Source organism: Coregonus lavaretus (assembly GCF_964263955.1).
Source record: "Coregonus lavaretus genome assembly, contig: HAP1_SCAFFOLD_3167, whole genome shotgun sequence".
NCBI lineage: Eukaryota > Metazoa > Chordata > Actinopteri > Salmoniformes > Salmonidae > Coregonus > Coregonus lavaretus.
In genome coordinates, this window is record NW_028167166.1 from 1,998 (window position 1) to 67,661 (window position 65,664).

Sequence of the window (65,664 nt, forward strand, 5' to 3'; positions counted from 1 at the left end):
GTCCCCGCTAACTTTAACCCCTAAGACTGATGGCTCAGATAGCAGGAAGGACAGAGCGTCTTCAACAGATGATCAACTCTAAAACAACAATGATAAAGACTGAGGCCCTGTTCTGACTGTTGTAGTTGGCTGATATTGGTGTTATTCCCAGCAGGGATGAACACACTCCAGGCCTGGAGCTCCAGCTGTATCTGGGGGTTATCACGGGCTGACGGCAGGACAGAGGCCCAGAAACAGGGCTCAGACCGGGGTTTTGGTGTGGTTTCAGACTGGGGGGCTGGGACTGAAGGGACCAACTGAAGCCAGGGTTGTGTTCCTATCCTTTGGACCAATGCAATGCTACGATCCAATCCCATAGTCAGGCTCCATGGCTTTTTTTTTTTTACAGAACACTGAAGCTCATGCAGTATTCTTCACTTTTCAAAAGTTTGTGACCATTCGTTTCAACCAAACACGACTGTTATGTGACCCAGTTATCCCCCTCTGGGCAGGGTGAAGGGTCAGAATGACCGATGAGACCCGCTGATTGGATAGGATTAGGTGGAGGAGAGGGGGAGGGGTTTGTCTGTAATTCCAGGATCCTACTACCAGTGTGATGTTTAACCAGTGTGATGTGTTGACTCTCCACACACTGTGTGTTTCAGAAGACAATCACTAGAAGCAGTCGTGTGAACTGAGAAGGGGAAACTACTGCATGACAAAGGACATGGCTAAATTACATTACTAACGGGTACATTCACACCACAGGTGGCTGGTGGCACCTTAATTGAAATGCTGGAACGGAATCTATGGAATGGTATCAAACACATCAAACACGTGTCTTCCATGTGTTTGATACCATTCCATTCACTCCATTCCATCATTTATTATGAGCCGTCCTCCCCTCACCGCCTCCTGTGTTGACACCCTATTGCCCATATAGTGCACTACTTTTGACTACTTTTGAAAAGCAGTTAACTTTATGGGAAAGTGTGTATCCTATGTGGTTGGGGAGGGCAGTTGGATCTGAAAAAGAAGACAAAAAAGTAGCAAAAAAAAGTTGACGAAAGTAGTAAAATAGAATTTGTTGTTGTGGAACTTGAGATAATCTTAACGACTGACCATTGAGCTCATGAGTTGAACATCCTCGGGGTCAGAGTTCAGACAGTGACTCACAGTGTTATCAGACACACACACACGACTGACAGTCAGACTACAGCAACAGGATCTGAGATGGAAAGAGGGAGGGAGGGAAGAAGGGAGAGAGAGAGAGTAAGAGAGAGAGAGAGAGAGAGAGAGAGAGAGAGAGAGAGAGAGAGAGAGAGAGAGAGAGAGAGAGAGAAGAGAGTGAGAGGCAGAGGCAAGAGGCAAGAGGCAAGAGGCTGGAAGATGACTAGTGTCTGGAAAACTCTGTCTCTGTCTGTCGTTCTCTATTTCCCTCTCTCTTTCTCTCCCTGTCTCCCATGGTTTCCTACCAAGGCAGCTTAATTGAGTCCAGAACTCACACACCCCGCTTCAGTGACATTTCATTTTTTCCAGGCCTGCTCTGACACAGTGACCGGGCATGCAGTCACTCTGCCCCACTGACGTCCTTCAACTGTTGATCAAGCGTTCTCTCTGTGTGAGTGTAGTGGGTTTGGTTCAATTGAGTCACAGACCCCTTAAACAACTTGTTTAATCGTGCACTTATTAGGTTAGGTTTAGAAAGCACTCAATACATATCTCTCTGGATAACATCGTCTAATTGGAAAATGATGTCAATGTAAAAATGCAGGGAGAGAGAGGGTTCAGAGATGAAGGAGCTTTGTCTTTAGACTATGGGGCAGGAGCAGGCATGTTCACCTTGACTGTCCCTTCCCCCACCCTGCCTCTGACGGAAGAGAGGAGCAAAAGTGGGGATAGAGGAGGAGGGATAGAGGAAGGAGTTGGTTATAGGGTTAAAAAGGGAGCGGGTGAGAGAGATGGAAGGGACAGAGGACATGGAGTTAACACTTGTGAACAGCCCAGGAAATGGGTTCCAAGTGAAAAAACGACTATTAAAACATAAACTACAGAGCCCTGACAAATGTCTGCTTCTATCCTAAACAGCTTGTTCTAAATTCTTCAGGGAATGTAGGGCTACACAGATATCAGTGGTAAGACGACAGAGAGCAGGGAAATATGAGTACAGAGAGTCACTGGATCATGTTGTAGAACTCTGATTACTAGGCCAAACTCTCCTCTCTTAGGGCTGGGACACCATGCCCTACTCTAAAGAGAAACATAGCCAACACCCAGTACACCGCACCAGAGAGAGAAGAGAGCAGAGAGAAGAGAGAGAGAGAGAGACACACACACACGGTACCAGTTAACAGCTAACCAGGGCCTCAAGCGAGGGAAAGAAAGAAAGGGTGAGTGTAAATGTAGCTGCGCTGTAGAGCGTGGAAGCTAAGCTTGCTGCTGTGGTTTAGGAGTAATGACCCCTCTCACACACACTAATTACAACCTTACAGTAACTATGAATGTCTGGCTTCAGAACAGAAGAAAAGCTAAATGGAGTATGGAGGAAGACTTCACAGTGGAGACACTCTGGTCAAAAGTAGTGCACTATAAAAGGAAAAGGGTGCCACTTCCAAAGCAGACATGGTTAAAGAGCAGGAAGTTGAGTACGGTACAGGTACCTTCCAGTTCCAAGGATGGTTTCTCTTCAATAAGGATTTATGAAGTATGAGGAAGAGGCACCCAACACAACACCATAACCAGGAAGGAGAATACCGCTGAAAAATGAGGTGTCATCTTTCTAATCTGTTATTGTTATTGTTTTAGTATTCCAAATATTTCCTTTTGTCTGAAGAACCAGAATATCCAGTACAGCATCTCACCCTGGAGCTTATTTAAGTGATAATACCAGAGAAGCCGGTGTTTGGAGGATATATTGGCACGGGTGTTGTTATACATTGGCAAACCGTGCCAATATATCCTCAAAACACCAGCTTCGAGGGCATTTTCACTTTTATACAACGGGTTACCAACATATTCAAATAATGATTTACATATATTCATTAAAAACTGTATTTTGATTCATTTATTCATACTATTTCATCCTTCCACAAGATATAGTCCCAACACAAATCTAAGGTTGCTACCAAAGCCAGCTGGTCGTTCGTCGTTCTATCGGTTCGGTTGCCAGAGACTCGACCCAGTCGTTAAGTATTTTTGTTCTCTATCTATGGACGCAACCCAGTCATTCGTTCTAAATGTTCCATTGCCATACTGGCTGGGAGTGTTCTTATCCCTTGCTTGCTAGCTAACCAACTATGGCTAACTTACAGTCACGTCAAACAGTGCAGCAAAGTAGCTGCATTTGCATTTAAGCGGTTTTCTAGAGACATTTATTTGGAAACATCCATAACAACGCGATTTTGCCTGGCTTAGAAAATGTGCTCTCGTCAGGACACGTCAGAGGAGCTAACCAACAACACAGCTAACACAATCACTTCAAACTGAAGCTGGAAAGACAGCAAACTAGCTGCACTTTGTTTTGTTTGACCTGTTTTCTATTGATAGTTATTTGTATATATCCATAAAAATGATGCTGATTCATGATTTCGACTGGCTGAGAAAAGCTGCCTTCCTGTCTGTCTCATTCTGACACGTTCATTACTATGGGACATCTGGAGATCGAATTTGAATATTGAAACAATGTTGCAAATGTCGGAGAGACAGACAGCAAGGTTTATACAAATCTCCGCTGTTGAAAACGAAATGTTAGTCTAAAAGAAATGTGAGATAATGTCTAGATGCTTTTTATAGTGGAGATCAAGTTTATAAATTGCCTGGCAGTGCTGATGAGACTGTGGATTACACAGTCAGATGGAACAGAGTAAATAGGCATTTTAACGTCATAGATTTAGCCAGTGGTAACTTGTGGAATAGACATTGGCTGGAATGCGGTTTTAACCAATCAGCATTCAGGATTAGAACAACCCCGTTGTATAAAACAGAATAGCAACATGACATGAATGATACTGTATCTAAATATCTGCTGGAGATAAATATTATGTGTTCCTGATCACAAAGCGCCTATACCTGGGAGGACTGACTGACAGTGACATGCAGAGGGAGGGAAGAAAGGACTGTGGCATGACAGAAACACACCTACAGTGGGGAAAAAAAGTATTTAGTCAGCCACCAATTGTGCAAGTTCTCCCACTTAAAAAGATGAGAGAGGTCTGTAATTTTCATCATAGGTACACGTCAACTATGACAGACAAATTGAGAGAAAAAAATCCAGAAAATCACATTGTAGGATTTTTTATGAATTTATTTGCAAATTATGGTGGAAAATAAGTATTTGGTCACCTACAAACAAGCAAGATTTCTGGCTCTCACAGACCTGTAACTTCTTCTTTAAGAGGCTCCTCTGTCCTCCACTCGTTACCTGTATTAATGGCACCTGTTTGAACTTGTTATCAGTATAAAGGACACCTGTCCACAACCTCAAACAGTCACACTCCAAACTCCACTATGGCCAAGACCAAAGAGCTGTCAAAGGACACCAGAAACAAAATTGTAGACCTGCACCAGGCTGGGAAGACTGAATCTGCAATAGGTAAGCAGCTTGGTTTAAAGAAATCAACTGTGGAAGCAATTATTAGGAAATGGAAGACATACAAGACCACTGATAATCTCCCTCGATCTGGGGCTCCACGCAAGATCTCACCCCGTGGGTTCAAAATGATCACAAGAACGGTGAGCAAAAATCCCAGAACCACACGGGGGGACCTAGTGAATGACCTGCAGAGAGCTGGGACCAAAGTAACAAAGCCTACCATCAGTAACACACTACGCCGCCAGGGACTCAAATCCTGCAGTGCCAGACGTGTCCCCCTGCTTAAGCCAGTACATGTCCAGGCCCGTCTGAAGTTTGCTAGAGTGCATTTGGATGATCCAGAAGAGGATTGGGAGAATGTCATATGGTCAGATGAAACCAAAATATAACTTTTTGGTAAAAACTCAACTCGTCGTGTTTGGAGGACAAAGAATGCTGAGTTGCATCCAAAGAACACCATACCTACTGTGAAGCATGGGGGTGGAAACATCATGCTTTGGGGCTGTTTTTCTGCAAAGGGACCAGGACGACTGATCCGTGTAAAGGAAAGAATGAATGGGGCCATGTATCGTGAGATTTTGAGTGAAAACCTCCTTCCATCAGCAAGGGCATTGAAGATGAAACGTGGCTGGGTCTTTCAGCATGACAATGATCCCAAACACACCGCCCGGGCAACGAAGGAGTGGCCTCGTAAGAAGCATTTCAAGGTCCTGGATTGGCCTAGCCAGTCTCCAGATCTCAACCCCATAGAACATCTTTGGAGGGAGTTGAAAGTCCGTGTTGCCCAGCGACAGCCCCAAAACATCACTGCTCTAGAGGAGATCTGCATGGAGGAATGGGCCAAAATACCAGCAACAGTGTGTGAAAACCTTGTGAAGACTTACAGAAAAAGTTTGACCTGTGTCATTGCCAACAAAGGGTATATAACAAAGTATTGAGAAACTTTTGTTATTGACCAAATACTTATTTTCCACCATAATTTGCAAATAAATTCATAAAAAATCCTACAATGTGATTTTCTGGATTTTCTTTTCTCATTTTGTCTGTCATAGTTGACGTGTACCTATGATGAAAATTACAGGCCTCTCTCATCTTTTTAAGTGGGAGAACTTGCACAATTGGTGGCTGATTAAATACTTTTTTTCCCCACTGTATATATAAACGCATGCACAGGGACAAACATACAAATACCACACACGTCAAAGCACATCATCCTCACAGCCATCACAGAAAAAGCTGAATAACAGGCTGTCTAATATATGCAAAGGACAAGGTACTTAACACACTCCCATTCATATGAATGTTTCACACACACACAGAAAAACAGCACCAAATCAGTGCACGTCCTCTCCCACGGAAATGATCCTCTCCTGAAATGAAGGAGTTGATTTTGAATAGGGTTAGGGCAGTGAGTGAATGTGGCCTTGTATGTGAGTGTGTATGTGTGTGCGTGCGTTCACGCATGTGTGCCGTGTGTCCCAGACTGTGACCCTCTCTCCCAGCAGGGGGGGGGGGGGGGGAAGAGAGAGAGAGAGAGAGAGAGAGAGAGAGAGAGAGAGAGAGAGAGAGAGAGAGATGTCGGTCTGTTATGAGGGGCCACACAGGATCAGGCTGCCCTGCCCCAGTGGAGAACAGGCATCACTCTGTACACACACACAGCATGAGAGAGAACGCTCTGTTTGACTAGCAGGGTGTGCATGTGTGTGCGTGCTTCCTGTCCTTCATAGGCATGTCCAACCTGCACATACAGTACTGAGAGAGAGAGAAAGAGGGCTCTATATTAAAGTAAGACTGTCAACCTTACCCTCTATCAATCCCCTCCTAATACATATCTGAGTTGATTGATGTAGTGCACTGTATGTCCTCTGTTGATCAACTTTCTCAGAGAGACAATATTTGCATGACACCACAGGGGAGGTTTCAGTAACTTGGGGTGGGATAACCAAACCTGCATGTCAGGGTGATCCTGCTCCCTCTGGCTTCACTACACTCAATTCAGATCAGTTTAAACCAGTCATAGTGTTTCCACTGAACACTCCTAGACATAATGGTATATTATTTTGTCCACATGTTAATATATTACACAAAACATATAATCTATAAAGTATTGTTACTATTCAGACACAGAGGTACAATCTGTCCATTCATCCATTCAGACCTCTCTCTGCTCCCTGACACCCCCTGTAGCTCTCTCTCTCACTCTTTCTAAATATGGACAGAACAAACCCAGAGGCATACCTGGCGGGTGGAAGACATGTTGGTTTTGGGCACATAGACGTTCTCCTGTGGGCAGCCGGTGGCTTCAGATTTATGAACCTTAGACCTGGGACTTCCTGTCATCAGAGGGCCTAGGCAGGGTGAGTTGAGCTGTTAATGGGCTTTCCCTAGCTAATCACTACTATGACCTCACTGACTCAGTTGTGATAGGCTCATTCACGAAAGACGCGTTCTCTGTTCTCTGCAGTAGCTCTAATAGTACAGTCTGCGTCTCCAGTCTCCATAATAATAATAATAATAATAATATGCCATTTAGCAGACGCTTTTATCCAAAGCGACTTACAGTCATGCGTGCATACCTTTTTTTGTGTATGGGTGGTCCCGGGGATCGAACCCACTACCTTGGCGTTACAAGCGCCGTGCTCTACCAGCTGAGCTACAGAGGACCACACTCTTATGAAAAAAGGGTGCTATCTAGAACCTAAAAGGGTTTTTCGGCTGTCCCAATAGGAGAACCCTTTGAAGAACCCTTTTTGGTTCCAGGTAGAAGCCTTCTGGCTCCAGGTAGAACCCTTTTGGGTTCTATGTAGAACCCTTTCCACAGAGAGTTCTACATGGAACCAAAAAGGGTTCTACCTGGAACCAAAAAAGGTTATCCTATGGGGACAACTGAAGAACCCTTTTGGAACCCTTTTTACTAAGAGTGTAGCGATAAAACAATGTTCTCACTAGAGTTCTATCTCTAGGGTCTGCACAATGGCTCGATCTGTCGCTAGGCAGATTCAGTGCCAAGACTCCATAGACAAGACAACTCTGGAATTTCATCATCATCAACACACACTGTGCCTTACAAGGCTGCAAAACAGCCATAAATACCCTTTGGTCCAACCCATACAGAGAGAGATGTGCAGGGCTGATAGCATGATAGTGATAGTGTGTGAGAGAGGATGCATGGTTAGCATATTTACTACTAATAAAGTCATAAAAGTGGAGAATTTAAGTTCCACAGAGAGAGATGTGAAAGAACGGTGAGGACAACAATTGGAACTTCATTTCAACTTCTATAATACCACGATGTACGCAGGAAAATACACACAGGGATGATAATGACAGAGTATTATAAACCCATAGATTTATGAGGAGGTCCTAGAGAGTTCCTACTTTGATCGTCACACAAGACTGCTACGTGATTAGTTTATATAGAAAGTGGGTAGACTGTCTGGAAAATATAAATGACGTTTGTACATGAACAGGAGAAGATAAATCATGTCTGGAAAATGTATCATAGAAACAAAGCAATCTTGCAGCTGTCTGATAACAGATAAGCTAAACCATGGGATTTGGCGAATAGGACGAAAACAGGCCACAGGTGCCTGATAACTAACAACGATGTATTCTAGAAGTTTGCGAAAACCGGACTGTAGAGCTTCCGAAATATTTGGCCAGAGATACATTTTCTCTGAGAACTCCTCTGTAAGTGAAAACCATATCAGTGTGTCCTCAAGTCTAAATGAGCTTTTCTGCCTAAGTCAGCCAACAATCTTTCCTATATGTTGCCTTTGCTACTGTAAGTGTTAGTATCATGCTGTTGTTTTTCTAAGGCCTGATCGGCCCTGGATATATAAAACATATATATGATAAAAATAACAGCTGATAGTCAGTCTGAAGGACAGTTGTTGCGGAGCGGAGATGTTATGACACCACCTCAAAACACTAGTTGTGTTATAGTGTTAAGAAACAAGAGTAATGTAGAACTGCATGAGACATGAGTAGTGGAGAGGGCATCGTACAAATAGAATTCATCCGGGATTCAATCAGATCGTGGTTTGTCAGCAATGCGACATTTTAAAGGTAATTTCCGATTGAGCTGACATATGCAGCGTTTACTGTGCATGCAGTCTCCTCAAATGTGGGAACATTGCCTTTAAAGGGTGCATTGCAGACAAGACGTGATTGGATTGAATTCCGGCATAAAATGACTCATTCTATTTCAATGTAAAGCACAGACGTCTGTTCAACATCCAGTCTTGATAACGTTGATTCAACCATGGTTTGTTTATGCCCAGTGGGAGGGAGATGCAGAGAGATGTGCCCTCCTCACTGATGGGAGATCCAGTATACACACACACCAATCAGTAACAGGGATGGTGAGAGCTCTGCTCTGCAGCTGAGAACAGTTTGCATTGTTGTGAGAAATGCAATGTCAACAAACCCCAGGGAGAGAAAGTGAGTGTGTGTGTGTAGGCTTCAAACCCAACCCAAGGAATGGAGAGGGGGGCACGGGAGACTTGAACAAAGACACTGCTCTGTTCTCGTGCCATCTGAGAATATCAACCTTTCCTCCGCACACACACAGCCTGCTACTCACTCACACAGAGGCTGTACAGTTTCTTCTCACATAGCCTGGGATTTACTATTCACACAGGCTGTATAGTTCTGCAGGTCTATGGACACAGTTCCCTGCTGTGGGTTAAGAACAATGGCTTTGCTGAGGGCACAACACTGGTGCATGTTATAGTGAAATGTGTGTTCTGCAGTTAGAGAACATGGGAACTGGGAAGGTGTAGATGGCAGAAGGGATGACTTGGCCCAATACACAGAAATAAGACCAGCATGGTGTGTATTCACTGTGGTTTTAAGTTTCCAGCTAGTATCCCTAATCTAGGGCATTGGAAGAAGACACACTAAATCTATACAGCCGAGAAAGTCTCAGCCAAGTATAAGTGTCTGGTTCCCATCCTCTGAGCCAGCTGGATCCATCATTAACTCTGTCACCCCAAACCGAATAATTTATAAATTAGCCCATCGACCTACCTCACTCGTGGGGTGCCTGTGTAGGGCAATAAATAGGCTAATCATAGTTTGCATTGCAAAAAGCACTGACTCAATTGTAATTACTAACAAAATAAAAACAATTGATGGATGAATTTGATGGATGGCATATTTTCACTACCAGTCCAGTGAAACCTTAAGAACCATGGTGTTATTCAATAATAATAATAGAAGTGCCGTTGACAAGTGTGGCAGTGCAATAATGGTTCTTAGTGTTTATGTTTGCCTATCTATAACTTACTGTGCTGTACAAGAGATGTTCGTTTTCTCCAGGCTCCGACAGCTCGCTGAGATTCCTATCCCAGTGTAAAAAGGACTCAGTACTGTCCAATATTTCCATCCTTGGCGATGCGACCGCACTGATTCACAATGTGTCGTTAGATGTCAGTTCCCTTGATGATGATACTTTACAAATACACTCCTTCACACACTTTGCAGCGATATCAACCGCAGTATGTTACTTTTTCCACTCAGTCCACGCAGTTGATTTAGCTACAACGCCGTAATATACATAGTAGTGCTGCCAACAAAGCAGTTATCTCCCAATTACAATATTAAAAGGGGAAAATAGAGGAAGAGGAAGGCTGCCCCGTGTTGGTTCTTGTTTATTTTCTTGGCAAAGAGTTCTATGGACTTTTTCCTCCTCTTTTTCCTCGATGCAGTTTGCTACCCACCGCCAGAACAGACCAGACAGGCAGGAATGTGGGTGGGGACAGGGGCGGGAGTAGCGACATATAATCAGACTAAAACACTACAGTATTTGCATTATATATCCGTAGGTTGTATCAAGATAAAGGGTAACATACAATGCAATGGATATACATTTAGCGCAACACCTACAATGTATATAGAGACAATGTTCACATGAAACATTGCAATAATTTCGGTCAGAAATTGATGGAGAATTTACAACTTCCACACTGAGAAAGCCCCGCTCCTGTCCATCTGCGTCATACCAATCAAACGGGTCCTTATGTTCAGACCGTCTGTGACGGACAGGGTCTGCGACCAATCCAAAGCCTTTGAGCCCGAGTCTTTGATTGACAAGAGAATAAGCCAATTAAATAATATTAACATACGTTAGGTAACAAATCAGAGAAAGACAAGAATCCTTCGTTCTACACACTGCCTCCAAGGAATGCAAATCAACCAATCAAGTTAAAGCTTGAGAAAATAAGTGCTCGAATAACCACTTTCTGCTGCAATAACTTCACTTTTTCTGCAACTCCAGAGTTGTCTGCCAAAAAACAGGTCAAAGAGGACATTCTGCTAAGAAACATATTCCACTAATGTGTGGATATTGAATTTAAGAGAGGCAAAAGTTATGGGAAAAAAAGGTATATTCTACATGATACATAAAAGTACATTAAACAACAGGAGTACAAACTTTGCCCAGCCAGAATTGAGGTGAGAATCTGGTGATTTCAGGGAGAAAAAAAAAAGGTGTTTTTAAGGGGGAATGAAACCGAAATTAAACAAATAGCTACAAGTTTCAAATTCTCTTTGAAATAGAACAGAAAGACATGCTGAGAAGAAAACAGGTGGTATAACATTCAATATGAAACTGGCACAATCATAGTTTTGGGTACAGCCTTATGTGGATGAGAGTCAGTCACACATCACATATTTATTTTTCTCATCTATGATTTGGTTTCTCTGGAGAAACAACCCTAACTCCTCATCTTTAAGGCCTAATCCTTTTCGTTCTGCTTTGAAACTCAGTTCCATCAGTAATACTCCACCAAGAGTAGAGCAAATGGACGTAAACTATTATTATACAGTAGTAGCGTAACAAAAATGTTGGGGGATGGAATACATCCATGTGACCCAATGTTTAGGCATTCTCTGACGCACTCATAGAGAATGATTGAGGACTTTAGTGCCCATAAGCACGTTTTAGCATGGGCAGGGCCATTGAGGACTTCCACCATATCGAAGTAGTCAACTGGGTGGGACTTCCTATGGGTTAAGGAAGGATCACATAATTCCATCCAGGTCATCAGGAGGGATCAGCCAATTAATTATACTTGTGAGAAAACATTCCATAACTGCAGGTGGCAGTAAATCGCCAACCTTGGCTTTATACGTGTTCAAACAATACACTCCAGGTGGCAGTATGCACCCTTTCAGTTTGTTTACCAACTCATAGATGTAGTATATGAAGAAAATGGACTACTTCAAAATGGAGATGGCCTCAATGGCGCTGCCAGTGCGCTCACTGACGCCATAATGGGCCAGATAGTCCTCTATCATTCTCTACAGCCAACTCCTGTCAACAGAGGTGTTACACTGTGTTCTGTCCCATTTAGATAGCAGGCACACAGCTCCTTCCACAGTCAGTTAATATATAGACAATAGAGTAGCTATACAAAAAGAGCTTCAGTCTTCCTCCTAGATGAAGAGCACCACTTCCCTCATTGATCCTTCCCTCGAATGTTGTCGCTTAAGAATATAATGTTGTCTGTAGAAGGGAAAATAATCAATTTTTTTTATTGTTATGAAAATACAAAAATGTATGTCTGTGAATGTGAAATGTGTCTGACTGTGTGTTCCCCTCTCTCACCTGCAATGATGGTGGTAGCCTGGCGTCTGACGTTGTTCTTGTCTACGTACTCCCCGTAATCCAACTTCCCCTCCACCAGAACCCTTGACCTAGATCAGGGGCACACAGAACCAAGGAATGTGTTACTGATACGTTTTCTGCAGATTGTTATAAGACCAGTTATCATCCATGTGTTAATTGCAAAGACACTTCTAGAAATGAGTAGGTAAGACAGACATATTATTTTTTTACTTATCAGGCTCCTAGTCCCCAGAGAAATAGAAACTAAGTCTGAGAAATTGACAACCCACAGTATACAGGGCGACACAGAGTGAAAGATATACATACCCTTTCTTGACATACTGGTAAGCCACATCCCTCAGACCAGGCTTGAAGACTGACACACGATGCCACGTCGTCTTCTGGCTGACATCTCCTGCGGGGGAGGTCTCCACGTCCCCGGAGCGCCACATCTCGTTGGTTGCCATGGAGAAGATGGTGACGGGGTTCCGTCCCTCCACCTGTCTCATGACAGGGTCCTGCCCCACGCGGCCCAGCAACTGAACACGGTTAATCGCTGGGGGGGGGGGGGAACAAAGAGGAGAACACACATGTCAAAGCCACAGTGGAAGACATTAAGGAGTGCACACGTCAAAGCTATGGGGGAAGACAGAGAAGCGGACAGACATCAGCTGGTCTGGGTTGTTTGTGTTCAATAGATGAAAAAAAAAACTGAGAAAGTGCCCTGACTGTCTACACTCACATCTCTCCAGGATCAGGCTGGTGTCTGTAGACTGGTGTCTGACCAGCTGTCTGAAAACCTGCAGGGAAGAGGCATAAAGACAGAACACTACAGTCAGCCAAGGAGTCACAGCCACAAAATTACAGTAGAGTAGCGATTAAGGGGGAACAGCTGGAGTAGGTGTGTTGCACACTTACCTGTGCTGCTCCGTTTCTCAACATCCTCTCTGTTTGCTGGACGGACTTTATGACAGTAAAGTGGATAGACAGACTGTAAGAAAGAGTATCATGTTGATGTCATCTCAAGATGAGGCTATGAGCAGTAGTTAGAGCTTTAATCCTGACTAACAGCCAGCAAGTTACATGGACACAATTGTCTTTCTTCTATAGTCACACCTGTCATATTTGGGTAGCTGTTCCAGTTGGTATCTAGCTACCATTCTTCAAATACCTAGTTAGCTACAATCAAAGACAATAATAGTAACCTAGCGACTCTTCTGCTTGAAATAGGTCTAGTATGGTTAGCTAACTACATTGTCTCCATAAATGTTACGTGTGACATGTTTTTCTTTCTCCCAATCGTCCTTTGTAGTGTGTGTTTGGTTCAGAGTGGTAGTTCTGTTTGTGCATTCTGGTTATTACAGGTGTGCTGAGTTGTGGCTGACTTCGGTCCGGAGTCCTGGCAGCTGTGGTTGAGTAACTGATTGACTAGAGCATATAAACTGTTTGTCGCGTGAGCTAGAGAGGGCACTTTTTATTTGGCTGAAGATTTGGTTGTTTTAATTTATCTTTGTTTGTGGTCCAGCCTGTCCTCCTGCTGTATTCCACCCTACCTAGGTCCTGGAGAAGGGAAAGGTAGTTCTGCCCATGGGTGTACATTCACACGTAGATAACCCACTGTTTTACACACTAGGTTAGCCGGGCGGGTGTCACCCCATGTATTTGTGGTAACAGGTAGGAAAGCGGGTTAGGGTTTAGAGTGTGTTAGGACGGATTCGGTGTGTATAAGAGGAGGGACCTTGTGTTTATTTTCATTACTTGGACCCTGTTCCCAAACATTCCCTTCATACCTTCCCTGGTTTGTTTGATTGGTCTTTGTTTTATTACTGTTTCTTAAATGGGTGTTGTATATTAATTTTGTTTAATACCTTACTTTTCCCTCAACTAACATTGAGTTCTGGTTGTTGTGCCTGGTTATTTTAGTTCGTTACACCACACATTTCTATCCCATCCATCTAGTTTACATTGTGTGCACGGGCATTTACGTCTCCTCCTCAGACGAGCTACACCCGAGGGGAGAACGTAACAATAAAAATCAATTGTATCGCATTATAACCATGTGTAAATGGCTTGCTAACGTTACATTGTAACCTCTACTGATGTTAGTCATGCCCCGCTAGTTCGCTACATAAGTTGCAATTGGAGTGGAGAGATAGATAATAGGTCCGAGACATAAACAGCCATAAAAAGTACACTTGTCCTACAAATGCCAGAATGCTTGTTGTTTATCATCATATATCTAAGGACATACAGCAAGTTAATTAAACTTACATGATGCAGTAACCGAGATCCTTCAGTACACGCTGCTTCCGGTCCGTCGCTAATATAGGTCCGTGATCCACTGTAGAAGGCAATAGACAGTTCCGCTGATACTGTGGGCTGGATCAAATACTTTAAAATGACAATTTTTAAGTTGATGATAAAATATTATATGTGCGGGACATTACATACTAACCTATAGGTTTTATTTCCAAATAGTATGGATGTTGTCTCCAGCGAAACTGGATGACACAATATATAAACAACAGAGCTGGATAGTATCTTTATTTTATAGGCCAGTTAACATGGTTGAGTTCTAGAAAACCATTGGTTACAATCCTCTGCTCAGAGAGTACTCAGATGATGATATACAATACAATCTAAGTAAATGCATACAATTCTGAATCAAAACGAATAGATAATGTGTCTAAGTAAATACTGCACACAGGGTTTTACAAATCAGTAGGCCTATATCATGTACTACAGTAATAAGGTACATCTGTGGAACATGCCTTTTGCTCAACAACCCTGGACAACGCTGGGCCAATTGTGCGCCGCCCATGTGTCTCCCGGTCACGGCCGGCTGCGACAGAGCCTGGATTCGAACCAGGATCTCTAGTGGCACAGTTAGCACTGCGATGCAGTGCCTTAGACCACTGCGCCACTCAGGAGACATAACCTGAGATGACAGTTAACCTGAGAACAAGGCCATGTGTAGGAGAGAAGAGAAGAGAGAGATGCCTCGCATCGTAACTCTCACCAGGTGTAAAGACAAACACAAGTATGTACAGTATTGTACCCACACAGAAGGGAAACTTCTACTGTCCTTCAGAAACCACACACCACTCAGACAAAGGCACACCTTCCCAGAGCAATGTCATGTCCCCATGTCTGTGAGAGAGTTTGATAGAGTATATGTCCAATTGACCATACTCTGTGACCCAAATCGTCCTTTGACGACCCAAATTAAGAAGAAATAGAGTGTGATTGTAGATTGTACCCACATCTCACATGCACAGGGCCCACTTTGGGTCCCGACCCATAGTATAAGAAACCCTGATATACACTATAATTCTAAAAACATATGAGAATAAGTACGTCTGTCTATGAATCAAGGAAATGCATGTAGTGTATGTGGTCAGGACTTCTGTATGATAAGTCCCAGCAGTTGAGAGACGAGGCGTAGAGCAGGCTGACTGATGGGGTAGTCGGGGGGCAACTTCTCCTCCACACAGGGCAGCTTCACATAATACCTGCAAGAGAATACCATACCAGATGGAAGATATATGCAATACCATTACCCTTGAGCTGGACAGTGCAGTATATATGTATATACTGTATATACACACTAAAAGATATACTTTTGACTCATCTGTCCATAGAACATTCTTCCAAAAGTCTTGATGATCATCCAGGTGCTTCCAGATGCTTTTTGGCAAACTTGAGTAAACTTTTTGGACAACATGGGTCCCATTAGGCCTGGCGAACACCAAACACTGCATTCCACAGTAAGAACCTCATATCAACAGTCAAGCATGGTGGTGGTAGCGTGATGGTTTGGGGATGCTTTGCTGCCTCGGGACCTAGACGACTTGCCTTAATAGAAGGAACCATGAATTCTGCTCTGTATCAGATAATTCTACGAGAGAATGTCAGGCCATCCGTCAGTGAGCTGAAGCTGAAGCGCAGCTGGGTTATGCAGCAAGACAATGATCCAAAACATACAATCAAGTCTATATGAAAATGGTTAAAAAGCAACACATTTGAAGTTTGGAATGGCCTAGTCAAAGTCCAGACCTAATCGCAATTGAGATGTGGCAGAACTTGAAACAAGCTTATTTGTAAACTCAGGTTCCCTTTATCTAATATTAGGTTTTGGTTGAAGTTCTGATAACATTCAGTATCAAAAATATGCAAAAATAGAGAAAATCAGAAAGGGGGCAAATACTTTTTCACGGCACTCTGTATATATACACATACACACACAGTTGAAGTCGGAAGTTTACATACACCTTAGCCAAATACATTTTAACTCAATTTTTCACAATTCCTGACATTTAATCCTAGTAAAAATTCCCTGTCTTAGGTCAGTTAGGATCACAACTTTATTTTAAGAATGTGAAATGTCAAAATAATAGTAGAGAGAATGATTTATTTCAGCTTTTGTTTCTTTTATCACATTCCCAGTGGGTCAGAAGTTTACATACACTCAATTAGTATTTGGTAGCATTGCCTTTAAATTGTTTAACTTGGGTCAAACGTTTCGGGTAGCCTTCCACAAGCTTCCCACAATAAGTTGGGTGAATTTTGGCCCACTTTACTGTGGATATAGATACTTTTGTACCTGTTTCCTCCAGCATCTTCACAAGGTCCTTTGCTGTTGTTCTGGGATTGATTTGCACTTTTCCACCAAAGTACGTTCATCTCTAGGAGATAGAACACGTCTCCTTCCTGAGCGGTATGACGGCTGCATGGTCCCATGGTGTTTATACTTGCGTACTATTGTTTGTACAGATAAACGTGGTACCTTCAGGCATTTGGAAATTGCTCCCAAGGATGAACCAGACTTGTGGAGGTCTACAATTGTTTTGGCTGATTTATTTTGATTTTCCCATGATGTCAAGCAAAGAGGCACGGAGTTTGAAGGTAGGCCTTGAAATACATACACAGGTACACCTCCAATTGACTCAAATGATGTCAATTAGCCTATCAGAAGCTTCCAAAGCCATTACATCATTTTCTGGAATTTTCCAAGCTGTTTAAAGGCACAGTCAACTTACAGTAAACTTCTGACCCACTGGAATTGTGATACAGTGAATTCTAAGTGAAATAATCTGTCTGTAAACAATTGTTGGAAAAATTACTTGTGTCATGCACAAAGTAGATGTCCTAACCGACTTGCCAAAACTATAGTTTGTTAACAAGAAATTTGTGGAGTGGTTGCAAAACGAGTTTTAATGACTCCAACCTAAGTGTATGTAAACTTCCGACTTCAACTGTATATATATATATATATCTACACATACATATACATACACACATACATACTGCCATCTACAGACAACAAATGGAACAAACAATTCTAAGGTAGGGGAACTGGAACCATGTTTGACTGATGCTACCTCTCACCTGAACTCCTCTCTGTACTCCGTGCGGAGGTGCTGGCCCAGGTGGGAGCTGAACTTCAGGCAGGCCAGCAGAACCCTACAGCGCTGGAACAACAGAGCAGCCTGGGATGGGCTGAGAGGGGCCTGGGACCCAGACAGAACCACTACCACCTGCCGAGCCTGGTACCCCACGAACGACAGCTGTGGAGAGGAAGAGAGAGATACAGGGGGAAACCAACCATGAGACAGGCTGACAGAGGGAGATTCAACACATCGGACAAGGTATAATATAATTGAAGTGCTTATTAATTCAAATAAGTAGAGGCATACTAAAGAGGGATGAGGCTGCAGTATTCTCAGGATCCAGCCTACAGTCAGGAAGTGCTCTAGAGATGGAGTTCGGCTGGCCTGTAGAAACAGAGTTCATCATTAGGTTACATACTGTACAGTTAATATAGTATACTGTATATTAGCATGCTTAGGGTGTGGGAGTTTCTTTCCATTGCCTGCTGTGAAGGGCACTCACCTCCTGACAGAGCACCACCAGTTCAAACAGCAGAGAGCACGCTGCATCCAGGTAGTCCTCTAACAGGCCCTGCAGCTGAGAGACAAGTTGTAATGGGAATATTTAAGATGAATAAAGTTAATATTTAATGTGGAGTGATTTACATTTACATTTACATTTTAGTCATTTAGCAGACGCTCTTATCCAGAGCGACTTACAGGAGCAATTAGGGTTAAGTGCCTTGCTCAAGGGCACATTTACGTCATTTAGCAGACGCTCTTATCCAGAGCGACTTACAAATTGGTGCATTCACCCTATAGCCAGTGGGATAACCACTTTACAATTATTAGACAATTATTTAGACAATGCTTAGCATATTTATATATTTTCTAGGGGTGTAACGATCCATCTACTACATCGATGTATCGATTTATATTCCTATGATCCAACTACATCGATCTGTGCTCGGCGAGTTGGCCTTTTGGACAACATATATCAATCTAACATCGTTTTAAATGTAATAAATCGATTGTATCGATACTAGGAAATAACCCATTGGATTTAAGCACGTCAGACTTTATATGGATGTTTTTTCTTAGCACTTTTAATGATAAAGGCTTTAAACATTACTCGATTCAGTCTGCCTATCCGTGACGTCATCGCCCCGCGCCAGCAGCAGCGCAAAGGCGCAAAGACAACAAAACATAGCATGGCGGACGACAGAGGAGAAGCCGACGAGCGAGAAATTATCAAGCCACCATTGCGGTCCTTACAAGAAACAGGAATCTAGGAAACTTCACCTGCACTGTCCAGTATCCAGGTATTTATTTCAGTCACACTGGTTGAATTTTTGGCTAAAAGGTTACTGAATCGATTTCAAGTCACTGAATCGTTTCGGATCGTATCGTTCTAAATGAACCAATATCGTCCTTGAATCGTATCGACAACCACGAATCGTGATACAAATCGAATCGTTGTTAAAACGAATCGTTACACCCCTAATATTTTCCCTTTCTGTAATACACATGATTTCCAGTGTTTGTGCAAGATGTGGGTTGATGGTCACTAGAGTTGAATGTTATGGATTGTTGTCTTATCTGTTGACACCAGACTGCCGAGGACACTGATTATTCACTGTTGTGTGGTATTGATGACCTTCTGCTGAACACTGTGTGATTCTATAGCACAAAGTCACTGGCCTTTTGTTTTGACTTCCTGCAAGCCTCTTGGGCTGATACAGAACAGTTGTCTGCTGAATAGGATACTAGGGCCTTCTCAGAGAAGGCCAGTTAGACATTTTCTCTGCTTCTGGGCTGAAGGTGTTTCCCTGTTGCAACTTGTAATAAACCAGATAGATTTTTGATTGACTTTACTGCTCTTCTCTTTTGTTCACCTGGAAATTCCTATTGCACAAGTCACATAAACATATACACAACCACACAAAATGTTAATGTCCAACCAATTATATCCAGGGCCCACACTCACCTCTGTATGTGGGGGAGAGCCCTGTCTTGAGTCTGGGGAGATGCTCCTCGATCCCTGGGTCTGGCTCTGGAGCTCTGGGTCACACACCAACGCTAGTAACAGCCTGGCTGTCAGGGCACCTCTGCAGACAGAGACAACACAGTCTCCTGTTAGATATACTCCTATGATATAGATAGATAGAGATAGATAGATAGATAGATAGATAGATAGATAGATAGATAGATAGATAGATAGATAGATAGATAGATAGATAGATAGATAGAAAGATAGAAAGATAGATAGATAGATAGATAGATAGATAGATAGATAGATAGATAGATAGATAGATAGATAGATAGATAGATAGATAGATACAGGGAGTGAGGGAAGGAAGGAAGGAGAGAGAGAGAGAATGTGTGTGTGTACTCACTGCTTGGTTGTAAGCATGTTGAGTCGAGCCGGCTCGATCTCTGTCTCTCTGAACATCAAGGCCAGGGTCTGAGCGATCAGAGTACACAGCCTGGACACAGGAGACAAAGTGGGTTACGGTCAGAGATAAACCCATTTTGAGAACATGTATGATGGAGTTTAACCTTTATATTCTTGACCACAGGAGGGGGCCAGTGAGACTTGTCACCTGTCACCCAACCCGACCTCCGTGACAGTGTAGTAGTGACACAGAGTTCCACATTCAACCCATAATCTAGTTGCATAAAGACAAAGCTGCTTAAAACCCCCAAAGAAAACCCAGCGGGGTTCCTTAGTTAATCCACACTCAGGTGTTTCATAGTGGCACTCTACTAAACCTGTTCAAGTGATGGTGGTGATGTTATAAAAGATAAGAGGTAGTCTTAACCCGGTGTTAACCCAGGACCCCTGTAGACACTCAAAGTAGGCTGTCAGCTTTGTGCTCACACACACACACACACACACACACACACACACACACACACACACACACACACACACACAGTGTCACTCACAGTAGGCTGTCTGCTGTGTTGGTCTCCGGCCTCTGACAGCTCCGCAGGGAGTCTTCCAGCATCCGCACCAGGAACGGAAACATGTCATTGGACTAACACACACACACACACATACACACACAGTTATGTATGGAGAAAGCAGTACACACACAGTCACAGAAACAAACACACACACACACACACACACACACACACAAAGATCCATGTGATCTCACCCTCCAGAAGAGTTTCCTTAGGGTGATGCTGCGGTGTGCTGCGGTGCGGAGCTCCTGGAGGAGCAGATATATGCCTTCCAGACTGATGCCCTCCTGAAGCAACTCACCACTCAGCTGGCGGAACAGGTGGGCTGTACGCTCCCAGCTACACACCAACAAGGGAGTGAGTTAATGACCATGGAACAATATGTTGGAACAGTATCTGATGGGGAAAACTATCAACTGGGGAACAGTATCTGATGGAGGAACAAAATCAGGGTTGTGTTCATTAGGGCAACAAAACAAGCGTTTCTTAATGGACAAGTTCAGGTAGTACCTCCCCATTTTGATCAGTTTTCAGTTTTGTGTCAACTGAACATGACCCTGATGGGAACAGCAACAGCATCTGATCGGGGAACAGTATTTGAAAGTACCTAATGGGGGGTTGTTTCTGTGGGGAGGTGTTCAACATGACATTGCATCTCCTTCTGTAGAGGGGGTCCAACAGCAATGTCGACCTCTGAAGAAAAAACAACATACACGTTATTACAACATTATAACACACACACACACACACACAGTGAATGACTCACTATAATGTAACTGTTCCAGGAGCTTTGCAGGTGCAGGTAGATCCGAGATGTAGGCGACACAGCGTACAGATGCAGCTCCGCCTCTCTCTCTCCCTCCTCTTCATCCTTCTCTCCATCCCTCTCTCTGACCACCCTCTCTCTCTTCAGGAGGCGAGCTAGCACCGAGCCTCTCCTGCTGGGCACCAAAGGGGCCTCCGGGGGCCTCTGGGTCCGGTCACCCGGGGGGGAGGGAGAGAGAGAGGGAGAGATGGGTGACAGGGGGGAACGGGGGGAGTGGAGGGAGAGGGCTGGGGAAACTGGGTGGGGTAGAGGGCGAGGCAGGGTCAGTCTTAGACCCTGTCTCTGACCAAGGGTTTCAGGGTTAGGGCATGAGGCTGAGCGTGTGGTCTTCAGCCTGAGCACCTCCTCTTCCTCCTCCTCCTCCCTGTTCCTGCTGGGGAGACAGAGAGATGGTACAGTCAGTGTGACTGTGTCAAAAACACACCCAAGCACCTTACCTAGTCAAATACACACACAATTTGAACCACATTACACAACTCAGAGTAAGTTGAACTTTGGTAACTTCGTGGCTCGTGGCAGGACAACAAGGTAATGCTGTGTTAGCCCACCAGGGGGCAGAGTGCGAGGGCAGTGAGGAGGGAGGATATTCCCCTGGCACAGAGAAACAGCTATCTAATCCTGACCTGGAACCTTGACAAGGTCACTCACTCAGTAAGCCTGTCTCTCTCTATCTATCTGCCCTTCACTTCTTCTATCTCTTCTCCCTCCCTTCTCCTCTCATTCCTTCAACTCTTTTCGAAATCCCCACTGAGAGGAGGAGGAAGAGATAGAGGAGGGTTTCTTTCCATGTGGATATCGTTCCATGTGTAGATTTACTGTCATGATCCTTAGAGTAAAACCCAATTATTTAAAGAGCCTGTGTCTATACAGATGTAGGATCTTCATTTGAGCCAGTTTGCTACAGCAGGCAAATAATCCTGCAGCAACAGGACATTTTTATTATTATGTGTTTTATAATTAATGGACATTTTTGTAGGGGTTAATACATTTTTCGTAAGGGAAAATCCAGTCTGAAATTTCAAAATGGAAATGACAAACTTCAGGAGCGATGCAGTGCCTTAGACTGCTGTGCCACTCTGGATTTTTAAACCTCAAATACAGTACATGCTTTACATTTTCTGCATTGCATCTGTATTTAGTTCCTTTTTCTGAGTGCTACAATACACTATTAGCCGTTTTTGTAATTTTATCATTAACTTACAGTATTAATCAACAGTATGATACTGTATAATCTGAATACAATAGATTATCGCAGAACGCACAGTAAAATACAGTACATTTGTTTTACAGCACACTAAGACCTTTCTGTAATTTCAACAGTAATACACTGTCGAATGCACAGTAAAATACCGTAAATGTGTTTTACAGTATTAATTATGGTGCAATGTGGGAAAATGTTGTGGGCAGGGAAAGAGTCTCTTGCTCATTAACATATTTTAAGGCGTGCCTTGTAAGAGGCTATATTTGTTGCGCCCGTGAGTGAGAATGCTGTACCGCCACAGAGTACGGTAATATACTGTATTTTAGGAATTCTATAAACCTTGTCCTGGAACTCTACAGTAACTTACTGGCAAATTGCTGCCAGTAATTTACTGTAATTCAGAACACAGTACCATACCGCATTTTTGGAGTGCCAAAAACCTTTTGAATACTAGTTTGTATGCATTAACATATTTTGAGGCTTGTACTGTAAGAGGCTATATTTGTGGCACCCGTTAGTGAGAGTGCTGTACCAATTTAAGTGATATGTGGTAGTGGTTCCCTAACAATTACATTTAAGGGACAGATCAGAGTGGCAGCCAGTCTCAAATCTTTAATGGCTGAGTGGCTATAGCTCAGCTGGTAGAGCACGGCGCTTGTAACGCCAAGGTAGTGGGTTCGATCCCCGGGACCACCCATACACAAAAATGTATGCACTCATGACTGTAAGTCGCTTTGGATAAAAGCGTCTGCTAAATGGCATATTAATAATTAATTTATAAATGTCCTTTTGGTCTGTTTTGCCCTGTAGTCACTGTCAGTTTATAAGCCTTTGTTAAGGCCTAAAGTGCAAGTGATATAAAACATCAAATATCACTTGGTATGCTTGAATAATTATGTAATTAAATATTAACTATTAGCAATTTCTGATTATATTTTCAATACAATTCAACAATATAGTACTGTATTGCTGTTTTGCTATACATCTACTGCAGCATACCGTAAATTATGGAGCATTGTGGAGCAATATTGTGGGAGGAGAAAGAATCACTGGCTCATTAGCATATTTTAGGCATGCCTTGTAAGTGGCTTTATTTGTTGCACCTGTTAGTGAGAGTCTTGTACCAATTTAAGTGATATGTGGTAGTAGTTCCCTAACAATTAAATGTATATAGCGAACAGATCAAAGTGGTAGCTGGTCTTAAACCTTTAATGGTTTAATATTTATCCATGTCCATTTTATCTGTTTTCCCTATAATCCTGGCCAGTTTGGAAGCCTTTGTTTAGGCCTCTAGAAGTGCAAGTGATATAACAGCTAATAATAATTAATATGCTATAATATGCAAATGTCTACAGCCAACCTGCTTGCTTTAATCCCTTGTAATTACAGTAAAATATTGTATAAATAATTTTCTAACAGTTTAATAGTCACTTACACTGTATGGTACTCTGTTTCATTGCTCTGGTATGAAGTTACTGTGAATATGTCAGTAATATATTGGCGCTATTAAGAGATAGTCAGAGATATATCATGAGATATCTTGTTGTAATTACAATTATTATGACGACCAATGTATCCTTAACTACAACAACATTTTCAGTAACGATTGCAGATTTTTTTTAAACTTGCTATGACTGTGATATACAGTACCAGTCAAAAGTTTGGACACACCTACTCATTCAAGAGGTTCTTTATTTTTATTATTTTCTACATTGTAGAATAATAGTGAAGACATCAGAACTATGAAATAACACATATGGTATCATGTAGTAACCAAAAAAGTGTTAAACAAATCAAAATATATATTATATTTGAGATTCTTCAAATAGCCACCCTTTGCCTTGATAACAGCATTGCACACTCTTGGAATTATCTCAACCAGCTTCACCTGGAATGCTTTTCCAACAGTCTTGAAGGAGTTCCCACATATGCTGAGCACTTGTTGGCTGCTTTTTCTTCACTCTGCGGTCCGGCTCATCCCAAACCATCTCAATTGGGTGGAGGTCGGGTGATTGTGGAGGCCAGGTCATCTGATGCAGCACTCCATCACTCTCCTTCTTGGTCAAATAGCCCTTACACAGCCTTGATAAGCCCAAACCAGATGGGATGGCGTATCGCTGCAGAATGCTGTGGTAGCCATGCTGCTTAAGTGTGCCTTGAATTCTAAATAAATCACCAGCAAAACACCCCCACACCATCACACCTCCTCCTCCATGCTTTACGATGGAAAATACACATGTGGAGATCTTCTGTTCACCCACACCGCGTCTCACAAAGCCACGCCGGTTGGAACCAAAAATCTCAAATTTGGACTCCAGACCAAAGGACAAATTTCCGCCGGTCTAATGTCCATTGCTCGTGTTTCTTGGCCCAAGCAAGTCTCTTCTTATTATTGGTGTCCTTTAGTAGTGGTTTCTTTGCAGCAATTCGACCATGAAGGCCTGATTCACGCAGTCTCCTCTGAACAGTTGATGTTGAGATGTGTCTGTTACTTGAACTCTGTGAAGCATTTATTTGGGCTGCAATTTCTGAGGCTGGTAACTCTAATGAACTTATCCTCTGCAGCAGAGGTAACTCTGGGTCTTCCATTCCTGTGGCAGTCCTCATGAGAGCCAGTTTCATCATAGCGCTTGATGGTTTCTGCGACTGCACTTGAAGAAACGTTCAAAGTTCTTGAAATGTTCCGTATTGACTGACCTTCATGTCTTAAAGTAATGATGGACTGTTGTTTATTTTTGCTTATTTGAGCTGTTCTTGCCATAATATGGACTTGGTCTTTTACCAAATAGGGCTATCTTCTGTATCCCCCCCTACCTTGTCACAACACGACTGATTGGCTCAAACGCATTAAGAAGGAAAGACATTTCACAAATTAACTTTTAAGAAGGCACACCTGTTAATTAAAATGCATTCCAAGTGACTACCTCATAAAGCTGATTGAGAGAATGCCAAGAGTGTGCAAAACTGTCATCAAGGCAAAGGGTGGCTACCTTGAAGTATCTAAAACATAAAATATATTTTGATTTGTTTAACACTTTTTTGGTTACTACATGATTACATATGTATTATTTCATAGTTTTGCTGTATTCACTATTATTCTACAATGTAGAAAATAGTAAACAAATAAAGAAAACCTCTTGAATGAGTAAATGTCCAAACTTTTGACTGGTACTGTAAATATTTGTTTTATCAACCTTGGTTGAATGCAGTGATTGTACGTTTCTAAGGACAAGAGCGCCTGCTAAATGACCAAAATGAAACTTGCAAAGAACACTGGGTAATATATCACTGCATGTGTAATTCCAGTAATATACAGTCAAATTGATTACAGTAGCTGTACTGTAAAATGAATTACAGTAACTTACTGGCTGGTCAATTGCTGCCAGTCAGTTACTGTACATTCGACGGGAAATGTTTTACAGTGTAGGCTTGGGGCGTCATGTGTACTGACACACATAGTCTACTAAGCCTTCCTTGCCTTTAACTTGACATGTTACCAAACTCCTGGTGGAGCACAGTCTTTGTGTACAGTATATTGACTTGACTACATAAAGCTTGTGCCAACTTCTGTGTGTTGTATCACGCTGATAGCAGCTCCTTCATGGCTGTTACCTCTTCTGATGATTACTGACACTGTTCAGAGACTGTCTCACAGCTCACCGGATGTGTGTGTGTGTTAATGACCTCCCAGGGGACAGTGTGTTTGACAGAGACCTTCCCAGAGATATATGGAGACACCCAGATGTGCATGGACACACACACTCAAATGAACAAACCCACACTGCTCAGACAAACAGCACCTTTTAGTAGGTGTTTTACTGCAGTAGTAGGGTTTTTTGTACCCTAGCAACGGGTGAATGACATCAGAGTACCTCACCCATTTCCTCCCGTTTCTAAGCACTTAGGATCTGCTTGTCTGTTATGTTAATTAGAGACACACACACACACACACGCCTACATCCACATTGTTGGGAATGGGCTCATAAGTAAGCATTTCACAGTAAAGTCTACACCTGTTGTATTCGGCGCATTTGAACAATAAAATTTGATTTGATTTGAGAATCACTGGATGTGTGTGTGGCTGTGCTGAATGTTGATATAGTTCATATTATTTCTCTCTATTTGTGTATACAGTATGCGTCTGTACTGTATGTTGTGGATACTGGCCATAAAATGTGTATCTGTACCTGAATGTGACGTATTTTGTGTTATGCATGTATGACCTAAATTGTTGAGCATTTGTGAAAACTGAGAACCTGATCTGAAACGCTCTACACTCTCCTCCAGTGCACATTAAACAGTCATGAGCTACACGAGCAGCCTGAGCACCCTACCAAGCAGCTTGTAGCAAGCAGCCTGGAGAGTCTGAAGTAGCCTGCCTTCTCTTAGCAGCCACACACATATTGCACCCTGCAGGACCAACCTGGCCTCTATCCCTGCCCCAACTCCTTCACAACCTCCAACAATATCTCCACCCTATACTCCCCCTCTCTTCCCTGTACTCCCCCTCTCCAAGCCCCCTACATTCCCCTGCAATGGGAGTCAGGGAGACAGACCTGAGAGGATGACCTAATACTGTCACCCATCCCTGTAAAACACAGCTTTTGTCCTTCAGCAAGGATAGGAGAGAGAGAGAGAGAGAGAGAGAGAGAGAGAGAGAAATAGAAATGTCAGAGAGCATATCTGAAACAGATAAGACACACCTCTTCACACAGGCTTACCTGGATTCACTGTTGTTTTTTATCCCGTTTAGTTCACTTCCCAGATTAGTCTGTTATCATGTTTAGTGTTTTCCCTGGTTAGTCTATTCTTATGTTTAGTGTACTTTTATATACCTACTTATTTTAATGTGTGATTTTATTGCTTATTTTTTAAACGTCCTGTTTACCTGTCCATGTAAAGTGACTTTAATTATAATTATTATTAACTTCTCCCAATTGTAGGACAACAGACAGCTGCTGCTAGATTGTTTGCATAACAATCTTGAAATATTGATCCAGTTCATAAGCAACTGGTGCTACATACAGAGACACACCCATCCACAAAGAGAATGGCAGCAGGCCAACCACAGAACATACAGTGCCTTTAGAAAGTATTCTCACCCCTTGACTTTTTACACATTTAGTTATGTTACAAAGTGGGATAAACATGGTTTAATTGTCCTTTTTTGTCAATGATCCACACACAATACTCTGTAATGTCAAAGTGGGAGAACAATTCAACAATTTAAATAAAATTAAATAAACATAAAACACTAATATATCTTGATTAGATAAGTATTCAACCCCCTGAGTCAATACATGTTAGAATCACGTTTGGCAGCGATTACAGCTGTGTGTTTTGGGGTAAGTCTCTAAGAGCATGAATGGCATACTTGGATTGTACAATATTTGCCCATTATTCTTTTTAAAATTCTTCAAGCTCTGTCAAGTTGGTTGTTGATCATTGCAAGACAACCATTTTCAAGTCTTGCCATACATTTTCAAGTTGATTTAAGTCGAAACTTTAACCAGGCAACTCAGGAACATTCAATGCCGTCTTGATAAGCAACTCCAGTGTATATTTGACCTTGTGTTTTAGGTTATTGTCCTGCTGAAAGGTGAATTTGTTTCCCAGTGTCTGTTGGAAAGCAGACTGAACCATATTTTCCTCTAGGATTTTGCCTATGCTTAGCTCTATTCCATTTATTTTAATTTTAGAAAACGACCTAGTCCTTGCCGATGACAAGCATAACCATAACATGATGGAGCCACCACCATGCTTGAAAATATGAAGAGTGGTACTCAGTGATGTGTTGGATTATCCCCAAACATAACGCTTTGTATTCAGGACAAAAAGTAAATTTCTTTGAATTTTTTTGCAGTATTACTATAATGCCTCATTGCAAACAGGCTGCATGTTTTGGAATATTTTATTCTGTACAAGCTTCCTTCTTTTCACTCTGTCATTTAGGTTAGTATTAGTTAGTGGAGTAACTACAATGTTGTTGATCCATCCTCAGTTTTGTCCTATTACAGCCAATAAACTCTGTAACTGTTTTAAAATCACTATTGGCCTCATGATGAAATCCCTGAACGGTTTCCTTCCTCTCCGCCAACTGTCAGGCTGACGTGTATGCGGTAACGAAGTCAAGCGCAGGACACCGAGCTACTGGCAGACGTACTTTACTGAACACAGTATAGAAAGTACAAAACCAAAATACCTCCTAACAGGGAGGAAACAATACTAGCACACAACAGCTTGCCGACCTCACGAAAAACAATCACACACAATAAACTATGAGAGACAGGGGTATTTAAAGGAAATACAATGCAACATAATAGGAAACAGGTGTAAACAATAAAGACCAAACAAGACAAACACTGAAACATAGATCGGTAGCAGCTAGTACTCCGGGGACGACGAACGCCGAAGCCTGCCCGAGCAAGGATTTTGGGTGGTTGGTAGCTGCTGTACTTAATTACAGCTACTGATTGCAGTCTGCCACCCAGTTAGCTGGCGTTGGGTAAGTTTGGCTTTATACATAGCTTGGGCTTTGTCGAGTAACGCTTAAACTATGTATTTAGATTGTAGTTAGGTATTATAGGTAGGCATCGTGGGCTGTATATTATTAGGTATTATAGGTAGGCATCGTGGGCTGTTGTGGGTAGTTGTTGTATGTAGTTATTGTAGGTTACTTTTGTATTCGGCGGTGCCGGGTGTAGCACGAAGCTAGCTAGCTAACTCACCTCCTGGACTAGCTGGCTAGTAGCTATTAGCAACGGTAGCAACTAAATACAATATATTTTTAGCCAGCTACATTCGTTCGCAGCGACGCCGTTTTTCAAACAAAGTCAACACAGCAGCCATTGCTAGCTAGCCAACACTACCAGCTGGCTGTACTGTGGTAGCTAAATACAATATCTTTGTGCTAGCTAGCCAACGTTTAATCATTGCTGCGTTATGAAAGAACTAGACACGGACACGAATTATCTGTTTAGTGTGTTAACACACTATTGGTAGTTTGTTGTAACCAAGTATTGGTGCTAAACTGTGTGTTATTGGATGCTAGCATGCTAGTTAGCTATGGCGTCATAGTTAGCTAGCTGAATAAAGTAAGTTGAGTCTAGTCCTTGAAACATTGAACCGCTGTAGTTTACAACAATTCTAATTTCTAAAGTGGAAGTTGGGAGAGTTTTATTCGGGTGGTTCAGTGAAACAATTATAGTTTCTGAGGTGGAAGTTGGGAGAGTTATATTTTTTTGGTGAGGGAGGCCTTGCTCTCTCCTTTCCCAGATGTTTAGTTCATTTCATTCCGATCTCCTCTGCATTATTGTAGCCATCTGCTACAGCCTGTCAACTATGCCTCTGCCTATCCCTGTTCTCTCCTCTCCGCACAGGCTACACAAACGCCTCACACCGCGTGGCTGCTGCCTCTCTAACCTGGTGGTCCCTGCACGCACCACACACCTGGAGTTGCAGGTCTCAGGCAGCCTCTGGAACTGCCGTTCTGCTGCCAACAAGGCTGACTTCATCCCAGCCTATGCTACCCTCCAGTCCCTCGACTTCCTGGCGCTGACGGAAACATGGATTACCACTGAAAACACTGCTACTCCTACTGCTCTCTCCTCGTCTGACCATGTGTTCTCGCATACCCCGAGAGCATCTGGTCAGAGGGGTGGTGGCACAGGAATCCTCATCTCTCCCAAGTGGTCATTCTCAATTTTTCCCCTAACCCATCTGTCTATCTCCTCATTTGAATTCCACGCTGTCACAGTCACTAGCCCATTTAAGCTTAATATCCTTGTCATCTATCGCCCTCCAGGTTCCCTTGGAGAGTTCATCAATGAGCTTGACGCCTTGATAAGTTCCTTTCCTGAGGATGGCTCACCCTTCACAGTTTTGGGGGATTTCAACCTCCCTACGTCTACATTTGACTCATTTCTCTCTGCCTCCTTCTTTCCACTCCTCTCCTCCTTTGACCTCACCCTTTCACCGTCCCCCCCTACTCACAAGGCAGGCAATACGCTTGACTTCATCTTTACTAGATGTTGCTCTTCTACTAATCTCACTGCAACTCCCCTCCATGTCTCCGACCACTACTTTGTATCCTTTTCTCTCTCGCTCTCCTCCAACACTACTCACTCTGCCCCTACACAGATGGTAACGCGCCGCCGCAACCTTCGCTCTCTCTCTCCCACTACTCTCTCCTCTTCCATCCTATCATCTCTTCCCTCTGCTCAATCCTTCTCCCTCCAATCTCCTGATTCTGCCTCCTCAACCCTCCTCTCCTCCCTTTCTGCATCCTTTGACTCCCTGTGTCCCCTATCCTCCCGGCCGGCTCGGTCCTCCCCTCCAGCTCCGTGGCTTGACGACTCATTGCGAGCTCACAGAACAGAGCTCCGGGCAGCTGAGCGGAAATGGAAGAAAACTAAACTCCCTGCCGACCTGGCATCTTTTCACTCCCTCCTCTCTACATTTTCTTCATCTGTTTCTGCTGCTAAGGCCACTTTCTACCACTCTAAATTCCAAGCCTCTGCCTCTAACCCTAGGAAGCTCTTTGCCACATTCTCCTCACTGCTGAATCCCCCCCCCCCCCCCTCCTCCCTCTCTGTGGATGACTTCGTCAACCACTTTGAAAAGAAGGTTGACGACATCCGATCCTCGTTTGTTAAGTCTAATGACACTGCTGGTCCTGCTCACACTGCCCTACCCTATGCTTTGACTTCTTTCTCCCCTCTCTCTCCAGATAAAATCTTGCGACTAGTGACTGCAGGCCGCCCAACAACCTGCCCGCTTGACCCCATCCCCTCCTCTCTTCTCCAGACCATCTCCGGTGACCTTCTCCCCTACCTCACCTCGCTGATCAACTCATCCTTGACCGCTGGCTATGTCCCTTCCGTCTTCAAGAGAGCGAGAGTTGCACCCCTTCTCAAAAAACCAACACTCGATCCCACTGATGTCAACAACTACAGACCAGTATCCCTTCTTTCTTTTCTTTCCAAAACTATTGAGCGTGCCGTCTTTAGCCAACTCTCTTGCTATCTCTCTCAGAATGACCTTCTTGATCCAAACCAGTCAGGTTTCAGGACTGGTCATTCAACTGAGACTGCTCTTCTCTGTGTCACGGAGGCTCTCCGCACTGCTAAAGCTAACTCTCTCTCCTCTGCTCTTGTCCTTCTAGACCTGTCTGCTGCCTTTGATACTGTGAACCATCAGATCCTCCTCTCCACCCTCTCCGAGCTGGGCATCTCCGGCGCGGCTCACTCCTGGATTGCGTCCTACCTGACCGGTCGCTCCTACCAAGTGGCGTGGCGAGAAGCTGTCTCCGCACCACGTGCTCTCACCACTGGTGTCCCCCAGGGCTCAGTTCTAGGCCCTCTCCTTTTCTCCCTATACACCAAGTCACTTGGCTCTGTCATATCCTCACATGGCCTCTCCTATCATTGCTACGCTGACGATACACAACTAATCTTCTCCTTTCCCCCTTCTGATAACCAGGTGGCGAATCGCATCTCTGCATGTCTGGCAGACATATCAGTATGGATGACGGATCACCACCTCAAGCTGAACCCTGGCAAGACGGAGCTGCTCTTCCTCCCAGGGAAGGACTGCCCGTTCCATGATCTCGCCATCACGGTTGACAACTCCGTTGTGTCCTCCTCCCAGAGTGCGAAGAGCCTTGGCGTGACCCTGGACAACACCCTGTCGTTCTCCGCTAACATCAAGGCGGTGACCCGATCCTGCAGGTTCATGCTCTACAACATTCGGAGAGTACGACCCTATCTTACACAGGAAGCGGCACAGGTCCTAATCCAGGCACTTGTCATCTCCCGTCTGGATTACTGCAACTCGCTGTTGGCTGGGCTCCCTGCCTGTGCCATTAAACCCCTACAACTCATCCAGAATGCCGCAGCCCGTCTGGTGTTCAACCTTCCCAAGTTCTCTCACGTCACCCCCCTCCTCCGCACACTCCACTGGCTTCCAGTTGAAGCTCGCATCCGTTACAAGACCATGGTGCTTGCCTATGGAGCAGTGAGGGGAATGGCACCTCCGTACCTTCAGGCTCTGATCAGTCCCTACACCCAAACGAGGGCATTGCGTTCATCCACCTCTGGCCTGCTGGCTCCCCTTCCTCTGCGGAAGCATAGTTCCCGCTCAGCCCAGTCAAAACTGTTCGCTGCTCTGGCACCCCAATGGTGGAACAAGCTCCCTCACGACGCCAGGACAGCGGAGTCACTCACCACTTTCCGGAGACATTTGAAACCCCACCTCTTTAAGGAATAAATAAAAATAAATTTAAAAAAATATTGGAAAGTGGTTATCCCACTGGCTATAGGGTGAATGCACCAATTTGTAAGTCGCTCTGGATAAGAGCGTCTGCTAAATGACGTAAATGTGCCCTTGAGCAAGGCACTTAACCCTAATTGCTCCTGTAAGTCGCTCTGGATAAGAGCGTCTGCTAAATGACTAAAATGTAAAATGTAAATGTAAGGAGGAGGAGCAGCCTCAGCTGAATCCGTGACAGTACCCCCCCCTTGACGCGCGGCCCCAGCCGTGCGCCGACCCCGGCCTCGGGGACGGCCAGGAGGACGCGGAGCAGGGCGAGTCGGATGACTCCGGTGGAAATCCCTCAACATGGAGGGATCTAGGACGTCCCTCCTAGGGACACAGCACCGTTCCTCCGGACCGTACCCCTCCCACTCCACGAGATACTGCAGGCCCCCCATCCGACGCCTCGAATCCAAGATGGAACGGACTGAGTACGCCGGAGCCCCCTCGATGTCCAGTGGGGGCGGAGGAACCTCTCGTACCTCACTCTCCTGGAGTGGACCAGCTACTACCGGCCTGAGGAGAGACACATGGAACGAGGGGTTAATGCGGTAATTAATGGGCAGTTGTAACCTATAACATACCTCGTTCAATCTCCTCAGGACTTTAAATGGCCCCACAAACCGCCGACCCAGCTTCCGGCAGGGCAGGCGATGGGGCACGTTTCGGGTCGAGAGCCAGACCCGATCTCCCGGTGCATACACCGGAGCCTCACTGCGGTGGCGATCGGCGCTCGCCTTTTGCCGCCTGATAGCCCGTTGCAGATGGACATGCGCAGCGTTCCAGGTTTCTTCCGAGCGCCGAAACCACTCGTCCACCGCAGGGGCTTCGATCTGGCTCTGATGCCAAGGTGCCAGGACCAGCTGATAACCTAGCACACACTGAAAAGGCGTTAGGTTAGTGGAGGAGTGGCGGAGTGAGTTTTGGGCTATCTCTGCCCAGGGGATATATCCCAACCACTCCCCCTGCCGGTCCTGGCAATAGGACCTCAGAAACGTACCCACATCTTGGTTCACTCTCTCCACCTGCCCATTACTCTTGGGGTAAAAACCTGAGGTAAGGCTAATCGAGACCCCCCAGACGTTCCATAAACGCCCTCCAGACTCTAGAGGTGAACTGGGGACCCCGATCAGACACTATATCCTCAGGTAACCCGTAGTGCCGGAAGACGTGTGTAAACAGGGCGTCAGCAGTTTGTACAGCTGTAGGGAGACCTGGCATAGGAATGAGACGGCAGGCCTTCGAAAACCGATCCACAACGACCAAGATCGTCGTGTTCCCCTGGGAGGGGGGAAGGTCCGTGACAAAATCCACCGATAGGTGAGACAACGGCCATTGTGGAACGGGTAGGGGTTGTAACTTCCCTCTGGGCAGGTGTCTAGGCGCCTTACACTGGGCGCACACCGAGCAGGAGGAAACATAAACCCTCACGTCCTTAGCTAAAGTGGGCCACCAGTACTTCCCACTAAGGCAGTGCACTGTCCGACCAATACCAGGATGACCAGAGGAGGGTGACATGTGAGCCCAATATATCAATCGATCACAAACCTCGAGCGGCACGTACTTCCGACCCTCTGGACACTGTGGGGGAGTAGGATCGGTACGTAACGCCCGCTCGATGTCCGCATCAACCTCCCACACCACCGGTGCCACCAGACAAGACTCCGGAAGTATGGGAGTGGGCTCAATGGACCTCTCCTCTGTATCATATAGTCGGGACAGGGCGTCTGCCTTAGCATTCTGTGACCCTGGTCTATAGGTGAGCTTAAATACAAATCGGGTAAAAAACATAGCCCACCTTGCCTGGCGAGGGTTTAGCCTCCTCGCCGCCCGGATGTACTCCAGGTTACGATGGTCAGTCAAAATGAGAAAAGGTTGTTTAGCCCCCTCAAGCCAATGCCTCCACACCTTCAGGGCTTGAACCACAGCTAACAGCTCCCTGTCCCCCACATCATAATTGCGCTCCGCCGGACTGAGCTTCTTAGAAAATAAAGCACAGGAGCGGAGTTTTGGTGGCGTACCCGAGCGCTGAGACAGTACAGCACCGATCCCAGCCTCGGACGCATTCACTTCAACTTGGAACGCCAAAGAGGGATCCGGATGTGCCAGCACCGGAGCCGAGGTAAACAGGTCCTTCAGATGTCTAAAAGCCCTGTCCGCCTCAGCCGACCACTGCAGACGCACCGGACCCCCCTTTAGCAGGGAGGTAATGGGAGCTGCTACCTATCCAAAGCCCCGGATAAACCTCCGGTAGTAATTGGCAAAACCCAATAACCGCTGCACTTCCTTCACCGTGGTGGGAGTCTGCCAATTACGCACGGCAGAAACGCGGTCAATCTCCATCTCCACCCCTGACGCGGACAACCGGTGTCCCAGGAAGGAGATGGACTTCTGGAAGAACAGACATTTCTCCGCCTTCACATACAGGTCATGCTCCAACAGTCTACCAAGCACCCGTCGAACCAGGGACACATGCATGGCTCGCGTAGCGGAGTATATTAGAATGTCATCAATATACACCACTACACCCTGTCCATGCAAGTCCCGGAAAATCTCGTCCACAAACGATTGGAAGACTGGAGGAGCATTCATTAAACCGTATGGCATGACGAGGTACTCATAGTGACCCGAGGTGGTACTGAATGCTGTTTTCCACTCATCTCCCTCCCTAATGCGCACCAGGTTGTACGCGCTCCTGAGATCCAATTTTGTGAAGAATCGCGCCCCATGTAATAACTCCATCATACTAGCAATCAGAGGGAGAGGATAGCTGTATTTGATTGTGATCTGATTGAGACCACGGTAATCAATACATGGGCGTAAACCCCCATCCTTCTTCTTCACATAAAATAAACTTGATGACGCAGGGGAAGTGGACGGCTGTATGTATCCCTGTCTCAGAGATTCGGTGACATATGTCTCCATAGCCGCCGTCTCCTCCTGAGACAGAGGATACACTTGACTACAAGGAAGCACAGCGCCTACTTGGAGGTTTATCGCACAATCCCCCTGTCGATGAGGTGGTAATTGAGTCGCCTTCTTTTTACAGAAGGCGAGTGCCAAATCGGCATATTCAGGTGGAATGTGCATGGTGGGAACTTGGTTCGGACTTTCCACCATCGTTGCCCCTATGGAAACACCTACACACCGCCCAAAACACTGATCAGACCATCCCTTGAGAGCCCTCTGTTGCCATGAAATGTTGGGGTCATGAGATGTTAACCAGGGAAGCCCCAACACCACGGGAAACGCAGGAGAATCAGTCAAAGACAAACAAATTATCTCCTCATGACCCTCCTGTGTTTTCATCCTGAGAGGCGCTGTGACTTCCCTAATCAATCCTGACCCCAAAGGGCGGCTATCTAGGGCATGGATGGGGAAGGGCACATCAACTGGTACAATAGGAATCCCTAACTAATAGGTGAACTGGCGATCGATAAAATTCCCAGCTGCGCCTGAATCTACTAGCGCCTTATGCTGGGAATGAGGAGAAACCTCGGGAAACACCACTTTAATACACATATGCGCAACAGAGAGCTCTGGGTGAGTTGGGTGCCTACTCACCTGGAATGACTCATCAGTGCGCTGCCTACTGCCTCGATTCCTAGGAGACCCTCCCCAGCACCGACCAGCAGTGTGTCCTCTGCGGCCACAGTTGGTGCAGGGGACGGCCTCTCTCCTGGTCTCTCTCCTGGTCTCCCTAGCTCCAGCACCTCCGAGCTCCATAGGGGTCGGCTCGGAAGTGCTGGGGGATGGAATGGACGGCCCTGAATCCGGACGTCCGCGGGTAGCCAACAGGGTATCCAGGCGAATTGACATGTCCACCAGTTGATCGAAGCTGAGGTTGGTGTCCCTGCAGGCCAATTCCCGATGCACGTCCTCCCTCAGGCTACATCTGTAGTGGTCGATGAGGGCCCTCTCATTCCATCCCGCGTTGGCAGCCAGCGTCCGGAAGTCCAGTGCGAACTCCTGTGCGCTCCTCCTCCCCTGTCTGAGGTGGAATAGACTCTCACCCGCCGCTTTACCCTCTGGTGGATGATCGAATAATGCCCTGAAGCGGCGGGTGAACTCCGCATAGTTGACAGTAGCGGCGTCTATTCCCCCCCACTCAGCGTTGGCCCACTCCAGCGCCTTGCCGGACAGACAGGAGATGAGGGCGGACACGCTCTCATATCCCGAGGGCACCGGGTGGATGGTTGCCAGGTAGAGTTCAACCTGGAGCAGGAAACCCTGACACCCGGCAGCTGTGCCATCATGAGCCCTCGGGAGCGAGAGCCGAATCCCACTGGACCCCGGAGGTGAAGCGATGGGCATCGCCGATGGTGGTGGTATCGTCGGAGGAGGTGTAGGCAGACCCCCTCTTTCCCATCTCTCCATAGTGCTCACCACCCGTTCCATGGTTCCTGGATCATGGCCGCTTGTTGTTTGACGCGTTCCTCCATTGATCAAGCTGGCACCGCCGCTCCTGCTGACTCCATGTGTGGTGTGTGATTCTGTCAGGCTGACGTGTATGCGGTAACGAAGTCAAGCGCAGGACACCGAGCTACTGGCAGACGTACTTTACTGAACACAGTATAGAAAGTACAAAACCAAAATACCTCCTAACAGGGAGGAAACAATACTAGCACACAACAGCTTGCCGACCTCACGAAAAACAATCACACACAATAAACTATGAGAGACAGTGGTATTTAAAGGGAATACAATGCAACATAATAGGAAACAGGTGTAAACAATGAAGACCAAACAAGACAAACACCGAAACATAGATCGGTAGCAGCTAGTACTCCGGGGACGACGAACGCCGAAGCCTGCCCGAGCAAGGAGGAGGAGCAGCCTCGGCTGAATCCATGACAGCAACTGAGTTAGGAAGGACGCCTGTATCTTTGTAGTAACTGGGTGTATTGATACACAAAGCGTAATTGTATTCAGTTCTGCTTCTTTTTTTTCCACCCATCTACCAATAGGTGCCCTTCTTTGCGAGGCATTAGAAAACCTCCCTGGTCTTTGTGGTTGAATATGTGCTTGAAATTCACTTCTCGACTGAGGGACCTTACAGATAATTGTATGTGTGTGATACAGACATGGGGTAGACATTCAAAAATCATGTTAACCAGTATTATTGCACACAGAGTGAGTCCATGAAATTTATTTTGTGACTTGTTAATCATGTGTTTACTCCTGTACTTATTTAGGCTTACCATAACAAAGGGGTTGAATACTTACTGACTGAATACACTTCAGCTTTTCATTTGTTATTCATTTGTTTAAAAAAATCTACAAACAAAATTCCACTTTTAGATAATAGGTTATTGTGTCTAGATCAGTAACACAAAATCTAAATTTCAGACTGTAACACAACAAAATGTGGAAAAAGTTAAGGGGTGTGAATACTTTATGAAGGAACTGTACATAGTACTGTAGTTCATATAGGCACATGCAGCTTCTGTATGCCATTGTTGCCAAGTTGCCTATGGCTCAACACATCCCCACCTGCTTACGCAAACACACAAGGCGTCTCTAGCTATCTGTGTTGGCCGTGGTGATGCAGCTCATGTACACATGTCAAATGCTACCACTGAGAAAGGCATAGAGAGTACAGTAAACACACCAGACTATCTGTGAAACCACAGAACCATAGTCAGGCCTGCAGTCTGTCTAATGATTGTCCATGACCTGTGTTTGATTGTCAGACTGACTGTCTCCTGTAACAGTAGGATTATGGGTTCTCTCTGTATAATGTGGAAAAGGCCCTCTAGCCAGGGTCAGCCTGGAAGACAGAGATAAGGCCATTTCAAAGGGGACGGTAAGGCAGGGGACTGAATGGGGCTGAAGGGCATCCTGGCTGTTGAATGGGAATGGAGAGCAGGTCTCACCTCATGGTGACAGGGGAGACGTTCCACCCGTCTCTATCTGGGGGTTCTGAGCGGGTCGACAGGAGAGTACCACCAATACCTGGAGAGAGAAAGAGGGGGAGAGAGGTGAGAGAGAGAGAGAGAGAGAGCAGTGGGAGGAGAAAGGAGTAGGGGGAGAGTGAGGGGGACAGAGAGACAGAGACAGGGGAGAAGGATGTAGAGAGGTTTACGAGAGCACTCTATGTAATTGGAAGCCCTTACATTTATGAGACCCGGTAATTTATATTTAACTGGGAAACAGTTGCAGAATGGGAAGAATGAGAGAGAGAGGAAGGTAGACTGAAAAAGAAAGAGGAAGGCAGATGCTGGGCCAATAGTGCGTCGCCTCATGGGTCTCCCGGTCGCGACACAGCCTGGGATCAAACCCGGGTCTGTAGTGACGCCTCAAGCACTGTGATGCAGTGCCTTAGACCGCTGTGCCACTCGGGAGGCCTCTTCTATCCTTTTCAATGGACGGACCAGGAGGCAGTAACAGTGGCTTGACCGTGGCTGGTGCTGCTTTTCTGGTCCAGCGGAAATGCCTGAAGGACTGGGGAAGACGGAAGGGTAACAGTGGCTTGACCGCGGCCCGACCTGACTCCCCAGTCCACGGACCACCCGGAACACCCCAGCATCCAGAATGAGCAACAGACCAGCTGCTGGAGGAGATGATGGACTGCAGGCCTTGAGGCGAGTAGAGTGCTGCCGAGGCGAGCCTTACTCCCTCTACCCTAGGTCTGTAGCCCTCCTCCCCTGCCTTTATTTTTTGCCCCAGCTGCCCTCCTCAGGCCAACACCGACCAGACAAGGACCAGCAGACCGCCAACCACCCGGAGCAGACCAGACAGCATCACCACCAGAACCAGCGGCAAGGAGGCAGAACCAAAGACACCAACCTATGCCTGGTGCTAGCAGACCACAGGGGAGTCCCTCCATTGACCTACAGGTCACAGGCTTCCAGGTGTGCCCTTCCTTCCTCTGCAGGACCGGAACTGCCTGGTGAAACCCCCAGAGCCACAGTAATCATTTGAAGCCAGTTTCAAGACCCCCCAGTTACTAGAACAGTTTTGGTCAAAATTCTGAAAGTGCAAAGATACAGAACTGTTTAACAAACTCTGAGCATACCCCCTCTCCAACACAGAATCCAATGTAGTTACAGTACAGTTTCACAATGAATACATTCAGGACTACAACAACCCTCAAGTCAGTGGCTAGGATGGTCCTGGACGAAGACAACGTCTGGACTGGGGCAAGACAATGGCTGGTATTGTTAAGACCAGACACAACCCCAGCACCATCACGCTGGGAAACAACATAGGCTCCGTCCACTACTACGGCATGCCTAAACCTGTTCAGGAATTGCAGCCAACTGGACCATCTGGCCACAGCCTGCACAGTCATCATCTGCAAAATCTGTAAAGACAACCACCTACAGACTGTACCTCCACATGCCCCTGCAACCTGTGCGGGAAACGGGTCAATTTCTTCAGAACCTACACAGGTCCTATGCCAGCAGGGCAAGGGCCAACGCCATCAACCCAAATCCCAAACCCACCAACGCCCCACCACCTCCACCAGACAACAACAAAGACCCAGACCTTTCCACCCTGCCGTTCCCTCCACCATTGCACCCCCAATGAATCCCTTCCTTGCCACCTCCACCCCCGCCAAACCCCTGGTCAAAGGGGAGCCGTTTTCGAAAAAGGTCATACAACCAGAAGACCCCCTCACCACACAACTCCAGTTCTTAGAGGACGACGACGACCCAAACTGGACAAAAATTACCAAATGGAAAAGACCAGACCAGAAGACCACCCCAGAACCTAAACCCCGACGCTAGCAAACTCGACCCACCAAACCCCCTATCCCCCCCGAGAAACCGTCTCCCCCTCCCAGACCCCTCATCCTACCATTCACCCCCCCAGTCCATTACTTCCTCTGAACACTCCTCCCTACCCCTTACTCTTCCTGATTCCCCACTCCCACCACCAATGGCCCCGACACCCCTACCATACCCCCTACTGCCCCTGACTCCTCCCCCCTGCTCCTTAACGACCCAGATCCACACCCCTTAGCCCTCCCGGCCCCTGATCCCGCACAGCAGCAAACCAGCCAGCCTCAGTCCAGACCCCTCGGACCTTCCGAACTGCCTTCACCCCTCCCAGCATCCCACATTCCATCACCAAGACAGTACATGGTTTCACAAGGCAGTCAGTGGGGAGGCATGTCAAAACCAGTGAACAGCCAAGAACCACCCAACACATATGACCCGCTAGAGGCCCTTATCCAAATCTGCAATGACATGGCCAACCCCAGACCTGGACCTCCCCCCAATAACCCATAATCATGAACCTTTTAAGTGTAACTCAATTTGATTTGACATTTTTACATGTAATGAATTTTGGACAAAACAAATAAATTGACCTTAAACCTTAAAGTTCAGCATTTTGCCATGTCCTTTTGGTCTGTTTTGCACTGTATCAATGGTGTAACTTATAGATGGATTTGGATATGAAGCGCGGAAATGCGAATATACTGTAGGTACCATTGACTTGCATTGGATTTGTGCCGCAAATGCTAAAAGGTTAGCGTTTGAAACAGTGGCCAGGTAAACCAAACCAAAGCATGGATTGCTGTCATACCTCGGGAGAGTCTCAATTGGACTAAAGTCTGTCCTCTTCTCGACTCCTCTGTCCTCCTCTCCTCCGTAAACCGATAAGTGGTCAAGTGATTGAGGAGAGTGTAAATTCGTTAGTAGGCAAACAAAGTAGTCTGGAGCCCTCCTCGATTACCTACTTCGACAGGGGATGCACAAGGGTATCCTTGCGGCAGGTAGTGCAGAAGTGTTTCATAATCCGCTGTTGTTTTCTCGAAGGAGAAAAGCATGCACACATTAAAAAACGATACGCTACTTACCCTTTCATCTATAAAATGTCTTCACAACTAGGTAAATTAGTTTTTATTTTGGGATTCCAGCCTTGTAAATATAATTTGCCTAATATCACACGAGTGGAGAAGGAGATTCTAATTTCATATAAGCGCATTTGTTTCCACGTTTCCACTCCTCGCCTCCGCTACTCGATTACCTTTGACCTTTTTCAAAAAGAGGCGAGGAGAGGAGGCTAGCAAACCAATTGTGATTCTCCCCATGTCCATGGACTGTTTCCAGGTTAAGGAAATCAATGTCATTTTGTAATGTGGGTGAACTATCCCTTTAACACTGAGGGGAGGGAATTCTTCAAACATTATTCACACTGGTAATATCAGGATGTATGATGGGCCATAAACCTAACAACTTCAATGACACATTTCTCTGAACAGGGGAAAACAAACATCACCAAATTCACTGAGAATACAATACATAGTATGAAGAAACATTACTCCGAGCCGCAGCACCATACTACTTGCCAGATTTAGAGAACTGATACTGTATACTGATTGTTTGGGAGGAATTGGTGTGTGGGGTCTGTGGGTGGTTTTAGATAACTCATTGTTAGGAAGACGTTTGGTCCAAATCGGATGTTTTCTGCTATATTTATTGAATATTATATAAATCCTATAAATGAAAATGGCCAATTTGGGTGCAATCCAATAGCTTAGCCCTTTACACTCGTACCCGTAGATGGGTTGAAAATGGCAGATTTGGGCACTAATAAGTGCCTAAATTGGAACATCGTGGCTGTACAGTAACATGCTATACATGACGTCAGAGCTCTGGCTCTGTGCTTCACAGCTCTGTATGGGTTTTGACTGACAGATGTTCTGAACTTGAGCACCGCGCAGGACAATAAGTTGCCCCCATCTCTCGCTGCAAATGTTTTGTTGTCTGAGTGAGGGAAGTGCAGTAAATTTGGAGGACTCGATGTATTTTGAAAGATGAGACATTGAGGATTATGATAAATACCGCTTTGATGTCATACAAGCAAGCCAAACCCCCGTGTGTCCAAATCTGCACTTCACATTTCCAAATGTCATATACAATGTCAACGTTTATGATTACTATGTCATCATACCTGGGTTGTTCTGAACAGAATGAGCCTATGTTTGTTTCTTGTCAAGAAAATTTGCCGTGGTACACACACCTGAATAAACTCATCATGACAACAAAATTATGATAGGTTTTTCTGAATTGCCTTGTGAAAGCTTAACACTGTAAGATCATATTTTCAAACTTAGCTAGTCATGTTGGCAATAGAACAAGCTTTCAAATCATGGCCACCGTTTTTGGATTGCGTAAACGACAACAGTAATTGTGTGATGTCGGGGATGCAGGGTTGTGTTCCAAACAAAACAACTACAAGTGTGCTTGCTCTAGTTCCTCAACGGCACAGCAAGGAGAGCTCAAGTTGAAGACTCTTAGGAACTGTGCATACTTTGGAGAGGTGTGTGGCCACTTGGAGACACCAGTTAGTCCTCTCACTCAAATCCTTGTAATTTTCTTGTCTTATGTTGCACCTATCCCACATTTCCCAGAAAAAGTCTTATGTCACTGAATGTATCCAGAGTATTTTTAGATTTCGTTATCAACAAATGAGGCGAAAAGTACAGTAAATGTAAAATGCACATAAAATCAACAGTGTAATGGTTGGATTCAGTCTTGTGTCAGATGAACTGTTGTGTACTCACATTTGGTCTAATAATTTTCCCATTATCTCCAAACTGTTCCCTTTCAATTGCTATGCAATTGGTTATGCTTTTCATATTTATTCTGTAAGAAACATGTCAATTTACCCCTATCCATATAGGCCAATTCCCACGAGTGTATAGGGTTAATTTCTCAGAGATCAAATTATATTTCAACAAAATAATGTTGCAGGAATGCTAATCTTATTTATTTCTATCTACAGAAGCGATTTCAGAACAATCTGAGATGCTGGAACGACTCTACAGTTAAATACAAACCTCTACCCTCAATGAATTTCATTCATTCATCCATTTATTCATTCATTCCGATTACGGTAGCACTTTTTTACAGTATAATACAGTCAATTGTATTGTATTGTACTGTGTCTCATTACCAAGTATATTACAGTAGGTGTACTGTTAAATTACATTTTACTTGCCACTGAGCTGCCTGTAAGTTACTGTCAAAATCACAGCAACCCCTTTACAGTGTAACAGGATCTGATTCTGTCATACCCTGATTCAGAGAGATAGAGAGAGAGAGAGAGAGAGAGAGAGAGAGAGAGAGAGAGAGAGAGAGAGAGAGAGAGAGAGAGAGAGAGAGAGAGAGAGAGAGAGAGAGAGAGAGAGAGAGAGAGAGAGAGAGAGAGAGAGAGAGAGAGAGACGAGAGAGTGAGAAGAGAAGAAAAGAGAGAAATATGTTGTTCTTTACCTTCCATGGAGGGGGAGATGGGCCAGTGTTGGCGAGTAGAGGGGACGGGAGGAAGGTGAGGTTCTCCTCTGAGCAGCCCAATTTTCTTCCCAGAAGGCTTTGAAGTGGCGTAGACCACACGAATGTGCTGCGAGCGCTCCCGGTCCCGGCCACTGAGGAACTCTGGTAGATCATTGACCTGGAAAGCAGGACCTGAGTTTAGAATACTGCTGTCTTATTTTTAGCAGAACCAGTGACAGAAGTGATCAGAGAAGTGATCACTCATTAAAACTTTGTTTAAGCATTTATGTTTCTGTAAGGTCCTTCGGAGCTTTGATGACATGCGAGGACAGTAGGCTACATCTGAATCTGAATCAGTCTGTGAATCTGAACCAGTCTGTGAATCTGAACCAGTCTGTGAATCTGAACTGTCTCTGGGGAAAGTAAATGAGGACACTATTTGGGAACAATATCTGGAGACAGTATAGGGACAGTCTCCCAGCTGCACTGGCTGGCTGAAGCTTTGCTCCTCTTGGCTCTGCCACAGGAAACAGCTTACTATGATTACTGACTGACTGTCACACACACACACACAAAGAAACACACACACCCACACACAAAAACACATGGGCATGCACACGCACACACACAAACACACGTACTATCTCTCTCTTTCTGTACTGGGAGACTATACTGGGAGAAAGGGGCAGGGTAAGCTAAATCGAAACGCATTGCCTGTAGACAGGATAAACTGGTAAACTGGAAACAGTGACATAAGGTGATAATGCCCTGGTAGTAACACAAATTTACCACGCTTATATCATTTCCAGCTTATTTTGTGCCTGCAGTCACTAAAAGTAAAGCGCCCAGAGTTTTTTTCTGATGAAGTGCTATGGTGAGGAAAAACTCCTGGCCCTAACCCTTGACCTATAACCTAGAGGCTGTCTATTATTGTATTCTATTCCAATTTCCATGTGCTTCTGCTCTCTCCCACATGTTTACACGTTAGTCACACATTTTTATAGCACAACACCTCTCCTTGATAAAAAAAAGAGGAACGTACACCACACATATTTTTGAAGCTAAGGGCCCATGTTCTCTAGCCTGAGGGCTATAACGCAAATGTTTGGCATGACAATGGGCAAGTTCATTTTGTATCACCCGGTGCCCCGGCTGGGCGGAGTTTGATCATTTTAAACCATTCTATTGGTCCTGAAGTGTAATCTCCACCCTCTGGGCACAGGCCAATGCAAAACGATCTCGCCCAATGAGTGACAAGGATTTGGAATAATACCACAAAACAGACTGCTACTCAGGCTACATTGCTGTCTAATATGATCTGATCCTCACACTGTGTGGTAGAGAGGTCCCTTCGGGTCTCCTCAGCCTGTGTTCATGGTTATCGTGCTTGCCTCTGTCCAGGCTATCAATAGGTCAGGCTATCAGAGCCACCGTATCTGCAATAAGCAGTTAAATAGCGCTTAACATGACAGGATCAGCAGCACAGCGTCCTGTCACTATACTTAGACCAGGCCCAGGCCGGTAGGGAGGGCAGACAGGACCGGACACTAATTACACAAAGGTCAAACAGAGAGATAATAAAGAGTTAGAGAATGGGTCAAATGACATACAGTATGTTCAGTAGATAATCAGGAATCAGGAATAATTCCTGTGTGTGTATGTGTGTGAGTGTGTATGTGTGTGTTTGTGTGTGTGTGTGTGTGTGTGTGTGTGCGCGCGCGCGCGTTCGTGCACGCCCGTGCGCGTGTGGTGTGTGCGTGTATCTGCGTGCGTGCATGTGCGGTGAGACCACCATCTGAATATTCCATTAGTGAGGGTGTGTGTGTGTGTGTGTGTGTGTGTGGGTGATCAAACAAGTCAAGTCAAACAAGAATGGTTTGTCATTTGGCCAATAAAAATATATATTATGCATAAAGGCAAGTCGTACAAGTCACTAAAGTTTTGAATGTTTGCATTACACTATATTACAACATTGTATTTATGTCCCAACACTATCATAACTCTAGCCCAGTCTCTAGACAGTCCTTACCAGCTCGATGTCTCGGATGTGCCTGAAGTCGACCGCTGTTGTGAGGGTGCGCGGCGGGTACTCGGCCAGGTACACACACTCATCACTGAGAACTACATGCATGAACACCTTATTCACCCTCTCCGAGACCACCACGCACGGTTCATAGGCGCGGATCCGCTCATACACTCCGCGCTCGGTGTTCCTCTTGAGAAAGGAGTCTAGTTTACTGTTGCGCCTGCACTGCAAGCCTCCCGCGCCCGTCATAGCCATGGGCATATTGGGCACGGCCCAGGCACCAACGGAGCTCACCTGCCACTGGCATCAGAGAAACACGAACAGAGAGAAGAGACGCGCTTTCCTTGATCTGTGTTCACTAGAGTTTTAGAGCTACTTCCACTCTCTGTGAGTTGAGATAGCAATGCTACACACCACGGGATAAAGTAACCTAGTTGATATTACATCCATGGCTTGATCGTTAAGAAAGCGTCGCTCTGGTCGCTTGCATACCACCCGAGCGCTTGTCCTCCTGAGTTGTTCTAGGCTTCATATATAAAGCCCTTCGCTGATTGGTTGACAGCCTGCCACCTCAGATCGTACCTACGTTACTGTATTTAGAGCTCAGTGTAGCCGCAGCGGCTCTCAGGTATAATGTTACCTCACAGGGAAGAGGGATAGGAGGGGATTTGCCCCCCTATTGACATCAGTGCATTTACAGGTACGTGAGAGCGAAAGTTAAGACTCCTTCCTACGGTTAATTGATTATTGTGTTCATATAGCGCCACCTAATGGATAAGATAATGATTTTCATCTAGAAGAGAAATATGGTGGGTGAGTGACAGCGTGAACAAACAGGTGGCAGAAAGATAATTCATTAGTTGTCATTTGAGAAAGGGCAGATTTGACTTTATTTGCATAGTAGTGAATAGTAGTTGAAAAAAAAAAACATACCGCTTTCCATTGCGCCCAGACCACGCTCCCTAGACAGCCCAGCTTCAGCAGGAAGAGGACGGAGATGACAGCGGTGAGCGACGGGAGGTCATCGAGTTCCGTGAATCCGATGACCAGACTCAGGGTGATGGCACCAACCAGACCGCAGACTGCCACCCGGTACTCCCACTTCCCCAGATGCAGGTAGAGGATGGGTTGGGTTGCAGCAGGGTAGCGCTCCACACACATGCAGGCCAGGAGGGTGGGGCAGCCCACCAGGTTGAGGAGGGTAATGGCCTCGCCTGCAGAAAAAGAGGGGCCCTGGGCTACTGATGAAGTTGGTGTAAACGGGTATGGGCTTCACGAGAAGGTAGAGCAGGTCCAGAAGAGTCAGGTTCAGACCCAGAATTTGAGACAGTTACAGGTGTTAGTCAACAAGCACCACACAATCACAGTACACAGGTTAGTCATTGAGAACCTGAGAGTCACAGTACACAATTTAGTAATCTATAACCTACTACAGAGCCATATACGACAAGCGTATCAATCTGGGAACGGTAAATCCATATAAATATAATATATTTAGAATCTATTTCTATGGGTAAAACAACCACGTAGCATGATCATCACAAGTAAAACCTTCAAAACCTTCAAAAGAAGTTAGTACAAAACTAAGTGTCAGGTGACGCAGAGAGACTGGGACGGTAGACAGACATACCTTAGATGCAGACGGAGCCTTCCCTCCCTTTAGCTGCAGCCACAGCAGAGCAGCGTCGGCTAGAAGACCAGTCAACATGATGACGATCTCAACCGCCATCCATATGTTCTCTGAGGTCCATAAATGTCATTCCTATCGGATCCTATCTAGTCCATGTTGACGTTCCTCTTCGGTTGTAGTTGAGATAGTTGGAGTAGTAGAACAGTTGAGGCTAGTTTGCCAGGACCAGAACATGACTGTAGCTTCAAGCATCATTGTGCCAATCCTCCTACTCTCAGTGGCTGAACACCTCTCAGTAGCTTAGAGTCTCTCTCTCTCTCTCTCTCTCTCCTCTCTCAATTCAATTCAATTCAATTCAATGTAAGGGCTTTATTGGCATGGGAAACGTATGTTAACATTGCCAAAGCAAGTGAAGTAGATAGTAAACAAAAGTGAAATAAACAATAGATATTAACAGTAAACATTACATTCATAAGTTCCAAAAGAATAAAGACATTTCAAATGTCATATTATGTATATATACAGTGTTGTATCACTGTGCAAATAGTTAAAGTACAAATGGGAAAATAAATAAACATAAAAATGGGTTGTATTTACAATGGTGTTTGTTCTTCACTGGTTGCCCTTTTCTTGTGGCAACAGGTCACAAATCTTGCTGCTGTGATGGCACACTGTGGTTTTTCACCCAGTAGATAAGGGAGTTTATCGAAAATGGGTTTGTTTTCTAATTCTTTGTGGATCTCTGTAATCTGAGGGAAATACGTGTCTCTAATATGGTCATACATTTGGCAGGAGGTTAGGAAGTGCAACTCAGTTTCCACCTCATTTTGTGGGCAGTGTGCACATAGCCTGTCTTCTCTTGAGAGCCAGGTCTGCCTACGGCGGCCTTTCTCAATAGCAAGGCTATGCTCACTGAGTCTGTACATAGTCAAAGCTTTCCTTAAGTTTGGGTCAGTCACAGTGGTCAGGTATTCTACTACTGTGAACTCTCTGTTTAGAGCCAAATAGCATTCTAGTTTGCTCTGTTTTTTTGTTAATTCTTTCCAATGTGTCAAGTAATTCTCTTTTTGTTTTCTCATGATTTGGTTGGGTCTAATTGTGTTGTTGTTGTTGTTCTGGGGCTCTGTGGGGTCTGTTTGTGTTTGTGAACAGAGCCCCAGGACCAGCTTACTTAGGGGACTCTTCTCCAAGTTCATCGCTCTGTAGGTGATGGCTTTGTTATGGAAAGTTTGGGAATCGCTTCCTTTTAAGTGGTTATAGAATTTAACAGCTCTTTTCTGGATTTTGATAATTAGCGGGTATCGGCCTAATTCTGCTCTTTATTTGGTGTTTTTCGTTGTACACAGAGGATATTTTTGCAGAATTCTGCATGCAGAGTCTCAATTTGGTGTTTATCCCATTTTGTGAATTCTTGGTTGGTGAGCGGACCCCAGACCTCACAACCATAAGGGCAATGGGTTCTATAACTGATTCAAGTATTTTTTGCCAGATCCTAATTGGTATGTCAAATGTTATGTTCCTTTTGATGGCATAGAAGGCCCTTCTTGCCTTGTCTCTCAGATTGTTCACAGCTTTGTGGAAGTTACCTGTGGCGCTGATGTTTAGGCCGAGGTATGTATAGTTTTTTGTGTGCTCTAGGGCAACAGTGTCTAGATGGAATTTGTATTTGTGGTCCTGGAAACTGGACTTTTTTTGAAACACCATTATTTTTGTCTTACTGAGATTTACTGTCAGGGCCCAGGTCTGACAGAATCTGTGCAGAATATCTAAGTGCTGCTGTAGGACCTCCTTGGTTGGTGACAGAAGCACCAGATCATCAGCAAACAGTAGACATTTGACTTCATATTCTAGTAGGATGAGGCTGGGTGCTGCAGACTGTTCTAGTGCCCTCGCCAATTCGTTGATATATATATGTTGAAGAGGGTGGGGCTTAAACTGCATCCTTGTCTCACCCCACGGCCCTGTGGAAAGAAATGTGTGTGTTTTTTGCCAATTTTAACCGCACACTTGTTGTTTGTGTACATGGATTTTATAAGGTCATATGTTTTTCCCCCAACCCCTTTCCATCAATTTGTATAGCAGACCCTCATGCCAAATTGAGTCAAAAGCTTTTTTGAAATCAACAAAGCATGAGAAGACTTTGCCTTTGTTTTGGTTTCTTTGTTTGTCAATTAGGGTGTGCAGGGTGAATACATGGTCTGTCGTACGGTAATTTGGTAAAAAGCCAATTTGACATTTGCTCAGTACATTGTTTTCACTGAGGAAATGGAACTAGTCTGCTGTTAATGATAATGCAGAGGATTTTCCGAAGGTTGCTGTTGACGCATATCCCACGGTAGTTATTGGGGTCAAATTTGTCTCCACTGTGGATTGGGGTGATCAGTCCTTGGTTCCAAATATTGGGGAAGATGCCACAGCTAAGGATGATGCTAAAGAGTTTAAGTATAGCCAATTGGAATTTGTGGTCTGTATATTTTATCATTTCATTGAGGATACCATCAACACCACAGGCCTTTTTGGGTTGGAGGGTTTGTATTTTGTCCTGTAGTTCATTCAATGTAATTGGAGAATCCAGTGGGTTCTGGTAGTCTTTAATAGTTGATTCTAAGATTTGCATTTGATCAAGTATATTTTTTTGCTGTTTGTTCTTTGTTATAGGGCCAAAAAGATTGGAGAAGAGGTTTACCCATACATCTCCATTTTGGATAGATAGCGCTTCGTGTTGTTGTTTGTTTAGTGTTTTACAATTTTCTCAGAAGTGGTTAGGGTCTATGGATTCTTCAATTACATTGAGCTGATTTCTGACATGCTGTTCCTTCTTTTTCCGTAGTGTATTTCTGTATTGTTTTAGTGATCTCTCTCTCTCTCTCTCTCTCTCTCTCTCTCTCTCTCTCTCTCTCTCTCTCTCTCTCTCTCTCTCTCTCTCTCTCTCTCTCTCTCTCTCTCTCTCTCTCTCTCGCCTTCCTCTATCAAGCCTCCTTTCTTCTCTATCAGGTGGGTGCTGCTACACATCGGTAGTGGGGGAGTTCTACCCATGGAGTCTTCAGAGACTACTACTGAGATGGCAAGGGCCAGGGTGCCCTGATAAACAGCTCTGGACCAGTCTGAAACCCCCTGGATGTGACCCCCCTCCATTTCATCTCCAAACTGCCTCTACTCTAGCTCTCCTCCTGGCGCTGACTGCTCAATCCATGAATTAACTACCCTGCCTGCCATAATCGTCCATGAACTATTTGTTTTTCATAACTGCATCAGCAGATCTTATTTTGCTGTTGCTTAAAGCGCTTTGAGATTGTAATGAAAAGCGCTATAAAAGTTTAATAAATGATTACTATTTTCTCACTTCTATCTCTTCATCTCCTGCAGAGGCTTCACAGGTCTATCACTCCTCTTTACCACTGGCCAGAATTCTAAGGTGTGTATAGCCTAATTGTCAAGATCGTTACTGGATGAAGCGGACCAAGGCGCAGCGTGATAATGTACATTTTATTTAATGAACTGAACACACGACAAAAACAACAAACGATACGTGAAGTCCTAGGTTAACACCAAAACAAACCTTACGGAACAAGATCCCACAATAACTGGTGCAAAACAGGCTGCCTAAGTATGGTCCCCAATCAGAGACAACGAGCTACAGCTGCCTCTGATTGGGAACCACCCTGGCCAACATAGATCTAAACGATCTAGAACAAAAACATAGAAAACTAAACAATGAAAATCCACACCCTGGCTCAACATTTAAGAGTCCCCAGAGCCAGGGCGTGACACTAATGTACAGTACCAGTCAAATGTTTGGACACACCTACTCATTCAAGGGGTTTTCTTTATTTTTACTATGTTCTACATTGTAGAATAATCATGTAGTAACCAAACAAGTGCTGAACAAATCAAAATATATTTTATATTTGAGATTCTTCAAAAAGCCACCCTTTGCCTTGATGACAGCTTTGCACACTCTTAGCATTCTCTCAACCAGCTTCATGAGGTAGTCAACTGGAATGCATTTCAATTAACAGTTGTGCCTTGTTAAAAGTTAATTTGAGGAATTTCTTTCCTTCTTAATGCGTTTGAGCCAATCAGTTGTGTTGTGACAAGGTAGGGGGGTACACAGAAGATAGCCCTACTTGGTAAAAGACCAAGTCCATAATATGGCAAGAACAGCTCAAATAAGCAAAGAGAAACGACAGTCCATCATTACTTTAAGACATGAAGGTCAGACAATACGGGACATTTCAAGAACTTTGAAAGTTTTTTCAAGTGCAGTCGCAAAAACCATCAAGCGCTATGATGAAACTGGCTCTCATGAGGACCGCCACAGGAAAGGAAGACCCAGAGTTCATTAGAGTTAACTGCACATCAGATTGCAGCCCAAATAAATGCTTCACAGAGTTCAAGTAACAGACACATCTCAACATCAACTGTTCATAGGAGACAGTATGAATCAGGCCTTCATAGTCGAATTGCTGCAAAGAAACCACTACTAAAGGACACCAATAAGAAGAAGAGATTTGCTTGGGCCAAGAAACACGAGCAATGGAAATTAGACCGGTGGAAATCTGTTCTTTGGTCTGATGAGTCCAAATTTGAGATTTTTGGTTCCAATCGCCGTGTCTTTGTGAGACGTAGAGTAGGTGAATGGATGATCCCCGCATGTGTGGTTCCCACCATGAAGCATGGAGGAGGAGGTGTGATGGTGTGGGGGTGCTTTGCTGGTGACACTGTCTGTGATTTATTTAGAATTCAAGGCACACTTAACCAGCATGGCTACCACAGCATTCTGCAGCGATATGCCATCCCATCTGGTTTGCGCTTAGTGGGCCTATGATTTGTTTTTCTACAGGACAATGGCCCAAAACACACCTCCAGGCTGTGTAAGGGCTATTTGACCAAGAAGGAGAGTGATGGAGTGCTGCATCAGATGACCTGGCCTCCACAATCACCCGACCTCAACCCAATTGAGATGGTTTGGGATGAGTTGGACCGCAGAGTGAAGGAAAAGCAGCCAACAAGTGCTCAGCATATGTGGGAACTCCTTCAAGACTGTTGGAAAAGCATTCTTCATGAAGCTGGTTGAGAGAATGCCAAGAGTGTGCAAAGCTGTCATCAAGGCAAAGGGTGGCTACTTTGAAGACTCTAGAATATAAAACATATTTTGATTTGTTTAACACTTTTTTGGTTACTACATGATTCCATATGTGTTATTTCATAGTTTTGATGTCTTCACTATTATTCTACAATGTAGAAAATTGTAAAAATAAAGAAAAACCCTTGAATGAGTAGGTGTGTCAAACTTTTGACTGGTACTGTATCTCCTGAGCGACACACACATACACACACACACACAAACATACCCACACACACGCACACATACACATACACAGAACATTAGTGTTGATTAACAGAAACCAAATGAGCAGGTTTGTGATTTTTCCATGCTTCAATGCAAATAGTAAACCAAACTTTGTCCTGTCTGTCATGTTTCATAGGTAGATTGAGATATAGCATTTGCCTGTTGGAGACATATTAAAGTAAACTCTACCTGTCGTTAAGGCTACCATCTACGTGTGCATTCTAAATCAGCTACCTTAGCCAGACAGAGATGTTTGAGTGTGAGGTTCAAACTACATACTGTAGCTTAAATCCAACATTGTTTTTTTGATAGTTGCAATATCTATGTTTATAATCTCCCTTTGTCTTTATTGACCTATTAATGGATATAGCTACTGTTCACATTTCACCCATCATTATACAGAATATTGTTCAGAACATCGTTCCTCAAACTATGTCCTGGGGACCCCAAGTGGTGCACATTTTGTTTTTTGGCCTAGCACTACACAGCTGATTCATACAATCAATTCATCATCAAGCTTTGATTATTTGAATCAGCTGTGTGTTGTGCTAGGGCAAAAACCAAAACATGCACACTTTGGGGTCCCCAGGACAGAGTGAAATGCTGGTTCAGAGCATGTCAGCGTTTGCTATGGGAGTGATCTGCTGTGAAAGGTCTCCCCCTGCTGGAGAGTGCAGAGATGACAGTTGATGGCTACGGCACATTGCTACAGAAATAGGGGTCATGTGGAGACAAAAATACTCTCAGAACATTACATTCAACTAAACAAAAATCTCTTTAATCCGTTTTCAGGTAGAAACCATTTTTCATACAAACATATTGCGGGAATAATCAGTACAGGGTTCTTACAATTGCTATTGCCAGCCTGTCAGTAAAATCCATAAAGTGAGGTTAGTTGGTGTGACTGTTCCAAGTCTCCTACCACTGTAGAAAAACCCACGACAAAGACTTAAACCACAGGAAAGGAGCTCTACAAAGTTTTAGTCCAAGCCTTAGAACAAATGGGGGAAAATAATGGATGAACTTTGCTGAAATGCCTTCTGACATCATTAAAGGTCCTGAACAGTCATTCTGATTCCCATGTAATAATAGCCTTTGGAGTGACAAAAATATCACCCACTATATTATTTTGGGATAGAAATGCTAACATTTTTGGAAAATTATACTTTTTACCAGGAAGTTTGAAAAGACAGGCTGAGTGGGCAGGGAGCTTATATTAATGAGATCGCCTTGACTGAGAGCTCTTTGAAATGCCTATGTCAAGAAACTTGGATGCAATGAGCAGTATTGCAGTAAAATCACCTCAAGCAAATTTGGTGATACACAAAGCAACTCAACCAACATTAAAATTGCATCAATGATATATATATTTTTGATATATATATATACATATATATATATATATATATATATATATATACAGTGGGGAAAAAAAGTATTTAGTCAGCCACCAATTGTGCAAGTTCTCCCACTTAAAAAGATGAGAGAGGCCTGTCATTTTCATCATAGATACACGTCAACTATGACAGACAAATTGAGATTTTTTTTCTCCAGAAAATCACATTGTAGGATTTTTAATGAATTTATTTGCAAATTATGGTGGAAAATAAGTATTTGGTCACCTACAAACAAGCAAGAGATCTGGCTCTCACAGACCTGTAACTTCTTCTTTAAGAGGCTCCTCTGTCCTCCACTCGTTACCTGTATTAATGGCACCTGTTTGAACTTGTTATAAGTATAAAAGACACCTGTCCACAACCTCAAACAGTCACACTCCAAACCCCACTATGGCCAAGACCAAAGAGCTGTCAAAGGACACCAGAAACAAAATTGTAGACCTGCACCAGGCTGGGAAGACTGAATCTGCAATAGGTAAGCAGCTTGGTTTGAAGAAATCAACTGTGGGAGCAATTATTAGGAAATGGAAGACATACAAGACCACTTATAATCTCCCTCGATTTGGGGCTCCACGCAAGATCTCACCCCGTGGGGTCAAAATGATCACAAGAACGGTGAGCAAAAATCCCAGAATCACACGGGGGGACCTAGTGAATGACCTGCAGAGAGCTGGGACCAAAGTAACAAAGCCTACCATCAGTAACACACTACGCCGCCAGGGACTCAAATCCTGCAGTGCAAGACGTGTCCCCCTGCTTAAGCCAGTACATGTCCAGGCCCGTCTGAAGTTTGGTAGAGTGCATTTGGATGATCCAGAAGAGGATTGGGAGAATGTCATATGGTCAGATGAAACCAAAATATAACTTTTTGGTAAAAACTCAACTCGTCGTGTTTGGAGGACAAAGAATGCTGAGTTGCATCCAAAGAACACCATACCTACTGTGAAGCATGGGGGTGGAAACAACATGCTTTGGGGCTGTTTTTCTGCAAAGGGACCAGGATGACTGATCCGTGTAAAGGAAAGAATGAATGGGGCCATGTATCGTGAGATTTTGAGTGAAAACCTCCTTCCATCAGCAAGGGCATTGAAGATGAAACGTGGCTGGGTCTTTCAGCATGACAATGATCCCAAACACACCGCCCGGGCAACGAAGGAGTGGCTTCGTAAGAAGCATTTCAAGGTCCTGGAGTGGCCTAGCCAGTCTCCAGATCTCAACCCCATAGAAAATCTTTGGAGGGAGTTGAAAGTCCGTGTTGCCCAGCGACAGCCCCAAAACATCACTGCTCTAGAGGAGATCTGCATGGAGGAATGGGCCAAAATACCAGCAACAGTGTGTGAAAACCTTGTGAAGACTTACAGAAAACGTTTGACCTGTGTCATTGCCAACAAAGGGTATATAACAAAGTATTGAGAAACTTTTGTTATTGACCAAATACTTATTTTCCACCATAATTTGCAAATAAATTCATTAAAAATCCTACAATGTGATTTTCTGGAAAAAAAATCTAATTTTGTCTGTCATAGTTGACGTGTACCTATGATGAAAATTACAGGCCCCTCTCATCTTTTTAAGTGGGAGAACTTGCAAAATTGGTGGCTGACTAAATACTTTTTTCCCCCACTGTACATCTCCTGTTTGAAATGTCTCTGGTGCTGTGGTTCACAGCAGCACTGACTGATGTGTTGACGTCAAAGTTTTGAACGACCCTTCCTCCCCTTTAGTTCCACACTTGCTGAAGACCTAGCTAGCCAGTGACTAGCTAACACCAGTAGAGTAGCTATCTAGCTATATAAACCACACCCCTCTGCAAACACGCCTTCTCCGATGTTGGTTACAAGATGGTACTTATTTAAATTAGGTAAAAGAATATCATGTTACCATTGGTGTATTAAAATGAGAGCGTTAGGGTGTCAACCTATCCCCTTCATAATCCCGCCTCCCAATTCCAATTGTTTGATACGGGGGAGGGGACCAGTAACTTTATGATCAAACTTAATCAATGTAGAAGAAACAGTAATTTTTCATACTTTGGTCATCATACCTTGATCTGGTTTCATCCAAATAACATCACATTTCATGAAAAACATGGTTTTGACTGTTCATGACCTTTAAGAATAATATATTATACACCCATACATGGTATTGGGGATGATTTCTGTATCCACTTTCCTTAGCTAAGTCCATTCTCTTGTTTGGTCGGTGGCGACTTTGGCGACCACCGCCAAACAACATCTCAAAGTCTTCAGTCAGTGACATCAACAAGTGGACTTCAACTAAATGTGTCCTGATAGGCCCGGTCTGAGGGTGACTTTGACTAATAGGAAGTAAGCTCTTGTGAAAATGGAGGACACCACAAAATGACCAAATGTCTTGACAGGAGACACAGAGAGAATGGTAGAGATACAAAAACCTCCTCTGGAGTGTAGAGATACACTAGAAACAGTAGAAAGGTGAGGAGTCAGAAAGTGCTGGAAAAGACCCTCTGGTCTGTCTGTCTGTCCGTATAATACAGTATGTACAGTAACACGTGTCCCATCTATCCATCCTTGCAGTAGTAGAAGCATCTCGCTCACAGGGGTCTGAGGGATGGTCTCAAATCACAAGTCACACTTTATTCCCTATGTAGTGCACTACTTTTGACCAAAGCTTGTATAAGGTTAGCTGCATAGGGCTCTGCTCAAAAGTAGTGCACTTATTAGGGAAGAATGTGTTATTTGATCTTTCCTCCTTGACCTCCAGAGAGGGAGAGAGAGAGGGGAGAGTAACAGTTCAATGGGGCTGCATTTGCCATGGAACTCGCTGAGGGGTGGAGTTGTGGATAGGATACTGCGGGGTAGGGTATGGGGGCATATGGTGTGGCTGGGAGGGAGCACCTCCAGCGCTGCAGGTAGAGTTGGAGGGCATGTTGTGGAGGTAGACAGGGGCTGTAGGGGCCGTAGGGGCGGTGGGGGTGGGGACTCTCTGGAGCACCACGTGGGGGTAGATCATCTGACTCTCCGCCCGGAACAGACCAGGGAGAGGGGCCTTCGGTAGGCTCTCCTGACTCCTAGAGCGAGAGAGAGAGAGAGACCTTAGAATCAGTGGAAACAACATTTCTCTAGAAACCAATATATTAGATGTCTATAAAAGGTGCATATAGTAGCAGGATTCTATTGATATTTACAACACGTTTAGGTTCATACAGTAGATCTCAGGTTCTCACCTCTGGTATCCACGGTTGTCGAAGCCAGCCATGCCCCCCAGGTAAACAGGGCTCTCTGCAGCCAGCCGGAGGTCCGGCTGCTGGGACAGGTGGAAGATCTTAGGAGGGGGGAACGTGTCACAGTCCCCCTCCTCTCTCTCCAGCCAGCACTCACTATGCCGAGAAGGCCGCGTGTCTCTACGCCTGGAGAGAGGTGGTTATTATCATCTCCATCAATATCACCTCTGTCTCCTCTTTCCGGTATAGTTTCGAAATGTGTGTGTGTGTGTGTGTGTGTGTGTGTGTGTGTGTGAGACGTTGATGTGTTTTCTTATATACCAAATATGCCAGATATTGTTGTTGTGGGGGGAGGCCAGAGGGAGGTGCTCATTTTGGAAGTGGGTTGCTCTTTTGACTCCTACATCGAGCAGGCCTTTGTTGACAAGTTGCTGGAATACCAGCCCTTCATGTCATCCCTGAACAGCCTTGCTTATCAGTGCAAACTTGTAGTGCTGATATTTGAGAGTCTCGGCCAGGCTGACAGTACGTGCCTTCAGAATGCAGGCCTGCATCGCATAAAGGCAAAGCATCTAGCGAGGTACTGCTCTGTGTCAGCGGTCATGGGCAGCCTTGCTGTATGGATAAGAAGGTGCTTTCTGTACCCATAAGTGTCCATTAATTATATCCATGACCTACAGTGAGGGAAAAAAGTATTTGATCCCCTGCTGATTTTGTACGTTTGCCCAGTGACAAAGACATGATCAGTCTATAATTTTAATGGTAGGTTTATTTGAACAGTGAGAGACAGAATAACAACAAAAAAATCCAGAAAAACGCATGTCAAAAATGTTATAAATTGATTTGCATTTTAATGAGGGAAATAACTATTTGACCCCTCTGCAAAACATGACTTAGTACTTGGTGGCAAAACCCTTGTTGGCAATCACAGAGGTCAGACGTTTCTTGTAGTTGGCCACCAGGTTTGCACACATCTCAGGAGGGATTTTGTCCCACTCCTCTTTGCAGATCTTCTCCAAGTAATTAAGGTTTCGAGGCTGACGTTTGGCAACTCGAACCTTCAGCTCCCTCCACAGATTTTCTATGGGATTAAGGTCTGGAGACTGGCTCGGCCACTCCAGGACCTTAATGTGCTTCTTCTTGAGCCACTCCTTTGTTGCCTTGGCCGTGTGTTTTGGGTCATTGTCATGCTGGAATACCCATCCACGACCCATTTTCAATGCCCTGGCTGAGGGAAGGAGGTTCTCACCCAAGATTTGACGGTACATGGCCCCGTCCATCGTCCCTTTGATGCGGTGAAGTTGTCCTGTCCCCTTAGCAGAAAAACACCCCCAAAGCATAATGTTTCCACCTCCATGTTTGACGGTGGGGATGGTGTTCTTGGGGTCATAGGCAGCATTCCTCCTTCCTCCAAACATGGCGAGTTGAGTTGATGCCAAAGAGCTCGATTTTGGTCTCATCTGACCACAACACTTTCACCCAGTTCTCCTCTGAATCATTCAGATGTTCATTGGCAAACTTCAGACGGGCCTGTATATGTGCTTTCTTGAGCAGGGGGACCTTGCGGGCGCTGCAGGATTTCAGTCCTTCACGGCGTAATGTGTTACCAATTGTTTTCTTGGTGACTAGGGTCCCAGCTGCCTTGAGATCATTGACAAGATCCTCCCGTGTAGTTCTGGGCTGATTCCTCACCATTTACATGATCATTGCAACTCCACGAGGTGAGATCTTGCATGGAGCCCCAGGCCGAGGGAGATTGACAGTTCTTTTGTGTTTCTTCCATTTGCGAATAATCACACCAACTGTTGTCACCTTCTCACCAAGCTGCTTGGCGATGGTCTTGTAGCCCATTCCAGCCTTGTGTAGGTCTACAATCTTGTCCCTGACATTCTTGGAGAGCTCTTTGGTCTTGGCCATGGTGGAGAGTTTGGAGTCTGATTGATTGATTGCTTCTGTGGACAGGTGTCTTTTATACAGGTAACAAACTGAGATTGGGAGCACTCCCTTTAAGAGTGTGTTCCTAATCTCAGCTCATTACCTGTATAAAAGACACCTGGGAGCCAGAAATCTTTCTGATTGAGAGGGGGTCAAATACTTATTTCCCTCATTAAAATGCAAATCAATTTATAACATTTTTGACATGCGTTTTTCTGGATTTTTTGTTGTTATTCTGTCTCTCACTGTTCAAATAAACCTACCATTAAAATTATAGACTGATCATTTCTTTGTCAGTGGGCAAACGTACAAAATCAGCAGGGGATCAAATACTTTTTTCCCTCACTGTATGAAATGTTTGAATCCTTCTCGACTGTAATGTGATATGTGATTTGTGTTTGTGTGTGTGTGTGTGTGTGCTTGCTTGTGTCTGTGAATGTGTGTGGGTGTGTGTTTGTGTGTACCTGCTCCTGACATCCCTCCTGGTGCCCCTGTCCTTCCCAGTGCGTTCCTGCAGGCAGCAGATGATGAAGGAGAGAGACATGGCCAGGATGACGATGCCACTGACCACAGAGGCCAACACGGCCACACGCAGACCCCGGTCCTCTGGCCTAGGGATGGCTGAGGGGAGGACAGATCAAGGGCAAGTCAATTCAGTTCAGTACTGAGTCTGTGCCAAATTACTTTCACCTATCATGTCGCTTCAGATATACTTTTTACGATCTGTGATCACTGCAGGGGTGGGAGCTAGGAATAGGGAGCTAGGAAAGGAGGGTAGGAGAAATGTGTAACAGATAGGAGAAGGGAGCTAGGGAAGGAGGGTAGGAGCTAGGAGAAATGGGCACAAAATAGGAGAAGAGGCTGGGAGCTAAAGGGCTAGCTAGGGATTGGACCAGCTGTGTTGTCTCACCCTCACAGACTGGCAGGAAGTTGCTCCACTGGGGTTTGCCTGCCCGGACGCTGCAGGAGATCTTATCACTGCCCACCAGCTGGTAGCCCTCCCTGCACCAGAAGGCCAGCACTGTACCCACCGACACCCCCGTCCCATGCTCCACATAGAACGACCCGCGCCTCGGGGGCAGCACGGACACACACACCAGACCTGGGGAGAGAGGGAGATAGAGAGTGAATATGAGAATTACAAAAGCAGAACAAGGGAAAGTGTTTATAATATTTGGATTCTAATTTATTACTGATTCATATCTAGCATAAGGTGTAAACTCTCAAGAGGTGTTAAATATAATGCTTAATCTAAATTTAACACAGTTTAATTAGCTGTTTATAGAAAGAGGGCAGAGAGAGAAAGAGATTGAGGAAAATAGATGTTTAAAGGAGGCAATTCTCTGTAAATACACAATAGAACCCACAGAGTGTTCTTCAATGGAAGCTCCTCTAACATCAGATATGTATAGTGCGGTGTCCCTCAGGGCAGTTGCCTTGGGCCATTACTCTTCTCTATTTTTACAAGTGATTTTCCACTGGTCTTATATGAAGCTAGAATTACTATGTATGCGGATGATTCCACACTCTACATGTCAGCACCCAAAGCCAGTGATCTCACTGGAATTCGAAATAAGGAGTTACAGTCAGTATCAGAATGGGTGACCGCTGGTCTGACCAATCGGAATCCACACTTGAAGATTGTTTTGATCCCACGGACTGCGATATGTTCCAGGTAGCCTCTGAGAATAATATAGACTTATACGCTGATTCAGTGAGTGGGTTTATAAGGAAGTGTATAGGAGATGTCGTACCCACTGTGACTATTAAAACTTACCCTAACCAGAAACCGTGGATAGATGGCAGCATTCGCGAAAAACTGAAAGCACAACCACCGCATTTAACCATGGCAAGGTGACGGGGAATATGGCAGAATACAAACAGAATGGTCGTTCCCTCCGCAAGGCAATCAAACAGGCAAAACGTAGATATCGAGACAATGCGGAGTCGCAATTCAATGGCTCAGACTCGAGACGTATGTGGCAGGGTTTACAGACAATCACGGACTACAATAGGAAAACCAGCCACGTCGTGGACACCGACGGCTTGCTGCCAGACAAGCTAAACAAGTTATTTTCCCGCTTTGAGGATAACACAGTGCCACTGACGCGGCCAGCTACCAAGAACTGTGGGCTTTCCTTCTCTGTGGCCGACGTGAGTAAGACATTTAAACGTTTTAACCCTCGCAAGGCTGCCGGCCCAGACGGCATTCCTAGCCGCGTCCTCAGAGCATGCGCAGACATATTCAATCTCTCTCTATCCCAGTCTGCTGTCCCCACATGCTTCAAGATGGCCACCATTGTTCCTGTACCCAAGAAAGCAAAGGTAACTGAACTAAATGACTATCGCCCGGTAGCACTCACTTCTGTCATCATTACGTGCTTTGAGAGACTAGTCAAGGATCATATCACCTCCACCTTACCTGTCACCCTAGACCCACTTCAATTTGCTTACCGCCCCAATAGATCCACAGACGATGCAATCGCCATCACACTGCATACTGCCCTATCCCATCTGGACAAGAGGAATACCTATGTAAGAATGCTGTTCATTGACTATAGCTCAGCATTTAACACCATATTACCCTCCAAGCTCATCATTAAGCTTGAGGCCCTGGGTCTCAACCCCGCCCTGTGAAATTGGGTCCTGGACTTCCTGAAGGGCCGCCCCCAGTTGGTGTAGGTAGGAAACAACATATCCACTTCACTGATCCTCAACACTGGGGCCCCACATGGGTGTGTGCTCAGCAACCTTGTGTACTCCCTGTTCACCCATGACTCCGTAGCCATGCACGCCTCCAACTCAATGATCAAGTTTGCAGACGACACAACAGTAGTAGGCTTGATTACCAACAACGATGAGACAGCCTACAGGGAGGAGGTGAGGGCTCTCGGAGTGTGGTGTCAGGAAAATAACCTCTCACTCAACGTAAACAAAACAAAGGAGATGATCGTGGACTTCAGGAAACAGCAGAGGGAATACCCCCCTATCCACATCGACGGGACAGCAGTGGAGAAGGTGGAAAGTTTTAAGTTCCTCGGTGTACATATCACTGACAAACTGAAATGGTCCACCCATACAGACAGTGTGGTGAAGAAAGCGCAACAATCTCAGGAGGCTGAAGAAATTTGGTCTGTCACCTAAAACTCTCACAAACCTTTACAGATGCACAATTGATAGCATCCTTTCGGGCTGTATCACCGCCTGCTACGGCAACTACACCGCCACAACCGCAGGGCTCTCCAGAGGGTGGTGCGGTCTGCATAACGCATCACCGGGGGCAAACTACCTGCCCTCCAAGACACCTACAGCGCCCGATGTCACAGGAAGGCCAAAAAGATAATCAAGGACAACTACCACCCGAGCCACTGCCTGTTCACCCCGCTATCATCCAGAAGGCGAGGTCAGTACAGGTGCATCAAAGCTGGGACCGAGAGACTGAAAAACAGCTTCTATCTCAAGGCCATCAGACTGTTAAACAGCCATCACTAGCACAGAGGTGCTGCTGCCCACATACAGACTTGAAAATCACTGGCCACTTTAATAAATGGAACACTAGTCACTTTAATAATGCCACTTTAATAATATTTACATATCTTGCATTACTCGTCTCATATATATATATATATATATATATATATATATATATATATATATATATATATATATATATATACTGTATTCTATACTATCTATTGCATCTTAGCCTATCCTGCACTGACAATGACATTGCTCATCCATATATTTATATATTCTTATTCCATTCCTTTACTTAGATTTGTGTGTATTAGATATTTGTTGTGGAACTGTTAGATATTACTTGCTAGATATTACTGAACTGTCAGAACTAGTAGCACAAGCATTTCGCTACACTCGCAATAACATCTGCTAACCATGTGTATGTGACCAATACATTTGATTTGATTTGATTAATAATAAACTGGTTTTAAATATATCTAAAAGCATTGTATTTGGTTCAAAACATACTCTAAGACCTAAACCTCAACAGGAGTTGTTCATAAAGGGTGTGACCATTGAGCAAGTTGAGGAAGCTAAACTCCTAGGTGTAACATTGTATGGTCAATTACAGTATTATGGTCAAACATATTGACAAAGTCGTCTTGAAGATGGTGAGAGGTATATCTGTTGTAAAAAGATGTTCTCCGTTTTTGACAAAAAAATCAACTGTACTAGTTGTTCAGGCTCTGTCCGGTAATGTGGTCAAGTGCAGCAAAGAAAGACCTAGCAAAGCTGCAGCTGGCTCAAAACACCAGCAAAAAACAACAGCTCATGGCACAATAGGGACTGTGAAATGACACGTACACACAGACACACTATCACTCTCTAACACACACAATCTACACACACATTGTTCTTTAGTTGAATCGTTTGTATATCGTTGTATTTTAAATTTGTGGGACTGTTCTTGTCTATCAGTAACCAGGTTTCCATCCAACATTTTTATGCAAGTAAAGTACGTCGGATAAAAAATGTCAGGCCTGATGGAAACAGCAAAATTGTCCGTAAACTTTCCAAATGTCGACAAAACTAAATACGCAAGACAAGGTGGTGTAGTGTATTAAGATTATGACTTTGCTAATGTTTTTAAGTGGAACCTGAGAGGATGTTTATTTAGTGTCAGAGGGAATTGTTTTAGTGTGACACCCCGGATGGGACAGAGAAGTCTGTGTGTTGTAGACAGGGGATTGGACAGTAGAGGGAGCCACCCATATTTTGGGGAAGATTATATATACTGAGTTTAAACGAAGAAGAGGTTAGAGCAGACATTGCAATTTGGGAACCACTGCTCTCCGGGTGATCTGGACACCTGTAAACTTATGCTGAAATCTTGTGATATGAATAAAACTTGTGATCAAAGTTCAGTATAAGCGGACTCCTTTGTTACAGCATTATTAGCAACAATTTAACTCGACACTACAATTTAACATATTTTTGTGTGTGTAAAATTAATTATGCGAGAAATGGCGGTGGAAAGGCCTTTATGCGCAAATATTGATAATATAACCATAATATCGAAGGGAACTTGGGAGTCATGCTATGATATGTTGTGTGGTCCTCCCACTACGACTCGGGAAAGCATGCTGTTTATTAGGCTACAGATAAAATAAGTTATGATGAACTTCACAGGGCAAGGTGATGAGCTTGATGTTCCTTTCCAATAAATATTGAGGGTCTTATTCTGGTGACAAGATGATCGATGTTTGGCTGCCGTTTGACAAATACAAATAATCTCGCTCTTCTGTCCATAATAATCTCATCATGTAGTAGGCTGTATCTGCGAGCTCTATCTGCGTGCTGTTGACTAAAGCGCATGTGCCAAGACCAGAGTGGGCACATTCGCTATATAACGCACATTTTTGAAAATGCGATGGAAACCCATTGAAATAATATTCTTTATTCGGTACATGGGAATTTTACGGCAAAAGTTATTTTTATGTTCCCTACGTCATCACGCACAACCTTTAATCCACAACAAGTCCATTTGATGGAAACCCATCTCTTGCGGGAAAATGCGCATGTTGTTTTTATGCGGATTTTAGAATATTTGCAAGAAAATCTGTCACCAATTAGATGAAAACCTAGCTAGTGTATCAGTGTTTTGCTACTTGTCATGTTTTATGTTTTTTTGTGGACCCCAGGAAGAATAGTTGCTGTTTCGGCAAAAGCTAATGGAGATCCGAATGAACAATAAACAATCGATCCAGCAGAGAGCAGTACTGATGCTGAGTTGTAATGTAATGTTATTTCTGTGTTGTGATGTTATTCCTGTCTTGTGATGTTATTAGTGCTCTAAGACCCTGGAAGCACGCAGGCTGCTGTCTGCTGATTAGATATGACAGAGGGAGGAATTTTGTTCTGCAGCAGTGCAGAGAGAGAGAGAGAGAGAGAGAGAGAGAGAGAGAGAGAGAGAGAGAGAGAGAGAGAGAGAGAAGGGGTGGGGGAGAGAGAGAGACAGAGAGAATGGTGGGGGAAGAGAGAGACAGAGAATTGGTGGGGAAGAAGGAGACCCCGA

The 65,664-nt window shown here is 44.7% G+C and overlaps 3 protein-coding genes across 3 annotated transcripts; all 3 read right to left on the minus strand.

The window, feature by feature from the left end:
* Positions 1–10,941: 10,941 nt before the first annotated feature.
* Positions 10,942–14,510, minus strand: LOC311113813 (single-stranded DNA-binding protein, mitochondrial-like). Its single transcript, XM_084189112.1, has 6 exons — positions 14,454–14,510; positions 13,101–13,173; positions 12,925–12,982; positions 12,510–12,738; positions 12,183–12,271; positions 10,942–12,080 (listed from the first exon to the last, which is right to left on the minus strand). The coding sequence occupies exons 2-6, from the start codon at positions 13,122–13,124 to the stop codon at positions 12,034–12,036; spliced, it is 447 nt and encodes a 148-aa protein (XP_084045238.1). The 5' UTR covers positions 13,125–13,173; positions 14,454–14,510; the 3' UTR covers positions 10,942–12,033.
* Positions 14,511–15,579: 1,069 nt separating this feature from the next.
* LOC311113811 (uncharacterized protein C12orf56-like) lies at positions 15,580–46,374 on the minus strand (the record flags this gene model as incomplete). Its single annotated transcript, XM_084189111.1, has 13 exons — positions 15,580–15,694; positions 17,571–17,749; positions 17,879–17,956; positions 18,075–18,149; positions 19,539–19,659; positions 19,948–20,037; positions 20,501–20,592; positions 20,716–20,860; positions 21,129–21,214; positions 21,288–21,720; positions 38,736–38,814; positions 44,088–44,265; positions 46,117–46,374. The coding sequence occupies 13 exons, from the start codon at positions 46,372–46,374 to the stop codon at positions 15,580–15,582; spliced, it is 1,929 nt and encodes a 642-aa protein (XP_084045237.1).
* Positions 46,375–46,849: 475 nt separating this feature from the next.
* Positions 46,850–60,732, minus strand: LOC311113810 (uncharacterized protein; the record flags this gene model as incomplete). The annotated part of the gene is made up of 6 exons (XM_084189110.1): positions 46,850–46,906; positions 47,047–47,327; positions 57,370–57,542; positions 57,699–57,881; positions 60,095–60,251; positions 60,541–60,732. Coding segments are annotated over 6 exons (1,043 nt in total), but the record flags the coding sequence as incomplete, so codon positions are not given.
* Positions 60,733–65,664: the final 4,932 nt, after the last annotated feature.

What these genes read in the sequence shown, in the direction of transcription:
- LOC311113813 (XM_084189112.1), bottom strand. Translation starts at nt 13,124, where the DNA reads ATGTTGAGAAACGGAGCAGCACAG. An exon ending in TACCAGTATGTCAAGAAAGG is followed by an intron (nt 12,272 to 12,509) that starts GTATGTATATCT and finishes CCCCTGATCTAG; the next exon opens with GTCAAGGGTTCTGGTGGAGG. An exon ending in GGCTACCACCATCATTGCAG is followed by an intron (nt 12,081 to 12,182) that starts GTGAGAGAGGGG and finishes TCCCTTCTACAG; the next exon opens with ACAACATTATATTCTTAAGC.